Consider the following 59,768-nt stretch of genomic DNA (forward strand, 5'->3'; position numbering starts at 1 on the left):
ACGATCCACTTCGCTCAAAAAAATACTATTCAAAATGGCTGCCACAGGTCACCCGATGAAAATTCCCGACCTCTGGAGATTTATCTTATCTCCCCACCCTACAATTGTAGAACGCAGGTACAATGTCAGAAGTTCCAAAAACCCTTCTAAAGAAACACCTCAATTCTTCACAAACTTCACTTCATCATTATCCTCCGTGACGCACGATTTCATGGAATCCAAAAGCCGGTCATGTGGTAAGGAGTTATACATGTCTTCTATGTCTACACTGAAGGCGAACGCTTTGCCGGGATTATGGTCTCTTGGAAAGGTAACAATTGAATCAGGGTTACGAACATCAAAAGGGTCTATGTGGTCCAATTTAGAGAGGTGCTTCTGTAAATATATCGAACCGTGATTCTGCCAACATGCTCGCTCTGACACGAAGGCTCGAAACGGAATGTCAGGTTAGTGCGTTTTGCCGGAAAAGAATACGCAAAGTCGGTCGCGTTCTGCCGCTTTTAGCGCTCCAAAACACGCACATCTACATACTCTTTGCTAATACAATGCCTAGCCGTAAAATACTGTAGTCGTCAGCATGAAGTATAGTGTTAGTAGAGGAAAGGTATTCAGGAAGGTCACTGGGCACGTGGAATACGACGGTGACGTCATTATTGAAACTAGGACCACTCGACTGTCGATGCGAACCTTTCGTGAGAAAGAACCATGAATTCAACAACGAATGCGTATAGCCAGTCAGACAAGTAACTGCGCATAAAAGACAAGACGAGGCGCGAATTGCAAGTTTCTTTTTTTTTTTTACGGAAGATGATGCATTACAGGGGAGCGGTTTTGTCTAATTTAAGTTAGCCTTGAAATACACCTGAATTAAGCATAAAGATTGTAAGGCCGCTTGTTTTAATCATAAAGTTTATATCCTCGTGAGACCCCGCGTACATTGTAATGTACATTCGTATTTTAAAGAAATCTTTAAAAACGCATCATTCCTGCGGCCTAAGTGCCACTGGAATACAGAGAGCAAACCGATTCACTGCGCTCCGACGTAGTAAGCTTTTCAACTAGTGTCAAACGATAGGGAAGCTCTGAGCTGATGCATTCTCTCCTGCATTCTCTCCTGCCAGAGAACTTTGCTACATCTTTATACGTGTGAGCCCAGAGGCCGGCCGTAGAAAGCATGGAGAAAACTTATAAGGGAAGAACTGAGGGATCTACGGCTGCCATATTTCCTGTATATATTCACGGAACAACCAAGACTTCACATATGTATTTAGATTAGCGCTGACAGATCAAACTTTTGCTCGGGTATTTCGTGGATGTAGCCAAGTGCAAGGGGAAATAACACGAGATGTGAGTTTTATCTTAGATGGGTATTTTATATCTGGGGGAAGCAGACTTCCGATTCGAAAATGCTACTAATGGCGGTTTGAACTACGCTGGATCTAAAGAACGGAGGTAAAAGGACTAGGGTGATTTGACAGAAGTTTCAGTAGAATGCTAGTTAACGCTCTGCTAGTTAATTCGAGTGAATGCTAGTTAACTGTGTACAAAGCGAACTCGCAACTTTTTCTGAGAGTAAGATGCATCTAGCACTGATTTCTTTGTTTCAGGTGAATTTCGCATACACCATCTCGCAGATAAGGTGCTTTTTTTGCGCTGTGCAGCGAACACGGTAAATAATATTTCGCGAAACAGAGAGAGATGTCGTCCGCCAATTTTTGTGCAGACATATTTTGCCAGCAGTAGTATCATGTTGTTTTTTCCGCTACTTCAAGCGTAATGTGCACCTTCTGAATAAAAATTATTTCCATTTTCCTTCGGGTGTTTACAACCGATAAGTAGCGGCATTTCGATGCGGGCTATTTTCATCAATTATGACACTTTTTTACAATATCTTGCACATCCCTGGAAAAAAAATCAACCGCTAGTATTTTGCGCGGGAAAACTAACAAATTTTCTTTCTTGAGGCCCGAATATACTATTTAGGCCAAAAATTATTCCATTTCGATGGGAATCAAAAATGGTGTCTCAAAGGGCATGTGAGCACCCTTTTCGGAAGAAGCATTTGTTTAATTTGTTATCATTGTCAGCCCCGTTATTCAGTGCGTAAGAACCAGTGTTATTCTCGACTGCGTCTTGTCTTGATAACGCCTGGTGGTCGAATATCTTATTAAGTTTCGAAGTTTCACGTGTATCACTGTCACAATATTTTTTTGTTCTTTTGAGGTAATGTTGTTGATGCTGCTTCAAAGCCGAAGTCAGCACATTTGAGTGAACTTTATAGCGAAGTTTTAGGGGAAGGCTAAATGTCTGAAGTTTCAACTTTTTAAAAAGGTTTTGGCCCATTTACTGCATTTTTCTGTATACAGATCGCACTCAGTGTGCAGTCTGCAGGGCTCAATGTTGCTGAGAAGAAAATCTTTTACTAGATTTTTGGCGCCCGGTACATAGCCTTGTACAGGACTCAGTCGTGCAACGCCCGCATAAAAATATATGTTCGCACACTGCAACTATCACAAACCTTCTTAATAGAATAAGCGCTATGAATGTCATCTAGGCCCTATTAAAAAAAACTGTATAATCTATCACTATAGATAGTCCACGATGGCCAAAGTTCCAACTTTTGAATTTGTATAGTCTGCGGACTTTATGCCGGAAATTACGGTACATCAAATGTACCATACGTTTCGGCGTAAATTCTATCAGATGCGAAAATGGAACAGGCAGGAGCCAGGAGAGTTACGCTTGAGTAAGCTCAGCTGCGTGGCAGGAGATGAGACTCGAGCTGGCATAGGGCTTCTGCTGCACCGATTCTTACTTCGCTAAGCGGGCGTACCTTTTTTTTTATTTTGCGTATAGTTAGAAGTGTTTTAGTGGCGTCCGGCTAAACCTGACCAGCCGACCTTCCGAGGCCGACGACATCTGGCAGCTAGTAGCAAAAGGAAGAGGGACCCAAGGTACCTATGCCAGTAATAGGAGGTCGGAGACAAGGGAGGTCGTAGTAGTCCCGAAAAGAGACAACTTTAATTTCGACCGGTTTCGGCTGAGCTGCCGAAGCGATTGGCGCGCTAGGCGCGCGACAGCACGGCGCAGAAAACAAAGAAATGGAAATGAAAACCGGTAGTGGGAAAACGATTGCTCGGCGTTCGCCTTTTGTCGAAAAGAAAACGAGAGAGACAAAAATTTGTCGGTGGCTCCACCTATCGGCACACCTTGTAGGCTGCTTGCGAGTGTTTGCATCAAGCTGCGAGGGCGAAATGCGTTTGCAGGTGTGAGGAGAGGAAGGAGAGGGGCGCGCCGTCAGTCGCGAGCCCCGTGAACCATGGAGGAAGGGAAGGACTGCCGTAAACAGACAGGCGTGCAAGACGCGACCGACGAGACTCCGCCGAGAGCCCCAGTCGTCCGACCCTCCGCATCTGTTCGCCACTCCGGAAGATGGCGCGCGTCCAAGAGCGTCCGCCGGCTGCCGCCGCTGGCTCTTCGTTGTCGGATGCCTCCTGTTGCTCTCAGCCTCGCTGACTGACTTCCCTCCTCGCTGGACCGATTCCTGATGCGGAACGACGAAGCCCGGAGGGGGAGCGGCGCGCGCGCACGAGCGATCATCATCTGCCCCTGCGGGGCGCCAGACAACGGGATACTGCTTCGGCGGCCCCTCGCCCCTTGACATCAGTGGACCGTCGGGCACCGGCGCTGGCTTATCTGCACGAGCCGAGCAACACCGGCAGTCCGTTAGCCATGCACCACTGCTGCCAGCGCACTCGACTCGCGCTGTCGTCGTCGAAGTTGCTTTGGAGAATCTGTGCCTGCGAACTGGCCGGCCATGCACGGAGTCGGAAGCTCTTCCTATAGATGACATCGAACTGTCCTTGCGCAAGATCAGCATCAGCCGGCTTAATTTAATTTTCCCATTGTGTATGACTAACTGAACTGCACGTGTTATTCTTTCGGATCGATTGCTTTGCCCGAAATGTCAAGAGTTAAGAAACTGGAGATGTCAACGACGGCTTCGATTCTGCTTCTCATCGCCGTTACCGTCACTTCAGTGGTGAGTTTACCATAGCTTTATCTATGCAGAATCTCATGCTTACTCTGGCCGGACATTGCTTTGATGAATCTCGGAAGCGTGGTTGTGGACTGTTGATCTAATTTTTAGAACGCACAACTGTTCACTATTCCATCTACCTGTGCTCATGTTATCACCGCTTTGATGCGCGTGAAGTTTTCTGTTTGTTTTAGCCACGCAATGAAGTGAAGGATTCTGATTAGTTCTTTTTTGAACAGAGTGCACGTTTGAACAAAAGCGTGACTTCTAGACAAGGCAAATTCGTGCAATGCTATCATCAAAACTTCTCCCCAGCCCAGTTCCTCTGCACTGGCGCCAGTAGCAAGACTAGCGTGTTTACAGCATGGCACCCGTTCTGGTCTAGTACCCTCCTCGCCGTCACATTGGTCGCTTCACCATATTCATCATCACCGAAGGCTCTAAAACGCAAGACGAAAGCCTCATTCCATCCTAACCAACTTCTCCGTATGCATCCATAGGTTGTCTGCAAATAACGTTCTGAGCTTCACTGGTTCTTCACGCTCATTTTGTATAAACACGTCTGTTCCATTTCCTCGTTCAAAACTCACAAGCTGATTCGATGAAACGACCGTCCTTTCACTTGGAAGCTCAAAGGTGTGTGCGGTGGCAGTCCCGACTCGATCCTCGATTCCATTGTAGTTTCGGCTCCAATACCAACATAGCATTTACCGCGTTTAGTTCTCTGCTTGTAGGTCTATATTTCATTCAGGGGTTTTGGGATTTGTGGTGCTCAGCACATGGGCTGTTTTCGGCCCACAGCGAGGCTCAGCAAAAACTAATACAGGCGGACAGTAACAAGAAATATTAAGCGCTGTATATGTGGGCGAAAGCGCTCTCCGAACAAGGCACGGACAGAAAGGTCTGGACTCAACCGTGACCACCTTGAGGACAGTTTCTTTTCCATTGATGACAACACCCGTTGATATTTTGGAATATTCTGCTCCTTTTATTACTCTGCGTATCGAAAAAAGAAAGCTTCCTAACAACGTGGAACTTGCCGAGTAAAACACAGCCCAAAGCTCCAGAACACAAGCAAAGACCAGACACGCAAGGCCCTGTACCTTCGTCTCGTCTTCGTGGTTGTCCCGGAGCTTTGCTCTGTGTTTTTAGTCGACGTGGTGTACCAACTAGCTGGATCTTACACTTTGTTCAGATAATGCTATCACAAGGAACAGTTTGTAGCACTTTCCCTCGATTGTTTTGGTGCCGGTGATGTTGAAAAACTTTTACAGCCAACGCCTCTAGTCCGGGGCAGTTTTCCCTCGGATTTCCTACTCTAGTACGCTTCAAAATTGAAAAGGCTTGCCCAAATTTGTGCGATTCAGTGTTGGCATTGTAGTCAGTTCCACTTGAGGTACCTTCGTACAGCGCCGCAGTGTATCTCATTCGTGGTTTAGGTGGACGACGCAATACATTTGGGCGACATTGCTTCGAAGGCGTGAGACTTGTGGACTTGACGGTATCTCATGGCTTGAGCACGTCGGTAATCAAGTAGGGCTAATTGGTCCTCGTTACTCAAGCGTTCCTTTTATGATCGAAGATGCTGAGAAAGTCTTGATAGTTGTAATCGATAGATTTGTGGCATAGCTTCTGGTAGTATTACATAGTCCCGTGGTATTTAAATTAACGGCTGACTCAATAGGAAATAGCTCGAGTGTACGGAAGTATGTGTGTGTGGCACCAACCACAATTTTGCTCTCTCCAAATAATTCGTTCAAAATATGTTGTCTAATATGAGAGCTCGCACTTAAGCGAACCGGCTCTTGGCCAATCCAAGCCTAAATCAGCGCGACGTATTCCTAACCCTCTATTCGCATTAAAGAAGGCCAAAAACGAGGCCTTGCCTTTTTTCATCATTGTCTAGTCGCAGAAAATCATGCACTAAAAACATAACGCGTTTTCTGCGAAGAACCAACACATGTGGCAATCAGCGAATAGCTATGCAGTGTGACTTTTATGGTGAGGACGCTGAGTAAAAGTAACATCTTTGCAAAGACTTCCTGTTTTTATATGTAACTCCTCTAGGCGCTCCTTGCGTCAACAGCTTAAGGTACTGCTATGGTAATTCACAGCAGCGACTGGTGCAGAGGAAAATAAAAATTACTCTCCCTTCCGAACTTCGTGATCCTTATCACTTGTCTACGCACATCCCTGCAATTTAGATGTTAATTGCCTGGCTTCTTGAAGAAACGAACAAAAGGCAAGCTGCTAATTGCCGAGCTTATAGCGAACTTATCAGACCGGACCGACGATTACTGAGTGATGGAATGTGGACGACTGAGCAAGCTTCAGTTAAAAAAAAGTTGGCCGTTTCGTAACCAATCATTTGATTTTCTATAGAGCTGGCTGAATCCGTTTCCTACAAATATCACGTTGTAAATGTAGCGTTTGCCCTGGCGCTTTCAGACCACTTTCTTTTCTACTCCTACTTTAATCTTTTTATGCGAAGCGTACTAGCCGCACAACCGAGCTCTTCCTTGCTGCGCCGCGCGCGGCCGCGTAGCTACCACTTGACCTACATCGGCGCACCACGTGATACGACGTCACAACAGCTGTGGAAGCTGGGGCTCAACTAGTGCGCTCGCTTGCGGACGCGCAGCCTCCACCGGCGGTATGCTTCGCATCCTAGGCTTAACCATAAGCTAAGCCAGGCCATTTTATAGCTTCTTTCTCAATATTATCTACGATTCGTCTTCTATAGTCGGATGCAAGTGAAGAACAAAGCAGCAGATGCTCCTCAACGAATTCCATCCAGCCAATGGTGTCGACCGGTTCTCATGACGCGGTTTTAATCCCCTTCAACTTGCTAGAGTGACGTCACAGGGAGTGGCATTTGAGGGAACATTAACTACAGCCTAATAGCATTAACTGTAGTTCAAAAAGCTACGCAATCGACAAGAACACTGCAACCATCCTTCACCACGAATCCACGTCCCCGACAGTACGCCGCTTTCCCTTTTCGAGTCCGCCTGAGGCCCGCGTGACTCCTCGATGCGAACATGACGTCGATCCAACTTCGCTTTTTTTCTCTTTCCCATTCGTGTTCTTCTCATCGGTCAAGCCTCCCTCTCTCGGTCAACACGAAGAGGCCTCATTAGCATACGGGGGCCCACGAGAGGAATACCTCCACCGCGTGACGCTCCTCTCGACTCGGCAGCAGTTCTGCTTCCTCCGGGAAGCAGAACTCAGTTGACCTCATCCTCCCGCTCACCCCGAGACGAGCGGGGCGTTAAACTCTCGATCGATCAACAGCGCTGTCAACGCGGTCTCGAAACGTCTATTCTCCCCACCACTCTCTCCCTTTCAGCTCTCCCGATACGGAGCAAAGCCCGCTGAAGAAATTGCCTCCGGAGTCCGCCTCACTTTGCTCTCGAGCCATCGACGAATGCTTGCCCTCTCGCTGGCCCCTCGCGTATCATTCCAGTCAACAAACGCACTCTACTCTCAGGCAACAAGAAGTCTGGCGAACCGGTGGCATATAAACCAGTATATGGTCATCCATAGCCAGTATATGGAATATAACACCTGTATCTTACCGGTACTCATCTATGGGGCAGAAACGTGGAGGCTAACGGAAAGGGTTCAGATTAAGTTAAGAACAACGCAGCCAGCTATGGAAAGGAAAATGAAACGTATGACGTTAAGAGACCGGAAGCGGGCGGAGTGGGTGAGGGAACAAACGCGGTTTAATGATATTCTAGTCGAAATCAAGAGGAAGAAATGGGCTTGGGCAGAGCATGTAATGCGAAGGCAAAATAACCTCTGGTCCTTAAAGGTGCAATGAAGAGGAATCTGAACTCGTCTTTTTGCCGCGGGAACTCAACTACACGTTCCGAGCACTCTTAGAAACTTCGATTTATTGCCCTGTGTGACCGATTTTCCTAATTAAATCGGATTAACGTCCGGCTCCCGCCTTTTTTTTTTTCATTCTCCCCGTACGGTGGGCGGAGTCGGCCAACGCTTGGAGTGAGCACTGCACGGGCCTCAATTTGAGGCCCAAGCCCGAGCCCGGCCCAGGCCCGCTAAATTACCGCTCTAGAGAGCCCGGCCCGGCCCGTGAAACCCCGGGGAATGATTTTAATCAGTTATATTTTGCCGCCCGCGAAGTATAAACATTAAAGCTGCCTAGCAAGCAGTAGGATGGCATTTTTTTTTAGTTATCGCGATCTCACAGGTTGAACTCATAGCCGAACTGGTCGCCTTTCGGCAGAAACGGAAAGCTAAAAGGCTTGAGTATTTCACAGTGTCTGTTTTGAAGACTATAAGCGTCCTAAACTAATATGTCCTTCCCGAATGCATTTCTAATAGTGTATAGGTATGTTTTGGGATGACGAACGTCAATGGCCAATTAAGACCGGTTAAATTTTACTCTTAATGGTGGAGCAGAAGATAACGCGCGAACAACGTGATAACTTACAGGGCAGAACACTTGTCACGTCAACCAGGCTGAAGAAGCAAGGAGGAATAGATGTGGTTTGGTGATGAGATTTACAAACTCTCGCGAGCTTTTGTGGCTATTCAATTTACGAGACGTTCCGGTCAGTTGATCAAAAAGAAAACCAAACGCTCTTTAGTTTGTGAATTTTCTCACATGAGAAAAATATAGCTATAAAATAAAAGCTATGTTTCGGGGGCTTAAGGGCCCAAGGGGAGGTAAGCTGTGAGAGGCACCGAAGCAGAGGGCTCCGTATCATTCCGACGACCCGGGTTTCTTCAACGAGCAATGATACTACAAAGTACATGGCTGTCATGCTCGCCGCCTAAATAGAAATGCTGCCGCCCAGGCTAGGAGCAAACCCTGGTTCCTCGGCTCAGTAATCAAGCGCCATGACCACTAAGCACCGCGGCGTGGAAATAAGGAAATAAATAAGTCAATGAATAAAGCTTAGTTTTTTTCTCAGCGCGTACTATAACCCATGGCTCATCCGTGTCGCTGCTCCTATGCCGCAGTTGTGTACTTCATTCTGCAATAGTGAATGAATAGTCGTACACCAGCCGTTTCTATACGGACCCAAGCCCGGCTCGGGTCCACAGCTTTAAGCCCGAGCCCGGCCTGGGCCCGCAACTTCAGGCCCGGGCCCGGCCCAGGCCCGGCAAAACAGATCATGTCCCAGCCCGGCCCGCGGGCCGGGTTATGCCAGGGCTTTCGGGCCGGCCCGAGCCCGTGCAGTGCACTAGCTTGGAGTTCCTTTCAGCCAACTCCGTGGAGGCTTGCCGCTCTGCCATCGGCGGAGTAATACGTAATAATCCGTAGCAGCAAATAGACCGCGCGTATTTTTATTTCTGCAGGCTTATTTTGCGGCTATATTACCTCCGAGTGAAACTATTTATTCACGGAAACCTAAAAAACAAAATAAAGCGAAAGCAAAGCCTCCACGGAGCTGGCTGAAAGGCACTCCACGCATTGGTCAACTCCGCCCACCGTACGGGGAGAATTGAAAGGAAAAGGCGGGAGCCGGACGTTAATCCGATTTAATTAGTGAAATCGGCCACACAGGGCCATAAGTCGAAGTTTCTAAGAATGCTCGGAACGTGCAGATCGAGTTCCCGCGGCTAAAAGACGAGTTCAGATTCCTCTTCACTGCACTTTTAAGGGTCCAAGAGAAGGCAATTGAGCGTAGCAGGCGACGCCGGAAACTTAAGTGGGGGGATGAGATTAAGAAGTTGGCGGTGATACGGTGGCCACAGCTGGCAAAGGACAGGGTTAATTGGAGAGACATGGGAAAGGCCTTAGCCTTGCAGCGGGCGTAGTCAGGCTGATGATGATGGCCATCCACGTCGCGGAGGTTGTAACCCCGGCCGGATGCAAAATGGATGCGCGTTTTCGCTCTTTCGCCTCTTATCCTTATCTGCACGCTTTGCACAGCCTTTGGCGCTCAAGCACCTTTCCTGGAGTCCCAAGTGAAGTTTGCTGACCCTCAGGCGAAGAGGCGGGAAACAAAGTGGGGAGAAAACGAAAACATCCGCGCAGCCGCCTCTTCGGGGAGTATATAGCGCTGGAGCAGCAGGCGGCCTGTTGCTTCTGTCCCGTCGTGGGCGTCTTTGAGATTAGATAGCGTATGCAGCTCGGTAAACGCGCTCCTTTTCATTCAGGTCCGTGTGAAGTGGCAGCTGTGACGCACCGTCTTGGTTTGCTGTGCACGTCTACGGCCTGCGCCGTTTTTGAAGAACAACAAGTTATTTCCTCTTGAGCCACGTTTGAAACTGGTGTTCTGGTCTGCGGGTTTTCTCTCAGCGTTTTCCATCAGAATGCTGGCAATAATGGATAAAATTTTGGCAATAATAGCGTACGAGGTTTCACATTTCTTCGTTTGTTCTTTCGAGTAAACCCTTGCATGTGTTCGTTGTCTCTATGCATTAAATAACAGGTTGCCTTAATTGTTAGAATTTCGCAAACACTTTGCTAACAGGCTTTTTGTTAGAGAGATTTTGCGATCCAAAGCCACATTAGGGCGTACTTATACTGTACATGTTGCTACATGTGCCCTCTATGCTTATTAACAGACCCGTCATTGTAATATAACCTCGTGTAAAGAGCAACCATCGTTTGCCTACCTGTAACTCGCATTCGCTAAGTTGTTAAGACGGCTCAAAGCTCGGACAAAATCCTCGGGCAATGCCTCGAATAAAATAAACCAAAGGCCTATCCATTGGAAAGCTGGTTCCCTGTTCCACTCTCTCATTTTTTCCTTCTTTCTCCTTCCTTCTACATCAGGTACCTAGGTGAACATACTAATGCGTTACAAGTCCCCAAAGGCCTTAACAAAGGCACATCTCTGCTGCCTAACGGCTCTATATGCGTGACTGATTACTACGCGTTTTGCGGAGAGGCAGCGTGCGGCAGGTGCCATGATTGTCGAGAGTTCCTCGGCTAGGAAGTCCAGAATATTAAATGCTACAGCTGTCTACTGTGGTGATGGTATGGCATTCTCGAGCCTGTTTGTGCGTGCCAGATCTCCCACACGCAGCATTTCCCCTTATAGCCGAGATGCTACCTTTGGCTTCCTCATGCCCAAACATTCTGGACAAAAGCATTCTTGAGAGGGAAACTGTTTATGAGCGCAATTTTTTTTTTTCATATAATGTAAGATTTCACTATAAAACTCAATATATCCGCAGACCACCCGACAGCAGTCTTGTATTTTTTTTTTTCTATTAACGGTCTTTCTACCCTCAATTCTTTCTATAGTGTGCTCGTATGCGACCTGCCACCGTTGTATGTATGTGTTTATCTTATTTATTATTTTGTAATGGCTCTTGGATGCGCCACAGGCATTTTCAAGCTATTTTCTTTAGCTTTTGGCCTGTGGCTCATTCTAAAGAATGTGCACATTTGTGAAATAAAGTTTCGATTCAATTCAATTCAATTCAAAAGCGTTCCCCATTGGTTTTCTATGGCAGTCTTATCTGTTCCATGCGATCGATGGAAACACTTTAAAGGTGCACTGAAGACGAATCTGAACTCGTCTTTTTGCCGCGGGAACTCAATCTGCACGTTCCGAGCATTCTTAGAAGCTTCGATTTATTGCCCTGTGTGGCCGATTTCCGCAATTAAATCAAATTAACGCCCGGCTCACGCCTTTTTTTTTTTTTTTTTTGAATTCTGCCTCGTACGGTGGGCGGAGTCGACCAACGCGGGGAGTTGCTTTCACCCAGTCCTGTGGCGGCTTGCCGCTCTGCCATCGGCGGAGTAATACGTAGTAGTCCGTAGAAGCAAATAGTCCGCGCGTATTTTTATTTCAGCGGGCTTATGTTGCAGTTATATTATATGCAAATGAAACTATTTATTCACGGAAACCTAAAAAACAAAATGAAGCGAAAGCAAAGCCTCCACGGAGCTAGCTGAAAGGCACTACCCGCGTTGGTCGACTCCGCCCACCGTACGAGGCAGAATTATAAAAAAAAAGGCGGGAGCCGGGCGTTAATTCGATTTAATCAGGGAAATCGGCCACACAGGGCAATAAGTCGCAGTTTCTAAGAATGCTAGGAACGTGTAGATCGAGTTCGCGCGGAAAAAAGACGAGTTCAGATTCCTCTTCAGTGCACCTTTAAAAGAAAGATTTTGCTACATGTCGGCAGAATGGACCATTATACCTTCAATATTTCTATACAGTGCCTTACGCTTTTTCAATTTACAATTTTTTTTTTCTCCGAGAATGTTGGACATGTCGCTTTCTTTGTTTTAACTCCACTTTCGAGCATTCTACGTAAGTATGTGCACTGCGTGTTCCTAAATGTCCTTGCTAAGACGGAAGCGTCCTCCTTGTAACGAGGGCACCTTGGAAACTCGCGCGAGCCGGTTCGCATCCCTTTTTGTTCTCACGGAAGCAGCGATAAAGAGAGACGGTGTCTTTCGCACGTGAGCTCGCCTTGGAATGCGCACAGTGTCTTCCTGCCTCGAGTGCTTTCCTTTTCCTCCGTCTCATTTTTATCGGACGCTGTACCGGCCCTTCGCAGTAACTGTCCTTGGGCGGCTGCCAGGCTAAAGAAAGTGTTACTGCTGCCGTAGGCAAAGTGCAGAAAAACATCGCCGAGCCATATCTCCGACCTCCTACCGCGTCACAGCGTGCTCTGCTGTGCCCCATGCAGTGCTCTACATTGCACTTGGCGCACTATCGGATGCGTGGCCGGCTAATAAACAGCCACTTCTGAGCCGTCAACGGCGGGTTTAGCGACGTTCGCTTTATCGTCTCGCTTCATTCCAGTGTCAGGCAGGCCGGCCGTTACCACGGGTCTCGAAAGGGTCGGGTCAGGCTCGCGCGTAACCCTTTTACTACCACGAGGCTTACGTCGTCATGTTCTGTCACGTGCGAGAGCGCCCATATTTCATCGCGTCGTGCATGCAGCTAGGCTAAATAAAAGGCGAGGCAAGATGTCACAAACCTGAAAGTGTGCACCTAAATTGCAGTGGAGACGCGCTCCGAAATATCAAGGAAATTGTAGAGAAAAGTCAGATTCAGGCTTCAAACGCGCCGTCTTCAGTGAATGCAACCAATCCTTGCTCAGGACACGTCGCTTAGGTGAAAAGTAACCTCAACCAAAACGTGACATTCGGTAGATCCTCTAGCTATTGTAATATACTACACATCAAGAGTAGAGGGGGGCCCGGACGAATTGAAATTGAAAAGAGGACGCACGGTCGTGTGGATGTTGGAGAAGATATACATAAAAGTGTTGGCACGTGGATTAAAGGACGGCGTTTCTTTTTTTTTTTTTTTCATTTTAATAATAGGTGTTGCAAGAATAATTACACAAGTTGGTCATTGCATTGAACCGCAAGGCGTAAACAGTTATGCTGCATGCATAGGCAAAATGAAGGCTGACATATATGCCGATACGTTAATGGCTAACAGTAGCACGTAAAAATCAGCGATGATGCTCAGTGCTCATGGAACTTACGACCGTCGTTGAAAGAGAGCCACGTGGTTGCTCGGAAACTTTTCTGCGCGTCATATTATTCCGAGAAAGGTTGTCACTCAGATACAAAGGCGCATAATTTATGAAGACTATAAATAAAGCGGCGTGTCAAATTCATTGATACCACTCATCATTGTGGCTTCCTTTGAACTCGAAGGGCTTCTACTAATTGCTTCCATCAAAACTGTTGGCATGCCATCCTCTCTAAAGCAGCGAGCGATCAAGAGGCTGTCGTAGCCGTATACTGTACAGCGTCGACATTTGATGGGCCCAGCCCTGGCAACGTTTGAAATGCAGCGCCAGCTTTGCCGCTGTATTTGCCCCACAGCAAGCCAGGAATGCAGCGATAAAACGGGAATCCCTCGAACTAAGAAATTAGTCCCTTCGACGAAAGGTGATTCAGGGCATCGTGAAAGTAAAGATCGTGAAGCACAGCTAAACTATGGCATGACAGAGTTTAACTCTTCTGCTTCCTTCTCTGCGTTTTGTTTTATTTATTTATTTGTTCAGTGAGTTTGTATCAGTCTCCTTATTTTTTTTCTTGGGCGGGGGGGGGGGGGGGGGGGGCTGTCCAGTGACTTTGACCCTTCAGTTATACTAACTGTTGAATTTTTCGATGGAATCAGTACATTTTTTATTCGACATTGACCTTTAATTCGCGCTTTTCAGAGACAGAAAAAACCATAGCGAGAAATAGATAGTAATAGCACAAGATTTCATTGTACAACCGTAGGAAACCACTACGCTTGAGCGACACGCATACATAAACGCAGCGCAACCCTCAGAGTCCGAAATTGAGGATCCAACAGCAATGCTGCTCCAGGTTCCAAAAATTCCTTATGTCAAGGTCACGTCGGCAGTGACCAATGAAAACTAAACAACAATTTTTTCGAACATGAATTTCTTAGGGGCACATCTGCTTTCTTCGTTTAACTCGCCTGTTATGTCACCCACCTGGCTCGTTTCAGGTTACTAACGTTTTCGAATTCTGCTCGGGTCTTGATTTTCTGCAGTAACCCATTATTCCTCTACGGTGCGGCAGCCTGCGGCTGCCATGTTTTATTTTAATTTAAAACCGAATCTTTTAGGAATCGACTAGTGATAGAACCGAACCAAATGTGAATCGATTACTTTGATCAGTTTTTTATACTTGTGCAAATACTCGTCCAAAACGAATAATCGTGAAAAACAGCGAAGCGCCCTGTGGTAGGGCGCTATAATTTAAGGAGATATAGCCATGGCTGTCAAAGGACGCAACACTGTTGGGGAGGAGGGATAACCGCAAACTTGACAGGACTGAAGATCGAGAAGAGGACAGGACGAGCGGTAACTAGCAACTGAAGTTTATTGAAAAAAGACATGTTGCAGCAAAGGTTGCATCTGCGCATAGCGTACGGGAACTAAGATAGTGACAGCTGCGACAGCACTTCCGCTCCTTGAAACCTGATAATGGCGCAAATCTGCCGAGACACTGCAGGGAATGCGATGGCTGCTACCCACAGTTCAACAAAGCCACCATCATCGGAAGGGGCCGGTCGAGGCTCGAAAGGGAGATTTTAGAAGCGGCACACATGCGCAAACTTGGGCTTGATATGTGTGTGAGTGAGCCTTCCGTGGCGCTTTTAGATAGAGACCCGGTTTTTGTTAAACCTGTGACGGGCATTTCTTTGTTTTTTGTTCGTTTCTTGTTCGTTTCGATGTATATCATCAATTATCTTGTGTGTTCCACGTGTCACTATCTTAGTTCCCGTACGCTATGCGCAGATGCAACCTTTGCTGCAACATGTCTTTTTTCAATAAACTTCAGTTGCTAGTTACCGCTCGTCCTGTCCTCTTCTCGATCTTCAGTCCTGTCAAGTTTGCGGTTATCCCTCCTCCCCAACATCATTATATTAGCTATATGGCCGTTATGCTGCTGATATGACACGACAGCGAATAGTGTAACGCCACATCTCAGCAGATGACAGCGGTGAGAGGTGTGTATGAGCCATGACATCCAAGATCAGGAATCACAGCAAGGTTTGTTGAACATGAGCCGTGCCGGGTCTCTCAATATTTGAGGCGATGTTTAAGCATTATGAAATCTGCGACTCCAATGGACCGCTTCACGGCCTTGGAACTCTCCGTCCCACGCTCACTGATCTCGGCAGCATGCTGTGCGGCATCGATGTGGGTCCTGTTTTTGGAACAGTCGCCGAAGAAAACCCCAGCGTGCCTTATTCGAAATTCGTGCCAAATATTGCAAATCCTTCCGAAAACTTGAGAACATATTCAATTCGTTTGGAATAATTCTTGGAATATTCGATAATGATTATGAATTTTTATGGCGCAATGGCATCTTTTGCCAAAGGTGAGGTCAAAGACCCATTTCCCAAGCATTTCACCCTGAATAAGCCAAGCACCAGACCAGGGGAAAGTTTCAAATATACGCACATAAGACACGAGGTGTGCCCGAATGATCATCATCATGCATTGATGATCTGGTGTTACCCGTCGATATGGGCTTTTCTGGATCCTATACATCTCACTCTGACCTACTGCTGTCGTTTGACGACCTCTGACCAGACTCCACTCTTCTTTTAAAACCAACCGATATTTCCTTTTTCGGAGGCTGGCCTCCTTCATAGAGAGATTTATTTTATTTATTTTATTTATTTATACATACTGCAGCCCTATTGGGCTATTGCAGGGGTGGGTGTGAACAACAGTTTAGGAAAACATGGAGCACAACAATGGCAAACATCCGAAACAGTATGAGTGAAAACAAGAAAAACGAAAAAACTATTCAATAGCCGCTAAAAACAGCTCTAAAGGAAGAGAGCGAGTAGAACCGGGTAAACAATTCCAATATTCGATTGCACGCGGAAAAAAACTGTATTTAAAGGTGTCTGAAATCTTGTCCGCCGTTGATAAGACCACAAACAAGACCACAAGGCGCCTCAAAATACTCAATCTTCATCTTTTGCGCAAGGCGTACCTTTACGAAGCGGTCCGCAAGATAAGAGGCCTCGGCGCCGTGCATCTAGGAGGCAGGTAGGCGTGCGCACGCCAGTTCTCTCTCCCTCTCTCATTCCTTCCTTTCATCCCTTCGCTGTTAGCTCTTTCGAAACCTGTTTACAGTGTTCTGCAAAAGCGAAAATAAAGGCTGACCGGCTGTGCTCGATTGTCTGGTTCGTTATCTGCCGCGGCACTCACGTTGAGCCGGCTTATTCCTTTCGAGTTCGCCCTATAAGGGTCTCCAGGCAGCGTTATCTGATATGCGGCTTGACTGCATATGGCACAACGTGCCCGGGATTCTCTCACCGGTCCGTCTGTCATTCTAATTTTGTGCAAGGTTATCACTCGCCTAGCTTTTTATCTTTTTATTTCCTTTTTTTTTGGGGGGGGGGGGGCGGGGGGGGGGGTTAGGTTTGGGGCCTTCCAGTAAAGCTCTCTGCTCAGATAGCGTCCAGCCTTCTCTATGAGAGACCGAAGTGGCGCAGTTGGCGAGAGCTCTATCGAAGAGCTTTGCGGGGACTCTTAACCTTTGGTTTACAAGCTTTACAGACTCGCTGGCGTCCTGCTTGTCTTTACGGCGGCGTATGCTGCGGTTCGGGACTGCTTTGCGGTGATGTTCTCAGGCCCACGAGAAAGATAGGATGGTGGCCAGATGGCAGCTGTGTGGCCTTGTCATCTTGAAGAGCCGACGTAACAGCGATGTGCACTGAGGGCATCGTGCCAATGGTAAAGTCGCGTCTTGTGGTCGGTCACCAGCAGTCACGGGTTGAGTAGCAAAAAAAAAAACAGCATTGAGGTTCTCTTCACTCCCACATATACTAAGGGAGGTCGGAATGTTGCTCTTGAACTAGAAGGTATGTAGAATCGGGTGTACTGGGACATATAAAACAACAGCTCTAGAAAGCATAACTTCCTCGAGATTGAGACAGCTCGAGACCGCTCCCGGCACGGGTTGCTTTTTGCACCTTTTTGTAAGGCTCCTGGTCTGGCTCAGAAATGTAGGACTTAAGGATTTCAATGCTCTTGTTTCCAGCGGGCCCCTCTTGGGTCAGAGCGTCGCTAACACCGCAGCGTATTTTTTTGTTGTTGTTGTTGCTCGAGAATGGCAGTCTCATCCAGCGTCAGAGGAGATTCAGAAAGACGTAAATGTCGAAGAACAAACGGTAACGCATCGCCTCTCAGTCGCACCGTTTCTGCTATCTTCATATCTTGTGTACACAACACACGCCAGGCTAGAGAAAATCGCTCCCTTGTATCGTCGATGCGCCAACTCTGACTTATATACAGGAGTGGTTGCATAAGATTTAACGTCCCATTCCCCTCTGCACGCGATATGTGGCGTTGGTAGGGATGCGTCGTCGCTTAGTTGGAGGCAATTTCTTACTAGTGTGCTCATGTTTTCATCACCAGCGCGAAACATTGCTGAAGGTGCGTGGGGTGGGCTCCACACACCGTCTTCCGCGTTTCCTTCCTCTGACTCACGCACTGAGAGACGTGTGCGCAGTAGTTGAGCTACATGTGAAGTTGGATTAATCAGCGTTTCTTTTCTTCTTATTTGAAATTTTAAGGCGCTCAGATTGCTGATGATCTTCCTGAATGCTCACATCATTTTCACCATAACATTGGTTCCGATACCACATTGCGCAATTTTTAGTGCTCGTAATACACACGAAACATCAAAAATCTTTGCAGGCGTCAATTTCAGGAAGTTTTTCAGTTTTTGCGTACAAAATTTGCCTCATAAAAAAAAAAGAGCCATGACCTTGTGATTCTCCCCATTCAACTAAATATAGCCCCATTGCGGATGAAATGTCTTTGCTAAAGTATTATAGGATAAGCTGAATGCGCACTTTAAGAAGTACATGCACCAGAGGTTTTCACGGACGTTTTAAAGATAAATAGAATGGGAGTTCCAACCTGCAACACCTTCGGCGTCATGGCTGTAGAGTGTACAACAACCGTCTAGTCAGGAACCAGACTTCATCATCATCATCATCAGCCTCACTACACCCACTGCAGGGCAAAGGCCTCTCCCATGTCTCACCAATTAACCCTGTCCTTTGCCAGTTGCGGCCACTGTATCCCCGCAAACTTCTTAATCTCATCCGCCCACCTAACTCCGCCCCTGCTACGTTTGCCTTCTCTTGGAATCCACCCCGTTACCCTTAAGGACCAGCGGTTGTCTTGCTTTCGTATTACACGCCCTGCCCAAACCGTTTCTTCCTCTTGGTTTCGACTAGCATGTCATTAATCCGTGTTTGTTCCCTCACCCACTCTGCCCGCTTGCGGTTTCTTAACTTACACCTATCATTTTTATAATATAACCTTCGCAAGTAAAATCCGTTATGTTGTAATCGGCTCGCGTCCTTCATTTTTTCTTCAACAGTGAGTGGTTTGTAAGTTCGTGTGTATATTTATTTTTAAAGCTATTTTTAAACAGCCGTCAATGAACTGCAGGTGTCACACTAAGAGGGAACGTGGCAACGCATGGCCGCCGCACTTTGCAAAGCGCTGCGAGCGCTGCCGCCGACAGCCGGCGAGAATCGGGGGCGGCGCATGCGCAGTAAAGCACGGCGGACTGCTCTTTTCCGCTCATGCCTTTGGTGCCGGCCACTCTCACCGGCTATCGGCAGCAGCGCTTGACCAAGCGTAGCGGCCACGCGTTGCCGTGTTCCCTCTAAATATGACATACACTGTACATAGCCAAGATATCTTTGTACGAACTCTAAAGCTTTAACGCAGTACAGTTGGTTGCGCCATAGATATCAAGCGGAAAAGTGAAACGTTGCTGCCGAGCTATAACGGTGGGCAAGTCGGCCATGCATGTCGCCTCTGGACAGCAGCCCCAAAGAACGCTGCAAAGCGATTTTTATGTGGAGCCTCTGTGGCTGTTGTAGCGTTGCATTCCTTCTTCATTGTTTGTATATTTTCTTTGTCTAGGAGCAGGGATGTGGGAGGAGGGAGGGGTGGAGTTTTCGCGTTACTCCAAAATGCACATCCGGTAAGCGGGGCGTACATACATGTAAGAGCCTCATGTTCGCTCCACCGTGTACCGCCCGACGTTGCAAGTGGCACACTGCCTCCTGTCGGCGCCAGCGGGAGCCTGCACAGCGTCGTGCTCCGTGGAGCGTGAAAGAGCAGTTCGCGCCGATCCTCTCGGCGCTCCTTGGCCCCGCTGGAGCGCACTCGTAAAACGCGGCGGCCAGCGCGCTTGCAGAGAGACAACTATCACTTCGCGGGCTCAGTGATGACAAGAGTAGCTTTTGCTGTAGCCTTTACCCGCTGCTTCCTTTTGGATTCTTTCTTTCTTTCTCTCTTTCTTTCTTTCTTTCTTTCTTCCTTTCTTTCTTTCTTTCCTTCTTTCTTTCTTTCTTTCTTTCTTTCTTTCTTTCTTTCTTTCTTTCTTTCTTTCTTTCTTTCTTTGGGAGGCTGATTTGGATTCAGTCACGACACTCTGAGCTACGTCGTTGACAAGGCTCATTGCTAACTTTGTGTAGTCTGCAGCCTAGACAATTGAATAAAGTGTACGTGCACATGCTTCACGTGTCCATATAACTGCTTATCTGGGACAACGAAAGCCTTCTTAAGGTGCTTCATCTATAAGAGTACGAGATATATGATAAGAATTTCCGGACAGATACTAACTTCGTTTTGGAGAGTGCATATGCCATAAAAATGCCACAAGCATATAGTCACAAGCTGTATGTCAACAATACTTTTCAGACAAAAATTGACATTCTATAGGCTAGTCGGTGCATACTATTTTAGTGAGCTCGCCGTGCACGCATCTATGTCCGCACGGCGTTGAACACAGCGCAGCGAGATGTCATAGTGACGAAGGAAACTCGCTGCACATGCGACGCTGATGTTTATATTGTCCCCATGGCGTTGCAGTACGTCGTCCAGTAAATTAGCCTGTGCCTCCTCATACTCACTCCGAGTACTTGTAAGTTCCGAAGCATAAAATTCTCTCTGGACGACCTTACTGGGACACGGTGGCGTCAGAATCCCGCATTTGAAATCGTCGCAGTATTATCAAGTCCACTCTTGAGGGCCAAAATGCTTGACGTTGACCGCCCAGCATCACTGTACTTCGAGGCCTTTACGATAGTTTACTAAGGCTCATCATGGTACCGGGAGCCCAGAGGTTGCGGCTGCTAAACCGTACAGACTTTGCAAGCTGCTTATCATAGCGAGGCGGAATTCTAGAAAAACAATGCAACTTCGTTCAGATTTCAACTATATTTTCACTTATATTAATGCTCAGAATCAACTAGACCGCAACCAGGAAACGAGTTCTAACCTAAGCGAACCACCGATCAGCTTGTAACCCTCGTTAACCCAGTGTGCCTGCTGTTTCCGCGCTCGAACGCAGCACGCTGGCAGCCACCGGAGGCACGGCCACGGGCTGGGCTGCCGCCGATGTGCGCCTGGCACCGCAGTGCTGAGACCCTGCGGCCACGGTCTGGACACCGAGTGCTCGCCGTGCCGGCCGGGCCAGTTCCAGCCCCACCACTCGTACCGGCGCCACTGCCTGCCGTGCTCGCGCTGCGGCCGCGGACTGTTCGAGGCGCACGCGTGCACGCCCACCAGGGACGCCGTGTGCGACTCGTGCCACACGCTGGTGCCCGGACCGCACTCGGCCGACTTCTACGCCAAGTGCTCCAACGACACCATCTACGCCGTGTCGCCCACCTCATCCGAAGAAGAAGACGAGGAAGAGGACCTCTGGGAGGAAGGCGGCGAACCCGGAGGCGCGATGCTAGTCAAGGACGAGCTGACGCACATGAGACATGACGGTGAGCTTCCTTAACTCTTGTACAGAATATCTAATCACATACGCTGCTATCTCTCCTGATCTCTCCTGTGAGCATGAAATGAAATTTGTATTGTTTTCTTTTTTCTTTTTTTTTTAAGCGTTTAACGTCCCAAGGCGACTCGGGCTATGAGGGACGCCGTAGTGAAGGGCTCCGGAAATTTTGACCATCTGGGGTTCTTTAACGTGCACTGGCATCGCACAGTAAACGGGCCTCTAGAATTTCGCCTCCATCGAAATTTGGATGCCGCGGCCGGGATCGAACCCGCGTCTTTCGGGTCACCAGCCGAGTGCCATAACCACTGAGCCACCGCGGCGGCTGAAATGAAATTTATGTGTGTATTCTAGATTGAAATGTACCTCCTTATGCATTAATCTAGTAACGAGGGTAAATTTACGCGGGCTAATGGGTAGCCAACGCCAGTAGTAGCGACATATACTTTTCTGTCTTGATCGATTCGATGTCTTGTGCACGATACTTATCGCTACTTACCTTGAGAGCGTTCTTCGGAAATTGCATTGTAGTTTCAAACGCTTGATAACTTACAGGTTCTTTGGGGAGTTTTAGCTTTTGACTCGTTGCTGTCAACAGCTTTCTTTTGTTGTGCAGACAACAAAAGCAGAAACGTAACTAGTGTGGGCGCTGGCTAAGAGGGAGCAGGCTACTAAAGTTTTCGTTCGGACAGGTCTCCGGATAAATGAATACATGCAACTGCAACCGACTTTGGAGAATCGCTAAACATTCACAATCCTTGACCAAAGGGTTCACACCGACCGCCCGCCATGACGGATTTGCAGTCCCAGAACTTCAAGTTCTGGCTGTTCTTGCCTGTGGCCATGCATGTGACGTGTGCGCAAAGCATTATTTCAATCATGCCGTGAGCAAGAGTAGTACCCGTGGCGAAACATGGTATTTTAAGCTATTTTCATTGAGTTTCACATGTTGTTTCTTTGTCAAGAGCGCGCAGCCCACCGCAACGTCAAACTATTGGATCATCCTTCGTTGCAGCAGAGAAAATTCTCTATATCGGCTCACAACCTATTCACGCATCTTCAAGCATGTATTGCAGAGAAGTGCTCGATATTTACAGCTATGGGGGGCAAAAGGAGGAGAAAGTCAGCTTACGACCAGTGGCCGGGTTCAAGGCCATCCTCATCTCTCACGCTCGCAGTGAACAGGGCCTCCAACATTACAGGGCGTTTGAGTCAACCCATGTGCTCTTCTTGAATCTCCTGCACCAGCCCCTAATCAAATCGTCCAACGTCGAAGCCAAAGGCGTCTCAAGCCTTTCAATTTGGTATCAGCGGAAAAAAAGAAACAAGGCGAAGCTTACGAGTATTGCAGGGCTGTAACGACATCGTAAACACAGCCCGCTCACTCCGACCGCCTCGCTAACGCCAGAGCTCGGGCTCTTCTCGATTCAGTTGGTGCTTGGGGAGGGGGTGGGGGGGAGCGACAGGTGCTGCCGGCTGGGCAATGTGAAATATAGGATATACGTGTGCCAGTCAAAGGGCGCTCGCTCGCTTTCTGGGAAGAGGCCCGTCCGAAAGATTTCTCCGAAGGTCAGCCGTCGAAACGGGAGGGCAGGCCGAGGGAGATCAGCCGGCACGTAGAGAGAAGGGGGCGGGGTCGCACCGGCTTGGGTTCCATTTTCCCACGCTTCGCTGAAGCTTCTGCTTCGTTGCGGGAGGAGGGCGACCGCTTTTATTTCGTGCTTCTGCTACCGGCTCTTCGTCGCCTTGCGCACTCTCACGACCATTACAGCTGACAGACGACGACGTCAGGTGCGCTGCTTTTTTACATCGGACCTCTCTCTTTCTTTCCTTGCTCTCCGCGTTGTTGTTCTTTTCGTCTCTCTGTTGTCTATGTTTTGTCCAATTAGTGTTATTATAATTCGCGTGCGCACTTGTCTTCCTTCACGCCTGAGCAGGCTTATCGCCTTGAAGATCTGCCATCAATCTTTCGAACAGATGCGAAACCAAGGGAGACGGGGTCGCGATTGTTTCTGTTTTTGTTCCCTCCCCGTCTCCTGGTTTGTCACTCGGCTTCCCTCGATATGTGCATTGGAAGCCCATAGAAGAGCCAGCGGAGGCCTCGGCACGTTTGACAGATGGAAAGAAGGGGTGCGGGAAAGAGAAGAAAATTGGGGTCAATGTTCCAGCTCTCCATTTTTGTGGGCTGGGGCTTCGCAGCATGTACTTTGTGTTTGTTTGCTTGTTTTTAAGCAGGGCTGAGGACTTTGGCCAAGGTAATAGGTATTGCGCCGCAGTATGCAGTGATCGAAAACTCCAGCACCACTGGCCTACTGCCTAAAGAAAACGTTGTGCAGGTAGGCTGAGCCGTAAGCGACGTGTGGGTCGTGGTGGCCGCTGTCAAGTTCGCGACATATGGTGCCATATGGAACAAGCTGTCCCGGGAGTGGGCGCGCTTATGAAAGCGGGCTGGGTGCGCGTGTGTGTGTAAATGGGGGGGGGGGGGGGGGGGTTGCAGTGCAGCTATTACGGTCACCTTTCTTCCGTAGGAGAGCGCGAACTGGATCTAATTTTCTGGCGTTATTTCATTTTCCATCACATAATGCAGGGTAAAACATGCGGTGTTATCAACCAGCTTGATGTTCTTTTCTGACAGTAGACGTGGCACGGTGTCCTCACATGTTTGCTTTGCTGCTTGACGCGCTCTCGTAAGTCTTGAAAAAACATACACTCACCTGTGACCCATTCGAAACACCATCAAGAAGGATAAATAAAAGACAGTTTAGTGCCGGTGAGGTTCGGACGGATAAAATGCCACTGAACATAATCGTGCAATATGGGCAGGCTCACTACGCGCGCATGACGTGAGCATATCTGTGCCTGTTTCATCCTCTCTATCGTGCTCGAAGGCTATCGTGTATCGTGGCCTTGGAAGTCAATCTTATTTCAAGATGAGAGAGAGAAAAGCACTTCGTTAAAATTTCAAAATGGTATACGTTTTCTGTGTGCTCCATCGGCGTGGTCTCACAGGGGCCCGTCCCATGCGCTGTTGGAAGCATTCGACACGCGTGTATACACAAGAAAGCGCGCCTTCTTTCTGTTACGCAAGACACGCGAACACTTTCTCGTCGCTCCAGCAGTAACCCCTATTTATGCGAGCATTTTATGTCTGCATAGAGGCAGAGTACGCAAACGCTTATCTTTTCGTGACCTCCTGTTTAGTGTAGGTGTAAGGTCGCCTCGCTTGGAGCGCACTATACACCCGTGCCTTCTTCGGGTGTTTCTTTTCATTGTTTTTTTCCCGGTTCAAAGCGGTCGAGAAACTCCGTAAGAAGCGTCGTCGCGCATGCATTAGCGTTGGCGTCCTTGTTTATTCGGGCTTTTTGCTGAGAAGAAAGCAGCAAGGTCTTGGCTGGCGGAGCAGCCGGCCCGAAGTCATTGCGAGCGTCGAGAATGCGCCTAAACAGGGCTATTTGTTCACCGACACGTGTGCTTGGGCGGCAGCCGGTCGGGAGCAGCTGCGCGATGTATGGGTTCCCGCTGAAACTGGGGAGGGCGCGAACGGGTAACGCGCTTTCCGACGCCTCCGGTTGGGCAGGTGTCTGTCTACAGCGTGAGCTACCGAGAATTCGGGCCTGCTGGTTCTGCGAGCGGATACGAAGGCTTACTAGTGACCTTGACTCGTAGCTGTGGCAGGCCCTGGCTTTTGAAGCCCGCCGTGTCGAATACGTAATGCCGCGAGTTCGCATCGTGCGCTCGGGGAATGGAAGAAGCACGCAGAGTCACATGCGCATATTTTGTTATTGCTTTGCTCCCTTTCCGCCGCGTCCATGAATATTTCGCATGAATTTTTCACTCGATTAGCATTGCATCCTTGGATCTGCATGCCGAGATTCACGCAATTTGATTAGTGCTAGTGTCACATTTGTATTATTAGACCTGGTTAAACACAGGACTGCTTCTCATATGCTTATTGCACTTGGCAACACTAGCACACACTGTCATTCGATTTTTTTTTTCAGTGTATTTCTCTGTATTGCTGGCTATAAAATGGTAAAAAAGAAATTCGAGACTTTCCCGTTCAGGCTGCCCTCATATTTGTTTCGACTCTAAATGATCCTGCCAACTCTTGCTCAGCGTTACACATATGCATCCTGGTGGTTGGCTGCTGTGTGGAATGTGGATGCTTATATACACACGGCAAAAAGACCATTCTACATTGCTTCCTCCTCCTCATTTCCTTTCTTCTTCATTCATTTCGTTCATTTCCTCTTTCTTCACTTTTTTCGTATTTTTCTTTATTTTGTCGCTTCCCATGCTATGGGCAGGTCTCGCGAGTACAGCCCCACTCTAAACTCGACACGACGCCGCTCGAATTCGTCGCAGTGGCACGCAACACGCCGTGCTGAGCCAGGTGTCTCCGAGGACACAGGCCTCAAGTCCTTGACTTAGCTATCGTCACGGAATCAATAAACTTCCAAGGACCAGCGGCCAACCTTTCTGTTCGTCGCCATTGCTCAACGACGACCAAATGGCGGCAGCTGCAGCATTGCACGTCGTATGGCGCCGATCAGAGCAGGCAGTGGCCAGCGAGTAGCTTTCACGGTCACAGTGGACAGCTGGTGGACCGCGCATTGCGTGAGCACGCCAGCTTTTCCACTCCCCCTCCCCCTGTTCGCCTAACTGCTTTATCGTTCCCCGCCCCGCCCCTCTCACCGACGGCGCTCTCTAGACCACGGCCCTCTAGGCAAGCCTAACCATTGCTGCTGCTAGACTGCTGCTGGCAGCATCTGCGGTCGCGGCTTCGAGCACCTCGGCGCTCTTCCGCCGTCGCGGGCTGACCCCAAAAGGGCGCCGATAGCGGCGGCGGGGGCCGGTCGTGCTAGCTCTGTTTGCCTTTGCGCGGGCACCGGCTCCCTCCCTTCGCCCGCCCCCCTATCAAAGCGCGAGGCTGGAGGACGTGTGGTCTGGCTGTTTATCTCTTTTTTTTTTTTTGGCCTCTCTTTCTCGCTGCTCGACCGGCTTCTTCTTCATTTGCGTTTCTCCCGGCCCGGTTTGAACTGGTTTCGCGTATGCGAAGCTCCTCGAGGCGTGAACGAGGAGTCAGACGGAACGCAAGGAAATGACTGACTTGGGCACCGGGTCAAAGGTCGCTTTGTGTTGGACATGCTAGCGGAAATATCTGGTCTTTGCTGAATAGTTTTCTCTGTACTTCTCCCCTGTACAGTCTTTGTCAAAAGTTTAGAACCCAGGGGATTTGCTTCTAAGCCTTGCAGTGGGACTCCTGTAACATTCGTGGTAGTCCTACCCATTGGAGCAGACAGGACCAGAAACCTTCTTGCCTTCAACAAATTTGGAGCGCTGGAGATGCATTATGAACCAGACGGCGTGCTTCAGAAGCAAACCCTCCTGGGCTCCAAACTTTTCACAAAGGCTGTACATTCAGTCATCATTCCAAAACCCTTCCAAAGAGAACAATGCACGGTTTGTGGTACAGCTCTGCAGGTATTCGCTGCAAGTCGGTGACTGAAGAACTAAAATCGTGTGTTCGCATCTTTTGGTGGCAGAAAAAGACTAACAACGCCTGCCGCAACTTTGTTTCTATGATCCGTCTCTAGTCATCTACAAAAGATATCTTCATCGAGCGTATACATGGGGCTTTCCGATACCCGGCGTCCGATACTGCCAATATTCAAGTTTAGTAAAAAAGCGCGTTCGCGCTAAGTGGTAAATAAAAGCAATTATGGTGTTGTTCATCATTTACCGTGCGTTTCTCTAGTGTTTCTAAAAGCAGAGTTAGCCATTTACCTCGGTAAAATGACAGTGTATAAGTGTATACCCTAAGTTCTTTTTCATTGTCCTTTGCTTACCTGCGCCGTTCCGCTTCAAATACGCAAAGGTGCTGTCTTTTCTTATTCGGCACTGCAAACCAGCCGTACAAGCGACAAGTCACCTGCACCGTAAACGCAAGATCTAAAGGTAACAACATAATGAGAGGGAGGATATTGCAACGGCATGCTAAATGAAGAAGCCGGTTCCTTTCACTGCCACAGCAGTTAGTCATTCATCCGCTAGAAGATAAAATAAAGTTCTGTTCTTCTTTAGTGCAGCAGTAGCCTGAAAGCCATTGACGTTTAGTAAAATAATCATCGATCATGTCACTTGCAAGCAGTTGGACTATGACACCAAGATATATACTTAGGTTGGACCTAAAATTCAGCTTTCACATTTCTTTCTCGGTTATTGGGCGGTGACTGGATGTTCGCATTTGTCGTGCCGTACGGGCTCAAAGCGTTCATGAGTTGGCCAGATGGTGAGGCTATAAAGCAAGTGGCATGATATAGCTCTGAACTTCGTCGCTGGCGTAATTCACGCTTATCGCTGGGCGGTTGATTCACGGCAGCCCCAGATGCAGTGCTACTTGGCGCCGCTATGTACAGCGGACGCAGATGGTGCCTGTTGAGATGAGGAGCAAAGGTCGTGGCCTATGGAAGCTGCTTGTCTCTCTTCAAACAAGCTGACAACGCGTGGCTCTGCGTGCACGTGCGGTCGTAAAAAAGCAATATGACTGCACGTGTATGCAGATTGACGTCCTTAGCAGCCTTTGCGACACGCCGTTAGTGAGCTGTTTATGTTTTCGTGTATGGCGCATAGCACTGCAAGTAGGACGTGACTTGAGGGAGTAATCTTGGCAGATTCCTCTAGTTTTTGTGAAAAACGAAGACCTCTGAATAAACCATGTTTGGGTAAAGACAATTTCAACAGTTCTTCAAGCACCAGGAAACACTTGCAACAGTTGCAAGTTAGAGAATTTACACCGCAAGTGTTTTGAGTAATGCATTCTCTTTAATGAGTAGCTGCTCTTTTTCTATTGCTATCTGTTTACGGGTTTGGATATGTTTGCTGTTTCTTCTCAAGGTTTTTTACGTCGTCATTGCGAAAAGGAATTTAAGGCTTCAAAGGCGGCACTACTGTAGAGAGTGAGAGAGAGAGAGAGAGAAAATAATAGCTCACGTGCTGATCCAATGAACGTGCTGTCCCTAGCAACTGAAAACTTTAAAACCAGCAAGCCTTTGTTCCTGTTTTCGAGATATGAAAGCTCTGTGCCGTAGCGCTCTTTTGCATACACTTCTTGTGATGTGCTGCAGTCTTATCGTTTCAGAAATGCGAGTATGTTCTCCAGAAATTGTCGCTATGAAAACATAACATGTAAAATATCTTGTAAAAAAAAAAGGAGAAAACAGCCTATTAAATTTCCATGGACTTAGCACCGGAAGAGAAGTGAGAATTTCAGTGATATCGAGAAAAATGCTCTTTCTGAAGGGAAACTGTGCTTCTTAACGTGAATTTGCGATATTCGAATCTCAGCAGCTACCGAACGTGTTTCCAACGTTCCTAAAATAACTACCCTGTTTTTTGTTTCGTGCTCGGGGACTGGCGGCTATAGTTTCAGCTGCTTGTTGTGGTTGTCTCTCTTTTTCGCTTTGCCATCAATTACACCGCGCGCAAGCTCGCACCATGCCTGCAGAGAAGCATCGACCAAGCTGCCAGAGCTCAGCTCGCTGAGTTCGTGCATAAACACAGCGAATTTTACATCTTCTCCGTATCCGCTGCGCGCACAGAACAGAGCGAGTGTCGGTTGTTAGCGCGAACACCGGGCCTCCTCCAGAGGCCATGCCCGCTCAGACGCGCTGCGGCAGTCAAGTTTTATCCTGCTACGCTTTCAACCTTCGCCGCGAATGAGCATCTGCGCTTCGCAGCAGCCGCTAGCGAAGAAAAATATTATCCTCGGGGCAGATGTTTTCGCGGTATGCAGATCTCTCTGCTCACGGACACAGCAGGCCAGTCGAACTAGTTGCTCTTTAGGCCTGCGTCCCCCCCCCCCCCCCCCCCCCCCCTCTCCACCTTCGCCACATTTCCTTTCCTGCTCCAGTGTTTGTGTCTCTGTTCGCGTGGCCTCTGTGCTCAGCGCTATCGCAAAGTCGCGTGCGTCCGCCTGCCTTGCGTAAAAGGAACGCGTGCCACGGACGTAAGCCCAGATGGTTTTTACTACCGACGTAATCCCCATGGCCCGTCGTTTCCTCTCTCTTTCCGTCTCTTCCGGCCCGTCCCTGTCCCACGCTTCCGCCCCTCATGTTGTCTTCCCGGTCCCCAGCTAGTTACCACCCCAATTACTTCCCTCTTTTGTGCGTGTCCGCTGCTAATTGCGAATGAATGCGTAATCGCGATGCTAATGGATCGTGTCTTCTGATCTTCGATTAGTCGTGCCAGTGGGAATATGTTTTGTTCTTGTTGTTGGAATCATTGCGTGCCGGGAATCGAAATGAGTGAACGGCTGCCTTTCGCTGCCCATCCGCTATGCGATGGTTCAACGCATCGGTTATCTGGCTTTATGATCGAGATGCTTGCGTTTCCACCCGGTGGGAACTTTCTCATATCATTCACCGACCTCTCTAGCTTTTAGCTGCCGTCTTCTGACTTTGCGTGGCAGTACTTTTTGGAGTGAGATTCTAAGACGGGATCGCAAGGAAATGAAACAAGAAAAAGGAGAAGACTTTGTAAGAGATTAAACTGGGGGACTATGTGAAGGTACACGAGCAGCTGCTGATTTAATTACGCAATAGAAGATGAGATCTACTCCCGCTGCAAGCCGCCCTCCTCCCGTCCGACTTCCCCCAAGTCACGACATTAATTGGAAGATAAATCGGCCTGTGCTTCTCGGGGGCTGACTGACGTCAAGTTGGCCCCGACTTTCGGCGTTGCGGTCTCACGAGCAGTGGATTTTTGCGGGTGGTTTACTTTATTTCCAGGCGTTCTATGAAGGAAGGGCGTTATCGCCTTTTGATGGATTTGACAGACTGTGGGAGAGATGCAAAGGCCTAGTTAAAAGATAGTTCTTGTCCTGCTGATTGGCTCTTTTTATCTCAGGGCTGGGCTGTGTGACGTGGAGTTCATTCTTATGTGAATTAAGCCCCACGGATTAACATGATTTGTTGAGAACGCGAGCATCAGTGTGTGATCGTGGGAAGTCGACAGGCCGGCATATTTTCTTTCTGATTGGCTTGGTCTGTACTTCCAGTCATCAAGAACGAATTGGGCCGTTCTGTGTCCAGTTTGTGCATTGCGATGTGCCTGTTGTTTGTTCGAACCATTTCCCTTCGGACTGGGAGTCTTTCTGCAACTGTCTTATATGAGTTGATGACGCCGAGTGGTGTGCCTTCTGTCCTGGCTTGTATACATTGGGAACCCTCAGACTACCCATGGCTACTTGTGTCTGTTCTCCCTATTTTGTCTATGTCATTCGAACATTTGTCCCTGAACAAGTGGCTTCACCATTTGGTGAAATATACGACATTATGCTCTTATATTTCTTTACTTCTGTTTTTTTTTTTTTTCGTGCACCGCCGTGCAGAAGACCGTCCGCTGGCCTTGGAACAGCAAGTGCGTCCACACGGGGTCCACTCGAAACTGCACGCCTCCAAGCATGGCCACCAGGGCGGCGCAGGAGGCGGCGACAGTGGCGCCACTGTGGTCACGGCCGTGGTTTCCATCTGCGTGCTGGCCGGACTGCTTTTCTCGGTGGTGCTCAGCCGGTGGAGGACGAACGGTGCCTCGAAGTCGCCCACTCCTCACAGGGTGAGGGTGAGCACATTTTAATTTTTTGCATCATTTTATTTGCTCTCAGTCGCACGAAAGCATTACATCGACGAGTCTAAGCGAGAAATGCAGAAGCATATCAAGCACGAAAACAAACAGAATGCGGACAGATGTGGTGCTGTTCTAAAACATGCATGCAGACAAATACAAAAGCATAAAGAGCACGAAGAAAAGCAAAATACAATCTGAAATATGATGGTAAGCTAAAACAGGGTACCACCGAAAACTTGAAAGTGAACTGTTAAAAAAGAGCAGTTGTAATTGACGCGCCATCCTAGTAGGTGGATGTGCGCGGGATGAATAAGTAAAAGAAATACTTGCAGATGCAAGTAACAATATGAACTTTGCCAGCATGGTCGATGCGCGATGAGATATAAAATGCACAAGGGATAAATTCACAGTTTAGTTCGGGATGATGATTGACTTTATGAAGCAGCAGAGTCGATTTTTTCTTGCGGTTTTCGAGAAGTATGAGTGATAGGATGCTGCTCTATTCTATGGACCACTCTAGCGGGTCAGTCCAGTCTTGAAAATACGGTTTTAATTTTTCATGCGGAAACTTACCCACTGTACCCATCAGTGCATCGTTACTACGGTCAGTTCGCAAAAAGGAAATCAAACTTGAAGTCTGCATTCTCAGGCGCGAGCTTCTTTAGTTAATAGCCCTAAGTGTCGTGTATGGAGCGCGTTTTGTGTGAACTGTCCGGCGTTCATGCATGAGGTGCCTTCCTTCGGCCCCGAGGTATGTAAACACGACGTAGCGTAAGCACGACTTCGTTTTCTATCTCGGTCGATGTCGATCTGGTTGAGCTGTTCTTAACGGTCAGTAACGCACGAACGAAAGTGTTCAGAGAAGTGAGCGACCAGGTGGCGCCTCTTGTCTTCCACGGTAGTCGCGTTAAGATGTTTTATGCTTGACGCTAGTGGGAAAGTTCGGAATAGTCGAGAAGCAGCAAACAAGCGGGCTACCCTGTTATGGAATTCTTGCACAACCCCTGTCTAATGAGCATAGGCTTTCGACGCACTAGAACAATTCGGAGCAGCCTTGGTCTCCAGCGGTCGGCGAATCTCTATCAACACTTTAGACATCACAGTTCCTGAGTTATTATTTATACATGTTTTGGGGACCCTTCGGTCCTGAATTTCGCCTCTGGCCTGAAATAACTCCTCAACCGAAGCAGTCCAGTGATTCAGCCAGGAGTAGTAACAAGACATCCGCTTCTTGTTTTTGTGTATCAAAGCGTAGTCAGTATCCACCACCTTTATAAAAATGGTCTATGGACTGCCTATAAATTTCCTATAGACTGTATTGCTTTCCTTTAGATATTTCCTTCTTTCTATTCATCAGACTGTCCATAGAGAAAAGTCTGCTAAAAGTGCATGGCCATAAATCTACAGATTGTCTATAGGATTTGTATTGCCTATAGACTACTTTGTAGGATTTGTATATAGAAATTCTATAGACAGAAGTTTATGAACAGTCTATAGACTGTCTAAAGAAATTTTTGAAAGCGCATTGCATTCATCTCAATGGTTTTTTTTTTATGCTGCTTTTTTATATATCGCTGCCAAGAAGCCAAACTTTCCTGGCGCTAACGCCCGTCCTAAATCCTGTGCCCGCCGCACGTAAGTCGAATCTTGCGCAATGCACGGCGCGGCCCAGCCTAGGCCGTCCACTTCCGACAAGGCACGTCAGGCGCATCGCGACGGACTTCGATCTCGCACGCCAGGGGCAGCAAACAGATGGGAACGAAGATACGAGAAGGAGCCTTGGGCGTCTTCCGCAACGGCTGGGCAAAGAACAAAGGCGAATGGAAAGGCACTCGCTCCGTGGCTCCCGAAGCCGGGGAACAATCAATTCGGCGCGGCCTTTCGTGGTCACCGGTCATTGTCACGTACGTCGCTGGTTCTTGCGTCCTCACGGTATCTCCGCGACGGTGACGTAACTCACCCCCGCTCGCCCCAAAAAACTATAGAAAAAGCAAAGGTACAGAGCAACTGCGCGAGTTGGAGCGAACAATATATAAGCAGTAATAACGTAAATAATAAGAGCGCTTCTGATTTGAAAATCACGCGGTATGTTATAATTAGTTCAAGAAGTCACAACCCGCCGCTGCCGTGCCTTGGCGTTCGGCGGGAGGTGCCAAGAGGGGTGGGGGGGGGGGATTCGAGTCCCGGGCGCGGCGCGGCCGTATTTCGCATCTAAGAGAAATGCAAAAACGCCCTTGTATTGAGCGATGTAAGTGCACGTTAATCAACCCCAGACGGTCTAAGTTATTCCGAAGCCCTCCACTACGGTATCCCTTATAGCACATTAGTCGCTTCGGGACGTTAATCCCCAAGTACCAGTACCAATTCAGGAGTCACGAAACATTTGGTTTTCCCATTTTTTCGCGTCTTTCGCAGCATACGGCTGTATTTGGTTGTTGTTGTTTTCGAACCTACAAAGAGAGAAATAATACAAGTAGCCTAGAAATCAGGCCCATGTAATCTCGCGTTTTTGTGTCCTTGCTATATTCTTGTTTGGCTGCTACATGACACAATGAAATATCAGCAGTGCTAATTTTCTCACCTTTTCTTTTTAATCTCTTCTACAAATTTTATTATCATATTATTTCGTCCTCGCCTTTCTTTACAACTGCAATTGAGATTACTTTTTTTCAACGAAGAAAAACGCATTCTTCTTAATTGTCTCCTTTTTCGCATGCTTTTTCTGATTTTTTTTACAGGACTACGCTCCGACTGTAATGATCTCCTATACGCTACGTACATGCGCACTTAGAAGTCTGCGAATGAATGTTGACCACAAGTTGCGTGGTCTAGATCGACACACGTTATATGTAAAAGCCATGTACCCTTTTTGTAGGCAAACTATTTATTGTAGAAGGCATTCATGCCGCATTTACCCCTAGCACAATGTTTTCATATTCTAAAGAAAGTTACAGAAGACTTCGAGAACAAAAGCTACGCAGCTTCTCTTTTCTCACTCGTATGGCGCAGCGAATGGGGCATTTACGACTAAACTGGCTGAAGGCCTTGTTTTTATCAATTCATTTGTACGGCAAAAGTTATCCAAATCAGCTAAATAGCACGAAGCGAAATGAATCCACGGACGACACGTGTGCTCGTGTCTGACAACGTCCTCTCTGAATCCGACCCACTTGTGTTCACGCGTCCCTCATGCGCAGCGTTACTTTCACGAGCTTAAACTTATATTGCTCGCTGGACCGGTTGCCTGACTCAATTAACGGCGTTTTGAATAAGGAGCAAAGTGCAGGGTACACGGACTTGTCCATGCGTGATATTAGAGCATCAGACATCGTTACATGAGTTGGACAGAAAGCTTCATATCTTTGTGTACTCATTGTCCGCAGGCAGTCATGCAAGGCCGGTCTCTGCCACACAGACTTACGCATCCGTTAGTGTGTAACACACGATGCATGACACCGGTGATCGTTGCCGGTGCGTCTCCGACACCAATTCCACCAGATCATTCGCGCGTGGCCTTCCCGACGCACGCAGGTCCGGCGTTGTGGCGGTGGTCACTGCGCAGCTTATGCATATTGAAGGACACGTGTGATGAATGTACGGTATGGGAAAACGAGTTCCCGATGAGAAAACGCCGAGGACGGCTGAGTCTATTGTGAGTTATGTAGAAGTGAGAGAGAGAGCGAAGGAATTTCGGGCTGTCCGCCGAACCTGATGCCGCTGATAACGAGACCTCCTCCCAGAACCCCTTCAGTCCTGGCGGCATGCTAAGCCGGTGTATGGGCCACTGGGAGAAAGGCCTCTTTAATGAGCCGTACCGCGCGACCTGGTGTAACTGCGTTTAGGAATTGCCGAGCGGTTCCATTGAGAGCCATACTCTTGTGGGTCCCTAAGGCAAGCTTCCCGAACTCATTTCCGTGCCTAATGAGATGCAGGGGTATGTCGTTGTCGTTAGTCAGTGGACGCTGTCGTACACTCAGCACGCGTCGCGTGTAGAGCACTGGCCGCCTTTGCAGTGACTCTCAGCCGGAATTTAGAATCCCGGACAAAAGCACTTTGTCGCATTGTGCACATAATGACCGTGGCAGGGAGGCTATACGCTATATACCGAGGTCTAATTGCTGATTGCTACGTTCAGTCCTCGAACTGCGTAGCCAGAAAGTTGTCGCTTTTTATTATTGTATATTGTATTTTGTCCCGTGCCTACGTGATTTATGAAGGACAGCTCGAGAGTAGCATGGAGCGTTTTGTGAATGTAGGCCGAACGCCAAGGTGGCCTTTTTCTTGTCTGTTTTTCTCAGAAGCAAAAAGTTATGCAAAAGAATGTGGTACGCAGCAATAATACTTTGGCTGCTTTGCTAAACTTCACTGCGTGATTAGAGAAAATTCCGCCGGACATGCTCATGGCTAAAAAAATGTTGTTTTACTTGTACGGCTAATTATCAAGGAAAGGTACAGTCACCCTCAGCATGAGCTATAACAAGTCGGGTCTGACCTCATTGTGTTTTATGGTTTGTAGCTATAACCAGCTCCTTGATACACTGCCCTGAACAAGCACCGGAACTGCTGAGGACGCTGCTCACTGAGGAAAGTCGTCTTGACTCGCATGGCTCCCTGAAAAAAGGAGTTCAGAGAATAGTGTATATTGTGCATTGCGGGTATTACTGAACCCGATACTGCACTCCGCATTCCAATGACAAACACCAAATATTCACCGTAATTTCTCACATCATTGCAGGGGTATATTCAAGAACACAACATTAAAAATACGTCTACTTTCCGCACACCGCTGACTGAATACTTCACCCAGACGCCAGAAATATAATCCAGTGCATATTCAGTACACATATACAAACAAATACACTATCAGAAAACTTCGCTGAGAGTTGAATTAGTTTGCGAAAAAGTAACTGCCGTTTACTCTCAACTCTAAAATTATCAAAAAGCCTATCAACCTGCAATTGTACATAAGAATAGAACACTGTTAGTAGACGATTGTCAATTTAGGCTTGTTACTAATAGACCGTTGCTAAGGTGTGGTGCGATGGAGCACGCTCTAACGAAAAATTAAGGCTTTCCTCTGAAATCTGTTTTGTACTGCTTGAAGTATTTGTCCAGTCACTGATCAAACAGCGTAAAAAGAGGGTTGTCAGTTCTAGATGCGAAGCATTTATACGTACAACCACAGCGTTTTTTGACTTTCTTGTAGCGTCGATAGAATATAATTTTGTCCAGATGCATCCGAAATAAAAAAAGAAAAGAATATAGCCTGGATAAAAATGCATTGTCTTCATTAAGAGCTTCCCTTCTAAAACACACACACGTCGTCATATAGGCTGGCACTTATTTTCTTTTGTATTCTAATGCCCTTCCTCGAGTTTCTCTCATAAGTGCAGGCCCTTTAGGTCCCAAAAAATCCACACGTTCAAACACCTTTGCGACATGCCAAAGAAACAATTTTGTTCTTTTCTTTTTCTTCTTAGTGCCAATGACTCCTCTCAGTGAGAGCGTTAAGAAACAAAGAGCAACGGATGAGGCTATTAGCTTCGAAGGGCCTAAGGAAGGAACGGAAGTGTCGCATTGTGACGGCCTGGTACGGCGCGAGCTTCTTTTGTACAGCCTGCCTGGTGAACTTTCACTGGCAAGACAAAGGAAGGCGTTGGGGTGAGGCGACTCGAGGCAAAACTGGATGATCACAGGGGCTCGGCGTTCCCGCATTGTACACCAGAAGAGCAACATCCGCGAGCATGACTGGCAGCTAGACAAGAGAGAGACGGGCGAGACCTACGCTGGCATCGAGGACACTATAGAACTCCTTTCGCGCCGTCCCATTGTCGAGCGCCATGAACAAAAGTGGCTTCGTCTCGGCCCAGTGTTCGCGCTCACACGCGCCACCGACGCCTTCATTCAGAGTCGACACCTCCGAAAGGAACGGACCCGTGGGACCTTTAACCTTTGCCCAGGAAGGCGTGGCGTGCAGCCGTCTCTAGTTGAGCTGTTGTAGACTGAATGACCTGGGCTTTGCAGGGCGCCGTAGTTCCTCCGTCTCGCACGTTAATTCATTTTCACCTGGCGACCCTCTTCCTCTCTCTTGAAACACTGCAACGGGCAGGCGCTCCAAATGTGCACGCTTCGGAGGTTTGGGTTGTGTTCCAATTAGCCGTCTGGGTTCGAGCGTCTGCGTGCTCGACCAACTTGTGTGCACTGTGTTTGGAAACAGCGACGCCTCTATCTCCTCGGAAGCGGCGCTATGTCGTACCGAGTACTGGTGCTTACCAATAGCGCGCTTGATTAATTGCTTTAGTGCGCATATGTTAGATGCAGAACGTTAATGGCTTCCTACATAAACTACCAATATCCCTGAAGAGAAAAGTATACAACAGCTGTATCCTACCGGTACTCACCTATGGGGAAGAAACGTGGAAGCTAACAAAGAGGGTTCAGCTTAAGTTAAGAACAACGCAGCGAGCTATGGAAAGGAAAATGATAGGTGTAACGCTAAGAGATCGGAAGAGGGCGGAGTGGATGAGGGAATAAACGCGGGTTAATGACATCTTAGTTGAAATCAAGAGGAAGAAACGGGCTTGGGCAGGGCATGTAATGCGAAGGCAAGATAACCGCTGGTCCTTAAGGGTAACGAGTGGATTCCAAGAGAAAGCAAACGTAGCAGGGGATGGCAGAAAGTTAGGTGGGCGGATGGGATTAAGAAGTTTGCGGGGATACAGTGGCGGCAATTGACAAAGGACAGGATTAATTGGAGAATCATGGGAGAGGCCTTTGCCCTGCAGTGGGTGTAGTCAGGCTGATGATGATGATGATGATGATGATATAAACTATCGGTTTTGACCTGCTAGGGCCTCGGCGGGCGCATCGGAGATGGATATTTGTAAACGTCACCATGCTGCGTGTTCTTTCGTTTAAGAGGCACTTAAAGTAGTTTGGTCCATATTCACTTGTGCCAAAAAGAATACACTGTTCGGTTCCAAACGGTAGGTGTGATTACACCGAAGTGCTAAGCTTACCGCAGCGTTTTGGAAGGAAGTTAGTCCCCTCTATCTGCCTTAGACTTATGATGCACCGTATGACTTGTTGAAGTATTCCCTTGCGTCGGGTCAGCTGTTGCGGAAATATTCAACAGCATCATTTACATTACTTTTTCTTAGGGGTATGAGGGGGTTGATTGGGGCAAAGGAGGCCATGCTTAATAACTGAGGCCTTCATCGGCGTCTGCCACCATCATCAGCACGGCCACCATGGGCACATCTCTCACAACCCTGATTGCCACCATACATGGTTCTGAGTACACTGCACAGAAAAGGAGGCGGGAAGTTCGCTCGATTTCGCCGCCGCGCACGCGGCTAATGTGTCACGGGCCGGGGAAGCGACAGAGGGCGTGCGCGTGGGCGAGCACGCCGCCGGAAGCAGCCAATTACGCTCTTCCTGACGAAAAACCTGCGCGGGCGCGTGCGCTCCTGTTCCTGGGGGCACGCCGGTCACTTCCCTTCCGAGCACCACCCGTCGACCCCGGCTCGCAGCCGCAGCGTCATCGTGAGTGCTCCGCGGCCTGCACTAATGAAGCCGGCCAGGTGCTTCACAGAGCGACTGCCTGTCGCTACCTCGGAAATAGATGACGGCAGCCTTTTGTTTGATGCCTCTCCAGCTTCCCGGCATCTTGCTTTCGTTTCCTTTTTTTTTTCTGCAGTCAAAAAAGAACAAAGTAATCAAACGTCCAAAAGGCGTCAAGCTGAAGCAGGTGTCTGTTAGGATGCCTTTTCTACTGCACTGGTTGGAAAACAAACACCTCAACGCGATCGAGTTTTAATATTTATTGCTTCTATATACATGCAGATTGGTAGGCATATTGGCCAGTGGTAGTGCTTGTTTGCGTCCACCAAATGTGAGCCGGTCGCGACACCAATAAAGTACACTGTAAACCTCTCTTCGTCAGGCAGTTGCCTATCGTGACTAATCAGCGCCCATGCGCCGTCTAGCCACGGATATGTCCTATAGGATTAAGACCTCTGAAGTCTGTCGCACGTTTGGCCGTGCCAACAAGAGTACACTTAAGGAAAATGCCACGCATTTGTCTGGACCACGAGCGCTCGGTAACATTTATAGCCGAGAGAGACTGTGAGGGGCATCAGGATAAATTATGATGAGCAACATTAGAGGCACCGATAAATCACGCACCTAATGTACGACTGAGACCACTCCTAATGTGCACCTTCGTGAACAGGCGCTTTATTTTTGCTGTTGTCTCCCCTGCTTCTCTTTTTCTATTTTTTATCATTCTTCTCCCACTGCAGGGCCATGACGCAGACATAATGAATATCCCCGGCTTTCCTTGTGATATCCTTTTCTCTTGTAGATACAGCCCTTGCTGCACTGCTAGTTTGGCGAAGAAATCTGCTATCCTTCCCCTCGATCGCTTATCCCAAGTCGATGTCGATCTTAATTAAAGCTTCTTGGCAACCAGGACATAGGCGTTTTCTTGTCGTTCCAGTATCTCTATTTCTTCTAGCGAGAAAGCTCGAGCGATAATGCTTATCTACACTCAAAAAGGCTGATAACAGCAACATGGGAACGTAATTGCGGATTTTAACTCCAAAAGTCAAACTGGAACGTGGTGCTTAATCGCATCGGCTGCGCGTTTCAATCGATTCGTCAATTTATATCTCGCTGGTACAGAGATACTAATCGAGCCTTAGTGGCCAAGCTGTGCTGCACTGTTCCCCAATACCATCTTCATAAAGGCGCAGCTTGCATGATATCTCGCCACTGTCAAGGTATATTAATTCATGATGCGTTCGTGCCGCTGACTCCACTTTTCACTGACGCTACGGCACCCGGTCTAACCACCGTTTATGAGCCCCAAGATTATATGACGTGCATTCATGGGAGGCCAAAAACAACAACAAAAAAATTTCCCAGAGGCGGCTGTGGGTGCGGATACGCTAGCAGCTGCTAGCCTGCTCGCTGCTTGTGTATCGGTGGCTATATCGGTAGCTCATCAGCCTCGCTTAGCGTTAAGATCTGGAGCGGAGCCAAAATGAAAGGTGCGACCGCCGAAGTCGGCCATTGCGCGGCAGCTGCAAGGGTTGCGAAACTCCGTCGCGTGCAGATGTTCTCGAGTGAAAGGTGTGCATTAACGCCCACCTGACTCCCTTCCAGGCGCTCATGAGCCGTTTATCTGGCTTACGTGAGACGTGACCCGCAGGCATAACGGGCGCTCAGGACTCACGTTTGGTGTGGTAGCGCCGACAAGTTGTTAACGCTAATTCATATACGTAAACGAGAGAGGTCGGCCTCATTGCCAACCACGCTCGCAGCGGATCATATCGCGGGGCTCATTAAAATGCCGTTATTTTGTGCGTCATATTGAATTCTTCGTGTTTCATTGAATCTTTCGCGTCCAGAGAGCTTTACTAAACAAGCGGGCGTCCAAATCCTGAGGGAGATAAATGACGGGGCTAAAATTACTTCCTGCGGCGAGGCAATTTTTGTTCAAGCGCCGTTAGTTCTCGTCTGGAGAGTTGGTGCGCTCGATAACAACTTCTTGGGCCACTGTAAACTCGTGGAAACTTTCATTCAGCAAGTTGAAGATGCCCCTGAGTAGCCACAAGGAGAGTGAATATTTTTGCGATGGCTTATCACGAAAGTGTTTTTCACGCTCAGAGTATTTTGCGATGTTTTACTATCAGGCGACCACAGGCGCGGAACTTCTGGGCTGCTGACAAAAAAGGGAATTCTAATCGGTGGAGAGAGGCAATTCCATATAAGATGTTGTAGGTCTGAGGGAGACAAAGTTCAGCGCATACCATATGACGACGGGGCCAGCCTATCACACCTGATACGATCAAGCAGCGCTGGAAAACATGCCTTCGCGGCCTAAGGTGCAGTGAGTGTGGCCTGCTTCGAGTAGTGTACGAGAGGTCGACTGACTTACGACGCGGTGCTCTGAAGGCTGGGAAAACAACCGACGAGAAGTTGTTTCCGAACCCAGAACGCCATTCTTCGTAATTCCTCAACTGCGGCTGAGAGCCTTCCCTACCTTGTAATAAAGTTTTTATTCATTCATTCATTAGGTTGAGCGTGATCGGTATTAGTGCACTCAATCCAAGCGCGAGCCCATGACCTCTCCTCTGCAGGGAGGTCTTCATCTTCGGCGCAGTGTTTGAAAGAGGCGACCAAGCTTCTACACCGACACAGTACCGCGAAATTCAAAATTCTCGCTGCATGAGTGTTTAGGAGCATGCCACACCTAGGAACGCTCCCGCAGTGGCCGCTGACATGGTGGACATGAGCTCGCACGACCACAGACTTTAACAGCGCACACAAGCGGCCGCGATCACGACTTCCGGGATTTGGTGTTGCTCCGTCTGAACGCGAAAAAAAGAAGTGGTGATAACAAACCTATCTCTCCAGAAATCGCTGCATTTGTGCGGCGCGCACCAACTCCAAGCTTTTCGTGCATATCTTGTGCATCCGACGTTCATTATGAACTACGGGAAATTATTAATGTAACCAGATTTAAAATATGCTCGAGTTTGGCGCAGACGGCTTCCAAATATACAACGGTTTCATTCATGTAGCTTGTACCAATTCTTATTTAAAACCCTCCGGTCATATAAGCGGAGCCACATGGTGATACATGTACAGTTCTTTTCGAAAGCGTTCTCTGTTTAACGAAGTAGCGAAATACTCGCGGTAACCCCGCCGCTCCAAATTCCTAAAGACGATCGAACCTATATTCCTTGCCCTGCGCAGCTGTGGATCTATAAATGAGTGTCATAGTTGTCGCTTTGCTAGGTTCAGCGGAGACCCCTGTAAGCCGGACGCTTTGACAAAGGATGGTCGTGCATCCTTTCCTCCCTTAGAAAGTAAATTTTTAGACAATCTATAGACCGTCCATAGACTTGTCTTTATAAAGTCTATTTATAGTCTCTCTGGTCTTCTGTCTAAAAGTCTCTCTCTATGGACTCTATATAGAAAAATCTCAGGCAACAGTCTCTGGGCAATACAAATGCTATAGAAAGTCTATAGACAATCTATAGATTTATGCCCATACACTTTTAGTAGACTTTTGTTACATACAGTCTATAGACTATGAATAGACAAAAATAAATATTTATAGAAAGGCAATAGTCTGTAAGAAGTCTATAGACTGTCTATAGACCATTTTTATAAGGGCTAAATCACTGTTTCTTTCCTGACATATTCAGCCACGCTTACACTGTCGGTAATTAAAACAGCCTATATTTCTGCTGCCAGCGAACAGATGAGCAGGCAAGGAAGCATCCATTTGGCGCTAACGAGTATTGGAATACGTCTTCGAGTCTACGGCCTTATTGTCCTTCGTCGCGCACCTTTTGTCGTCAATGGCGGATCGGGCCTAGCGCAAGGACGGCACGTATGCATCCGGCCTCCTCTGTGTATACCGAGACGCAGTGTGCGGTGCCGCCGCGGGAAGCGTCTTCTCTTGTTCCAGGTGCAGTCGTCAATGCGCATTCCACGGACGCTCGCTCGCGCGCCTCCTGGCGCGTCGCCTGCGGTGCCGCTGCGCTCGTGCTTCGAGTGCGCGCGGAAACGACGACGACGATGACTGCCTATGCGGAGAGAGCCTGACCTTGCCGCTGATCGCAAGCGCACTTGCACGACCGTCAGTTGCGAAACAGGCGGTGATAGGAATAACATAAGCATGCTGGAGGAATAAAAACGATAGGAAAGAGAAAGGATAACAAAGCTCGTTTGCAGATACAGCTCCCCTCCCGCATAGCATGCGAACCACGCAGTTCGTCGAAGCTATCCCCGAGTAAACAATGTTCGAAAAAAAGAAACCGAGGTGCTCCCCTGACTTCGCGATGGAAAGCGAGTAAGCGATAAAAACAAGAAGCCACGGCGGAAAGAAACAAAGCGAGTACGGCGCCAGCCAGACCTCAACACCTGCGGCCTTGACTGACTCTATCGTTTGTCGCACGAGCGACTGAGGTCTGCCGACTGCCTCCCGGAGGGGGGACTTTCTAGGCCAGCCGGCAATCGGCCTGACAGCGTTTAACGCCAAGCAACGGCCGCCAGTGCGCGATTCAATTAACGCGAACACTTCCTCCTCACCCTCCTATCTGCCTGAGGCGCTCCTACGCTTTTTTAACGGATCTACTTTTCACCACGCCCAACTCCCGAGAGGACCGCTTCTCGTTCGGATTTCACGCTGCGCTCGAAGGTAGCGGGCGCCTTTTAATTTGTCATTAGTTGGCTCGCGAAACATCGAGCCGCGGTGATCGCTCTTCGAGCGTGTCACCTGTCTCGGGCGCCCCATAATCCGGTTCGATCGACCTCCTCATTGCGTGATTGAGGTTAGGCCTCCCTGGAAACCTTGTAGCTTATAAGTCACGCTGTCAAGCCAAACCGAGCTGCCTTGAGAAAAAAGAAAAATAAACACAAGGTAGGAAGCGATGAGAAACGGTGGGATGCTTTCGTTTATCAGGAGACAGCGGTCATTCCCGAGCGACGCTATACGCGTTGCTTACAGCCAGCGCGGCTATCGGGTGTTCGTCCTTGGCTGGTGTCGGCTGTGCTCGGAGGACGGAAAACCCTGGCGACGCGACGGTCCGCGAGAATGCTCTTTTGTTATTGAAACCTCGCTTCCTGTCGGATCGCTTTCCCTGTCCTAATTGCAGCGTTCCTTTCTGTTTCACTGCGGAAGCAAACGTGGTTCGAATGTCGTGCGAACCACTGGAAGGATACGTGAGTGCGATCGAAGGTCGACGGGTCTGCTATGAAAGGGCGATCAGAATCAAATTCTAATGCAAAGTTTATGGAGATGTGGGATGTTACTGTTTGCGCAGCAGGGCAGAAGGGTACAGGGAGGGCAAAGAATGAAAGGTACAGTATCGCAAGAAGATAAAAAGTACTACCGCCTGCCGTTTCCTCGACCCATGCAGTCCATGCAGTAACTCAATACGGCGTGTTTGGTTAACCGATTTGTTTCCCGTGGAAATTGTGGTCTCAGACGAGACATGACGTTAAAATTTAAGTGAGCAGAAGGACATCAAAAATAAATCTAATCATATTTTGAAGCTTCTGGCAGCGTGTAGGTATAGCTCGACCGCGGTGGCTCAGTGGTTATGACGCTTGGCTGCTGACCCGAAAGACGCGGATTCGATACCGGTCGCGGCGGTCGAATTTCTATGGAGGCGAAATTCTAGAGGCCCATGTACTGTGCGATGTCAGTGTATGTTAAAGAACCCAATGTTGTCGAAATTTCCGGAGCCCTTCACTGCGGCGTCCCTCATAGCCTTAGTCGCTTTGGGACGTTAAAGCCCCATAAACAAACAAACAGACACATTTCACATATGCTAGTATGCTTTTTTTTTAATCACTGTTGCGAGTGTAAGCAGCGTAAATCTCTTCTGATTATGCGGTACCGAAAGAATGGGTCATATTAAATTGCTTTGATGAAATATATGCGTGGCTTTCCTGTAATCACAACTTACTTGTAACTTCGAAATTTCGACTGCTTATTCAAGGTCGGGGGTTCGATCCCGACTGCGGCCGGCGTTTTTGTATTGGGACGCGGAATACAAAAAAAAATTATTGTGCTGTGCGATGTCGGCGTATGTTAAACAGCCTCATTCGGTCTCAATCCATCCATACCCTTCCGCTCTGGCATCCCTCATATCCTCATATGTCGCTTCGGGACGGTAAGCGCCACAATTTACAGTTCCTACCTTTATAACTTCGTGGCGATCATCATCGATGTCTAAGAACGAAACGAAATATGGGCAGAATGCCATTCCTTTCTTGTACTTTTTTGTCAGAGCCGAAAGCTTTTCAACTGGCAGAAGACCACTGTTACAGCGCTGTACGTGTTTCGTGCTAAATGCTTCCGTTCTGCGCCTTTCTCTGTACATCTGTGTTTGTTAGTTTGGTACTCTTTAGCGTCGCTGCTCTCTCAGTGCGAAATTAAAATAGTCTGCTTGGAAAACACCGAAGTGGTTTGTTTCAACTTACTTATACCTATTTACCACACCGTGTAAATTCATCCCCAAGCGCCTATCCCATAATTCTTCTGGGTTAGAACGGCGGGTCACTTCATGTGTCTCATCTTCGCTGCGCATTATCTTGCAGCAGATTTCTCGAGCAACTTTAAAGCACCTTTATTTCAGTGTGTTAACTGTACATGAATTAACCCGAACAACGTGAAGAAGTTATACGCTATAATCTCGCTAATGCAAAATCGCTTAATTCGAACTTTTGCTATGTTCGAACATCAAGTGCATTAAAGTGGTCCCTCCCCTTAATTCTAAACCCGCGTCATCCGAGCGGTTCCTAATTTGAGTTGTTTCTACATTTAGGGTGTGCTCTGCTCAAGCTACCAGGGCCAGGGTTCGTCATTAGAGAATCTGAACCACGGAGTAAGCCGTAAACAACAGCGTCGCATGTACGGTTCCAAAAATAAAAACAGTGAAGTTGCCCTGGGCTCCGTCGTAGAGGAATTCTTTATTGACGCAGTTGTGTTACACGCTTGTTTACTGATGCTTTCGTTTTTTCTTTCTTTCTCTCTTGCAGAGTAAACAGGGCTACGTTGTGGTGTCCCAGTCATCGACAGAAAGTTCGTCTCCTGTGTAAGGTAAGGCTGCCTGTTGGCATATTCCTTAGTCATTTAATGGGAAAGTGAGTGAGTGAGTGAGTGAGTGAGTGAGTGAGTGAGTGAGTGAGTGAGTGAGTGAGTGAGTGAGTGAGTGAGTGAGTGAGTGAGTGAGTGAGTGAGTGAGTGAGTGAGTGAGTGAGTGAGTGAGTGAGTGAGTGAGTGAGTGAGTGAGTGAGTGAGTGAGTGAGTGAGTGAGTGAGTGAGTGAGTGAGTGAGTGAGTGAGTGAGTGAGTTAGTAAGTGACTGAGTGAGTGAGTTAGTAAGTGACTGAGTGAGGGAATTTGGAAGTTTGTGCCTAATGGTGTACATCTATGACTGCAAAACAAAACAACAGCTCAAACACGAAACTGAGCTACACAGCCGTGTTTTTCCAAATCCGTAGCCCTTGCGCTAGTAAGTTGCTCCGCCGTTAGAAATTTTCAGCATGGGACATCGCTTGGAAGAGGAGCCTGGCCACGAACTTCCCACCCGCGCTTGAGTCGACCAGTCTGTCCTCTCACGATGCTGATGTGGGCTTTGCGTGGAGTTTAATGGATGATCTGGCTTACGGCACACGTCTAATACGAATTTAATATGTTTTAAGAACTGATTCATCTTGAAAGAAATACGCCGAGCATGAAGTTCTGGCGGAGAAGTTGGCACACGCTGGCACGGTGGTAAGGAGCGTACCACGTATTTTGCGTGGAAGGTCTCCAAGCCTCCTTCCGTTCCATTCTCCCTTTTACTTTCTTTAAGGGTGTCCTTACAACACTTCCTCTTCGGTAGTCTTAGTTTCACATAGACTTTTTGTGTTTTTAGAGAGACAAAAAAGATAGCAATATCGTTTCTGTGGATAAAGTTTAGCGCGTTATCTGTGTAATGACCGCCACCCTCACTTAGCTCGATAGGTGCCCATGTCGCTGATTAGACGCAAGAAATCCTGGTCCGCCTTCCACGGTTCTCGAGCGGCTCCGTAAAAGCCAAAGCGTCGTACCGCGTTCCAAGAGTGGTGAACCGGAACTAAAACTAAAGTTCTCACAGTCCTCTGCTTTGCCTTAGACTCCCGTATCGTAATCTAATCTTTTCCCCTTTGACCGTGTTCTCTCCTTTCCCGCGCATCCACCATTAGATCTCCTTCCGCATGCCGGAGATGGGCCTTAACACATGTCCGGGTGCGCCTGAAATACGGTGACACTTCTATTTTGTTTTGTTTCTTTTTTGTATTCAGGAGCTCCCAGTTTTGTGCATCGAACTCGTTGTGCAGGACAAGCAAATAAACTAAAACTGATAACGTCGTTCCGGAACAACGGCAGGACGCATTTCTCGCGGAAAAGCTGAACGGCTTCTTGCTCTTGAGTGCGGTCGTGTCTCATCAATCTCCCCAACTCCCTGCCATAGTTGTTGCGCACTTTCTTTTTTAGATTTTTTTTTATGGCTATCGCGATAGCGTCTGTCGCTACCGCAAAACAAGTTTTCCAACGACGGAAGCTGAGCTCTTGCGACCTGTTCCTGTTCTGTTTTTGTTTGTTTGATCGATCGATTGATTTTTTTTTTTTGTACCAATGGCGACCAAGGAGGCTCAAGTACATAAATAAGAAACAACAAATCCGTTCACCGAATAGTCTGGAGGGTAGTTTAGTCCTCAGACTAAACTACGTTGTTAAACGACGCAGTTTATATTGCGGCGGCTTCCTGTCGTCTAGAGCTTTTCAAAAGAGGATTAATGGCCATGGGAGTACACCACCCCAAGTACGCCTTAAACCTCGAGTCGACGGCAGCTTCCACTTCTAAGCCGGCTGCAATAGAGGCTCTTGGCGGATTTGTGGCGACGGGGCTTCGTGATAACGTCGGATTACACTCGTCTTTCGGCTGCGATGCCTTCGTAACTAGCCGATAAAAAAATGAAGCGAACCAGCAATTCTTCTTTATTTTTTTTCTGCCTTTCTTTCGGCCGAAATGTGTCTTCTTCTATTGCGTCATTCTTCGAAATAGGTTTGATTAGTAGCAGTGAACCGGAAAAACTATGTTTTGTTGGCTACGTAGCTGCAACTTGCACATTACTGCCTGTTTCTGAATGTAGAGCCAGCAGAATAACCGTGTGGCGATGCTGGCTGTGCGCTGCGAAAGTTTCAGATGGTGATAACCTTCAGCAGCGGCCGGAGGCATTCGTTCAGCCTGAGTCTCGCTTGCATCAAACAGCCTAAAGTAATGTCATAGCTGTCATCTTCGTGTAGGGCGCGGAACCGCTACTGTGGCTGTTTAATTTCTTGCCACACCTGTCAATCTATATAGCAATATTTACGTGCCCTGACTTATACTTCTCCAAGCACCCGACAGGAAGCCCGACAGCGTTTTTGTATACATTTTCTAACTAGGGGACCTGTATTCATTAAAATCTCTCCCTGCCTCCTCCTCCCGGATAATAACATCTTTACATGATATCTGTCTTGGAGCGTAACGTCATGTGACCACAATCTTGCACTTTAATGTCTAACTGAATAATTGGCCATTGGAGTTGTTCATGCGCCCGTGTGTGTTTGCGTGTGTACGCCGGTGTGTGAGTGTGCGCGTATGTGCGCCTTTGTGGGTGTGTGTAATGGGCTATACCTATCCTTCCCGGTCCTTTCAGGTTGCCACACGTGTCGCCTTCCGCCTTCCGAAGTGGATGTGGAAGCAACCGCTTGACAACCACAAACTAAAACCAGTGTGTGTTAGCGATAAACTGAACCCGGCAATGCGTCGCAAGGTGCACAGCAGTGCACTAAGCCTAAGGTACCCGACAGCGCGCACACAGTCTGCTGCTTCGCGATGTAATGAAAACGTGCTGCGATATCCTTTGGCGAACACGCTCTCCCCCACTTGCCTTTCTAGCGTGCCTCCAAGGTCATTCACTGGTTCACTTTGCATCTCTTCGTGCGTGCGCCTGAGTGAAGAACTCATCTGCCACAACGAGGATTCGTGTGCCCATCCCGACATGTACTGAGCCGCGAGCGATGGGGTTCGCTGCCATTGTGTGATGTTGAGGAAACGTCCGTCGTGAGTTTGTGACTGCGAAGTGCGACACATCGAGGTCCACAAGGAGGAAACGAGTCGGTTTGACAAGATGTGCATTGCAACTTTGCGCGTTTTTGCCATTAGATAACATTTTTTGCCAGTAGTCAGTAAGAAAGATAAATGCCGTATTATGAACTAGAAATGTTAAGAGCCTGCCGTCACCGCCGCACGGCATCTGCTCTTTTTCCATACCGCCGAAGCAACTTTTGATTGAACGCAGGCGCCACACAACGAATATATTGCAGAAAGTCTCCAACGTGACGTCATAAAGCCGCCTCCCTCTCCTCTCTCTCTCAATTTTTTGTATGCTTTTTGTGTCACTGTAGCAGTACCTTCAAGGACGTGTGGGTCGTTAAGGTGGTAAGCAAAGGGCGACCGTTAATTTGATGGTCGCGGTTGGTCCGTGGTGTGGACGCGTAACGGGAGGAGGAGAGGAGAAAAAGAACGAAGACAGGAAATTCGATGCATGTGACGTCACGTTATAACCGCGGGTGAATAAGGCCATCGACAGAACGCCGTCGCTGTAACAGCACCCTTTCTTTGGGCGTCGTATCACGTATTCAGGGGCCGTTTAATGCCGGTTGATAACATCTATACACGCCGACACATCTGTTTCTCCGGTCTTCCTCACCTGCTGTGTGCGACGCTGAAGGCCGAATAGGGAAGGGGTGAGCGAAGCCGCTCTACTGATATTCCGAAGCTAAGTCATTTTCCCTTGGTCTCTGTCACGTGAGCTCTGTTGCACCTGGGTTTCGAGCCACGAAACAAACATGCGGCGGTGTGTTCGTTTTTCGTCAAGTTTTATCGCCAGCTGCAACTCGGACGCCGGCGCACACACAAAAGACGCGAGCCAAAACACGTTGGCTGCATCCCAATGCTAGAGCTTATTATACTGTTGTACTTGTGTATCTATTGAACAGAATTTTATCATTCTTGATGTTAGTGACATGTGTGCACATGTGTTCATATTTTTGTAGATTGGCCGAGCAGGGCCAGAAGCCTGTTAAGAGTTTTTCATTACGCAGAAACAGGTGGTGCTGCACCTATCACTCAGCTGTTGTTGTCTGATGCTACCGCACAACACCACTTTCCCCTTTATGACGATTTGTTCTTCTGCAAGCGCTAGCCAAAAACTTCCAGACGCGCTAGCTGCAACGATCTCAGAACGGAAGTGCTTCTATAGTTAGTACTCCGTGTACAGGTCATACAAACTTGGCTCTTTATATCTGACCCATTCTACTTGGGAGCACCTGAATTTTCATTCATCAGATTGTATTTAGAGGTAACGGAGCCTTAATTATCATTCATTAAATAGTACCGAGAAATAAAGAAGCGTGATGAAAGAAAAGAGAGGCCACTTATCCTTCTTCTTTACACTATCATGCGGTCTTGGCGGTTTATTCTCAACACTGCAGGAACTGTGAAGGAGAAGCTAACGAACGCTCTCTGAAAATACAAGCAGCTCGCATGCATGAATGCCGCATGTGTGCTGGTCAAGGAAATGAAAAGTACAAATAAATAGCAATGTTGGCACAATTTCGGGACGACTTGTAACTGAGTATCACTGCTGCTTGTGCTATGACGCGAACTTGAGCGTCCGACAGCGCTCTTAACTCCGACTATTGCAGCCTACAACTTTATGCTAGAGTCTACAGCCGAAGCACGCGCCTTGATATTCAGGCGTACGCACTACGAATGCTTGGCCAACTGCTGGCAATGTTAGTAGAGAAAAGCATGTTGCTGCGTACACAGTGAAGTCACCTTAGACCAATGAAGTGATCTTAGAAGTGACCAGTACACGCTTCTGAGCTCAGGGGAGGGCTAACGCATGGACCTTGAAAATTTACCATGGTAATGATTACGACATACATTTTTTTTTTTGAAGACGCACTCTTAGCTGCGTTGATGCCCCATCACGCCCCGTTCGCAAAATTTCAAATAACCTTGACATCAATGTAAGTAAACCATAGAATGTTATTTCATTCACGTCTGTCAGAAATCATTCATTATAGATCTAGCTGATGCAGGTAAGCCTGTAAATATCTCGCGCCAATCTATAGTCTAAGGCGATTTGAAGGTTATCGTTGTCGCTTGGGCCTAATCCGCAACGAAACTCCCTGATCTGTTGTGGTGTCATCGGCGCCACCAAATTTGAAAATGTGAGTACCAGAATGTTCGAGTACCTTCCATTGGATTATCACATGGGATTAAACTAACTAGTCCTACTGCTCCCCCTTGTTTCATCTACTAATATAAACCGCCCACTAAACCCCACTAGTCGACATCGTCGATGCTTATCCAATCAACTCACTAATTCCCACTTATCCACCTTAATCTACCATCTAATTCCCACTACTTTACTTGTATTCATTTTCCGGCGTGGGCCTGCTTCCAAAACTTGGGAGTCTTGTTGAATATTTTGGGGTGGGCCAACATCCAAATTCTATCATTTCTTCTTTAACAGTTTCTTCTTTAGGAATGTGGTTAAGAAGGCTCCAAATTTTTTTCTTTTGTGATGGTCAATAACTCTCCATTAAAAATGACTATGCACGATCGAGAAACCAAGCATGCAGCTCAACTCATGAATGTAGTTTAGCTTTCTTACCAAAGCGAAGTGTGTTAACGCACTTAAATCACACTAGGTTCAGCTTTGAGTGATCGCTTTCAAATCGTGTCATTCAGTACACAGCATTGCACCCAACATAAGGTGTTAGTGCAAGCCGCTATTTTATTTATCTAGCGTTGAAAGAGCGGCTACAGGCCATGCTCCCTTTGTTCATATAACGGCTTCATGAGCACTCACGATCCCTGCATACATTGCTGAACACACAAACATGACAACATAGGTGCGCGACTACACACCATACTGGGTCACGTGAATTAAGCTCAGCTTTTCATATTCTCGTTTCTCGTGTTCAGAAATCAGAGCAAAATTAAGCGCCACATAGAAATCACAAAAATTGCTTTTTTCACTTCCCTCTGACACCAGCAAAGTATGTCAGGTGAATTTATCTCAGTCAGCTACAGAAATCGTTAGTAAGAACCACAAACACCTCGGGCAGCGTATACCTGTACTTATTTTCTGAACAGTAAACTTTTCATCCTGCATTCAGTCAGTGTTATTTCTTGCGATATTCAGTTTCAAGTAGTTCCAACCACTGCACTCCTTTAGTTTAGTAATACTTGTGCTTCCCACCGTTGATAGCAGATCTAGAGTTGCACGGAAAGCGGAGAGTTTAGTTCAGTCAGGTTGGTGTCGTTGACGATGATGGTGAGCATTCGTATAGCAGTTGACCTTTATCCGGCGCCTACCATTCGCCAAAATGCTGAGCGAAGGCACGCCTAGAATCCCCTTCACTGTAAGGTATGGCGCAAAAGAACCAGATTAAAGAAAACAGAGGCAGCCAATAAAGAGTAATGCGGCTGGACATGCAATGGTGAGAGGAGATAACCGAAGGTTTGTCAGAGTAACAGAGTGGATTCTAATAGAAAGAAAACGCGGAGCCAGAGGAGGCCTGGAAGTCAGATGACCAGGTGAGATTAGGAAAGTTGCTGGCACAAGGTAGCAGCTGCGCGCTGCTGGCGGAGGGCCAGAGTAATTAGAGATCATTGGGGCAGTCATTTATCTTGCAGTGGGCGTGATTCGGCTGAAGTGTCAATGCTGACAGAGAAAGAGAGAGAAAACTGCGTTGCTCGATATAACTATCACAACTATATGCTGGGCTACTGTTCTGCTAAGGTACCCACTTAGCACATTATTCCAGCTTTGCATCAGCCGTTACCGCGTTATACCAGCGAATAATTTTCAACTTCTTCATCGCATTCGAATCTCGGCCATCCATTCTGTTGCTGCTATTTACCACCGGTTGTCTGTTCTGCGCATTACGCGTGCTGCCCCTGTCCGTACCTCTTCTTATTTGCAACTTAAATATCCTCAACTCACCTTTCTTTTCTCATCCGCTGCTTTCCTTATCTCCCTCAACCTAGCCTGTCGTGTGTCTGGCTGCGCGGCTCGGGCATTGTCATGCTTGGTTCTTTTTATTCGCCCATTCTAATCTTAGTCCCTTGAACTCGGAAAGGGCAACGTTATTCCTCATTCTTTTTCTAGCCGCCCTCTAACGTATGCCCCTTAAAGGGGCTGCGAAACACTGCCTGGGGGAATACCGGCTATACTTCAGGTGGGTTCTTTATGTCACACAGATGCTGACTTAAAAAGAATTACAGGAATCGATGCACAGGAACGGGAGTTATTCAGTGAAGAAATTTCAAAATACAAGCAAACAAAACGCTGCCCTCAACTCGATTTTGGCGGGGCTTCCCACTCCTATTTCGCTCTCCCAATGACGGCACGTGGCGCAACCAATCAAAACAGCCAGCCAGAGCACGTCGCGGAAGTTTGTACTCCATGGTTGCCTGCTCTCTGTGAGACTGGCAGCGTTGTTTCCATGCCAGAGCGCCCCTGGTGGTGTATTTTTATTTTACTTGCCTTGCAGGGCTTCTATCTAAGACAAACAAATTGTCTTTGTTGATATAATATAAAACGCAGACAGGTGACAAAATGTTTCTCTATTTATTCACACAATTTGCAGTATATTTACTGTTTGTCCGGTCATCAAGCTCGCGCCAGGTGATGTCATATCCGCTGCTAAAAACCCGACACCATCAGAGCCATGAAGTTGTTTTTGGGGGGACATTAAAATATTTAAAAACGGAATATACGCGGTGTTACCGACGCTAATAGCACCATTATAACTCACTGTATGCAATCAACAGGCAAAACAGTTAACTAAGATTGTGTTTCTGGGCCCCTTTAACATGTGGGAGCAGGGTACTTATATTTTTATTTTGTTTTTTGGCACCCATGCTAATATATGCCCTTAGCCTAACCCGTTGGGGCATGCGTGAGAGCAGGGCACTATTCTTTATTTCTGCTGCCAATCCTAATATATCTCAACTTTCTTTTACCTCTCTTACCATCACTAGCTGGGCGCTGGGGTTTTCTTGGCTCTATTGTCAGCCTTTCAGTAAGCCTTCAAGCTTCGGCCCCAAAGGTGAGAACTGGCCCGGTAGACTGAAACAGCATTCTGGCACTCACCTTTTCAGGAACATAGGTAAGTTGCTGTCATAGTCTGATAGTGACCGCATATATCGATTCTACGCCATCTTATTCCCCCGGTAACAACTTGGTAAACGTAATGAAGGAATAATTTAAAAGTGACAGCTTCTGGTGCGCGTCCGTAGCATGGCGGGTACCGGAAGCGTAGTCGAAGAGAGAGAGAGAGACAGTCCGGGGGAGTCGCTTTTCAAATGAGCATGCACTGCTCCGTCCAGAAACAAGCCTATTCATGACTGCACCTCGGAACAACGCGGTCTTCCTTCGAAAGACGGTACATCGACGTGTTGCGATTCCGTGATGCTTATAATGCGGGACGCTGACTGAACAGTTTCCGTGAATGAAGCTTCCGCTTAGGCTCGAATCAATTCTTCTGGGCGCTTTTGTAAATGCTTATTAGGTACGCTTATAGGCCACAGAGGAGAAGCTTTGGCGAAGTTTCCTGTGTCAGCATGTCAACTTCGTGACGGCTGATGAGTTACAGGCAAAAATTGAACCTTCATCGTGTCCCCTCGCATCAGCCTTATTCAGACCGTTTTTAACCACCACACGAACTTGCCACTGCCCCATTCATTCGACAAGCACATCAGAAAAATTATCATTCCCGCCGTGCAACGTTCGGCTAAGAAAGAAGCCTCCAGTCTTTGCGGGCAATGTTGAGCGCTAGCAAAATACGGAGAGGGACGAGCACGCAGGACGAAGCGCTCCAGTGTCCAAACTCCAGTCTTCGTTTTCTCCCGGGTTTATTGTCCTCCGTAACCCATGGCTAAGACTAACGACCTGCCCATTTTTGCCGCACAACCCATGGCACCTCACCCGGCAACAATGCCACGCCATTGCGATCTCTCACTTTGGCCTCCCACAGTTAAGTTAGGTCAAGTCACCTTTATTTAGCAGGGGGCGGCAGAAAGTTAGGTGGGCGGATTAGATTAAGAAGTTTGCGGGGATACGGTGGCCGCAGCAGGCAGAGGACAGGGTTAATTGGAGAGACATGGGAGAGGCCTTTGCCCTGCAGTGAGCGTAGTCAGGCTGATGATGATGACGACCTATTTAACACCATAGAGACGTCAGGAGCGCAGCCAAAAAGCCTTTAGAAGGCTTGACGAAATGTCTGCGCCCCTATGAAAAACTTCACCATCTTCAGCAAGAAAAAAAGAATTTCCCTTACGCAACAAATAACAGGAGCCAACGGCATTTTCACATAAAATTGACAGCAACAGCGGGAAAAAACGAACTTCGAGGATAAAAATATAGAACATAGATGCAGTGTACAAAAAGAAAGGTTTTCCAGCAATACACAACTTGGGCCGGACACCATAGAAAAGTGCACTCTGTATGCTACAAATCTCTGTTGCGTTCAAAAAGACTGGTAAGTTATAGCTGTTCCTCTGACGTTCATGAATCATTCTTGTTTGCGGAATGTGGAAATGTGCAAGGGTGCACCTACCGTAATTATGGAACTAGTGCTTCAGCCGGAGTATTGTTTTGAAAAACATGGTTGAATTATCAGCGGCTACCCTGTTGCGTCTTAATGTGCTTCTGTAGTTGCGATATTGTAATCACATTCAGTGTTTGCGAGAAGCATTGACTATTATTTTGAGGGCTCGTTTTTGTAAGCTGTAAAAGTTTACTAGCATTTGAAAAAGTAGTCATAACTAGTGACGTAAAAGAATAATGAGGGGTAAATATCTTTCTTCAGAAATTACAAAAAAAAGTTACGTTTGGATAAAATACCGACGACCTTAGGTAGTTTGGTGAGCGTAGTCTCTATTTGTTTACTCCGGGACAAATGCTCGCTGAAATATACTCGCAGGCTTTTAACTTTGGAAACAAGTCCAATTTTGGTTGAACCCAGCCAGAGCGAAAAGCCTGGGATTTTAGAAAACTTATTTGTGGGCCGCAAAAGTACTGCTTTGGAGTTATTAGTATTTATTACTAAATCATTAATGGTTGCCCATTAACTACTGATCAAATCGCGCTAAAAGGCACAGAAAGACGAAAACACAGACGTACGAAGCGCGTGCCTTTTAGCGCGATTTGATCAGTGTGAAGCCCCCGCTCTTGCATTGCATATTAACTGAATAAGACCTTTTAGCCCGGAGAAAGTTCCAATGCATAACTGCAGAAAATTTGAATTGAAATTGAAATTAAATGGGTTCAGCAGGACCGCGGACGTAAAATTGAGCTAGGACAACGCCCCAGTAGGCGTTATCTGACTCTCCACAGCGTCGCCAATGGATAACTGTGCCGTTGTTAGTGAGTCTGCGCGGAGGCGTAGCAATACGGAGAGAAGTCAATAGCGAAAGTATTAAAAAAGACTCGGAAAAAATTAAGATGTGTCATTTTTAGATGAAAGCAGGGGGCAGTTGACCAAATTTTAGAAAACTAAACCCCATGAAACCTGTAACTTATACGAATCAGCGTACTATCTACATTAAACTTACTTCAGTGTACACCCACATATAGTACCGCCATGTGACAGTGATTCTACCTTCATTTCGTACTTAACCACTGTACAATATGCGAAAAACTAGAGGTATAGAAATTATCGTTCACAATTTCCCGCATTCAACATATTGTACAGCGTCAGTAACAATTCAGCGTTACCTAAATTTTAGGCACTAGTTCCGGTTTTCACTTCTGTGAGTTTGGGTCTCCATAAATTTCAAATGGGGGAAGTTCAACAATGTTGCATTTCCGTCGCACTCTGCGCTGCAGTGGAATCTTTTCCTAACGTCCTTTAACAGCAAGGTACCAATATGCAACGCCAGTCACACGAGTACACGCGCAGGTCACGAGAGCAATGCTTGTGAACCCATATTTCCTATGTCATGCTGATGCCACTCTGAACTTAAAACAAGCATGGTCATGCATATTTTAAAACAACAAAAAAAGGTTATCTATTATATTTGTTTTTCTACTTTCCCTCACTCCTTCTGGTACGCACAGAAAGTCTTCTCTAAGCTTTTCCCGCCCTTAAAATTCTGGATCTATGTTTCTTTATTGAGATACGATTATCCGTTTTCCTTGTTCTGTTAGACATGAAGGTGAAAGCATTAATATAACACTACTTCTTGTGCCCTGATAGAGGTAGATTTTTGGGAGACTCTTTCAGAAGACGGTTGAGCGGAAAGGGGAGGTCTTGTATGCACAATGCGTTCCTTGAATTTTCTTTGCCAATAATAATGCGGTTTCACAAAGAAGAATTTATCGTTTACAGAGGCGGAGCCGTTTCTTCCTCCTTCCTAAATTTGCCTCTGTGCAGGCAAGTCGTTTCTTAAATTTTACCGGAGCTGCCAAACGTGTCGCATGTAGAAGTGTTACTGTGCTAACCCGTACATAATACTGGGAGAAGATCCACATGCATCAACCAATCTGGCGCACTGCACGCTACCTACTAAGGCACCCACGCAACGCTGCGTGCAAATCCTCGCCGACTCACATCGACCCATTCACTGCTTTCTCTGTTCCCTGGCAGATGGCACTAAGGGTCAGTAATTTAGTTGCAAAAGTGGCCGATAGATGCCCCGAACGATGCATGCAGGTTAAAGCCCCTAAATAATGCAGGTGTCCGGAAGAATGGCAGCAAGGATGCACGTGAAGCACGTAAGACGTGACAATTTTGGTGTTTAGTTATAAAGTATAAAAGCCAGAAAATTGGTCCCACATGACGGACCATGGTTCTTTTTATCGGCCAGGGCTGACCCTCGGCAGTCACGTGGGGCCGTGTTTGGCGGCACCTGCAGGTCAGCCCTATAAACAGTTTGTTTTAGAAGCCCTTCCCGCTGTCATTGCTATAGCACTACGTGACAGTAATAAGAGCATAGCATAAAACGCACTCTAGAGTTTACACACCCCAGATGCGTTGCGAAAAAAGGAAAGGCGTTTTTTTGAGCACACGTTACGAGTGACTTTTTTTAGCTTATTTTTAGAGTAATTTACGTGCAGCCAATTCTATCTATCGAAAAAGAAACAAGATACGAACATGCTGGCAACGTCACGCCCACATCGTCAAATAGAGCTTGCGTTTCTGCTAACCTCTGGCAAATTGCGGAAAGCCAAGAGCGCGTGGAATGGTTGATTTGCCCATCTCTCTCGCAATACTTGCAGACACAAACACTACTAGAAATTCTAGCTATTCTTATGTCTTCCACAAATGGAGCGCACAAATTAAAGCCAGCTTTCGGTACCTTAAAGTCTCCCTGCGAATTGTAATCACATACGCTTAATGCCGCAAGTCTGAAGAAAAAATAAGACGGCAACTCTGCAGCAGCTAGTGACTTTCATACGTGCATTTGCATGGTGAAATAGATACATCATGCTGAAAAATATTTCTGTGGGACAGAAAAATATACTGCGAATTTAAGCATTAGATCGCCACTTGACCTCGGCTCTGCATTATGTTGCTGATGAATCAAACAGTTCAGCGTCCAACTACCACAGTGACACTCGCGACATTTTTGAGAGTCTCCCTTCACCGAATACGTCAAGCTGAACTGGTATACCTTCAATTGACGCGCAAATGGCCGAGTGGCAACTACAGTTGTAGATGGCCTGTATTCTTTCCCGCGGTAGCGCTCACGAGCAACGCACCACGTGATGCCGTCGTGAAACAAGCGTACGTTTAGGATGACGAGAAAACCACCGCAGGTCTCAGTAACAGCTTGTACTGTAACATGTAAACAAAAAAAGAACACTTTTCAATTGTGGAAGGAACAATTAATAACAGGCCAGAAACATGCTGAAAAGTTTCGGTTTCGATGGTTAACGTCCCAAAAGGACTCAGGCTATGAGGGACGCCGTAGTGGAGGGCTCCGGATAATTTCGCTCATCTGGGGTTCTTTAACGTGCACTGACATCGCACAGTACACGGGCCTCTAGCATTTCGCCTCCATCGGAATGCGACTGCCGCGGCCGGGATCGAACCCGCGTCTTTCGGGTCACGGTAGGCAAGCACCAAACCACTGAGCCACTGTGGCTGCACATGGTGAAAGAGTGTTACCAGTCTGGTATCGAGAACGGACTAAAAGTGGAAGTTTATCGTTCCCAAGCTTGCACGATATTTAAAAAAGTGAGCTTTATGTTCAGCAATATTGGCATCTTGAAACCAGTTACACTCTAGTTTCGTTTTCTTCATGAAGACGTCTGCAGTTTTAGACAGTATGCTTCAGAATAGCTGAAACCTCAAAGTGAAGCAGCAATTGTTCCCCTTGAAAATAATACTGACCCCCAAGATGCTTGTACGAGTGGTCCTTTACCTCCGCGTAGTAGAACTGTCACCCAAATTGATGAGAAGGCAGTCGCTGTATCCAGATTTTGTTCCATACTTAAAGCTACTTAATCCTTAGCGCTCTCAGGATCATGCGAGGGTCAGGGCGCAGCGAAATGTTGCTTTCCTCACCTGTGTCTTTTACATCTTTTTTTCTACTTCCTCCTATGAATGCTGTGCAATCTCTCTCTTTTCTTTATTCGTTTTTTTTCTGTTTATATGAGTGCGTGTGTGCGTGGGACAGTATATGCCTTTATTCCAGCATTTGTGCTTTCCGAGGCTCGACAAGTGTGGGTGTCACTGGGACGTTTTGACATCCCAAGTAGGCGACGCTGGCTACGCCGCACGCAAGATCCGTCTGCCGGGTGTACGTCGCCAGACGAGGCCTCTTTCTGTTGCCGCAGATAAAACCCTCGCTATGCAAATCTGTTCTCTCGTCTAATCTAGACTAGGACAGCATTCTGGCCAGAAAGCATGCGCAAATCAAGATGGATAGCTGGAGTGCGTAGGCACCCACATACGCGCGCGCACGAAGAGGAATTTGCATAGAACGCTACCGCAGACTTATTTTAGCCTTGGAGATCGCCAGAATCAAGGTGGCAGACTGGAGTGTCAACTTTTGAATCGTAGGAGGAGTAGAGTAAAACCGCGTATGAGAAACTGCCGAGCCTACGAGACTGCATAAGAGTGACGGCCTTGAAGATTTTCCCACTCTATATACCATAAAGGCGATGCAGCCAACAGGAGAGTACTGGTTAGAGTATTTCTTTTTCA

At 47.6% G+C, this 59,768-nt stretch overlaps 1 protein-coding gene across 2 annotated transcripts; it reads left to right on the forward strand.

Moving 5' to 3' along the window:
• Positions 1-3,397: 3,397 nt before the first annotated feature.
• On the forward strand, positions 3,398-49,960 carry LOC149371488 (uncharacterized). 2 transcript variants are annotated; one of them, XM_089565720.1, is made up of 5 exons: positions 3,398-4,042; positions 20,871-21,294; positions 30,697-30,926; positions 45,498-45,558; positions 48,188-49,960. In XM_089565720.1, exons 1-4 carry the CDS (start codon positions 3,965-3,967, stop codon positions 45,555-45,557), a joined length of 792 nt encoding a protein of 263 aa, XP_089421846.1. In that variant the 5' UTR covers positions 3,398-3,964; the 3' UTR covers position 45,558; positions 48,188-49,960. The 2 variants fall into 2 exon arrangements, with proteins under 2 accessions (XP_089421846.1, XP_089421847.1); XM_089565721.1 differs by having other exon boundaries at positions 30,697-30,920.
• The last annotated feature ends 9,808 nt before the right edge of the window (positions 49,961-59,768 follow it).

This window comes from Amblyomma mixtum, chromosome 1 (genome assembly GCF_055824585.1).
Source record: "Amblyomma mixtum isolate Tamu chromosome 1, ASM5582458v1, whole genome shotgun sequence".
Taxonomy (NCBI): Eukaryota; Metazoa; Arthropoda; class Arachnida; order Ixodida; family Ixodidae; genus Amblyomma; species Amblyomma mixtum.

Coding starts and splice junctions, on each gene's coding strand:
- LOC149371488 (XM_089565720.1), top strand. CDS start 3,965: ATGTCAAGAGTTAAGAAACTGGAGATGTCAACGACGGCTTCGATTCTG. Junction 4,043..20,870: donor CCGTTACCGTCACTTCAGTG/GTGAGTTTACCA, acceptor GCTCGAACGCAG/CACGCTGGCAGCCACCGGAG. Junction 21,295..30,696: donor GACGCACATGAGACATGACG/GTGAGCTTCCTT, acceptor ACCGCCGTGCAG/AAGACCGTCCGCTGGCCTTG.